The 72,089-nt window shown below is 40.1% G+C and overlaps 1 protein-coding gene and 3 non-coding genes across 4 annotated transcripts; 2 read left to right on the plus strand and 2 right to left on the minus strand.

Annotated features, from left to right (window-relative positions):
• The first annotated feature begins 4,583 nt into the window (after positions 1-4,583).
• On the plus strand, positions 4,584-4,687 carry LOC112759917 (small nucleolar RNA R71). The gene has a single exon (XR_003180380.1). It is a non-coding gene; the product is annotated as a small nucleolar RNA R71 (small nucleolar RNA).
• Positions 4,688-18,769: 14,082 nt separating this feature from the next.
• On the minus strand, positions 18,770-31,716 carry LOC140180139 (uncharacterized). Its single transcript, XM_072220549.1, has 3 exons — positions 31,269-31,716; positions 19,876-20,047; positions 18,770-19,088 (listed from the first exon to the last, which is right to left on the minus strand). The coding sequence occupies exons 1-3, from the start codon at positions 31,714-31,716 to the stop codon at positions 18,770-18,772; spliced, it is 939 nt and encodes a 312-aa protein (XP_072076650.1).
• On the minus strand, positions 24,329-24,436 carry LOC112760953 (small nucleolar RNA R71). The gene has a single exon (XR_003181365.1). It is a non-coding gene; the product is annotated as a small nucleolar RNA R71 (small nucleolar RNA).
• Positions 31,717-50,711: 18,995 nt separating the features above from the next.
• Positions 50,712-50,819, plus strand: LOC112760297 (small nucleolar RNA R71). Its single transcript, XR_003180745.1, has one exon. It is a non-coding gene; the product is annotated as a small nucleolar RNA R71 (small nucleolar RNA).
• Positions 50,820-72,089: the final 21,270 nt, after the last annotated feature.

Consider the following 72,089-nt stretch of genomic DNA (forward strand, 5'->3'; position numbering starts at 1 on the left):
CTTTTTCATTGTTTCTTCCACTCCTTTTTCAAGGATCATTGCCTTGTTTATTTCTCCTTCTTTCCTCCCTTTGAAATACTCATCAAAAGCTGGGAATGCTGGGTCCATCTTGTGTAAATGTTCCCCTATGTAGTTAAGCTTGATTTGCGAACTGATGTTGTAATCAGCTTGAACTGAGTATCTTGCATTCTGTAAAGTGGTGGCTTCCTTGATTGCCAAGACATTGGCATCTTGGTGTTGGCATATGTGGCTGAAGGATTCCTGTAATTGTAAATTCTTTTCCCTTTGCAGATCTAAGAATCTTGATTCAAAGTTCCTTTGCATATCCATCATTTTTAGGTGAAAGTCCTCTTGTCTCTCCTGAGACCTCATGTATTGTTGAGACATTCCTTCTATGATTTCCTGCATTCTGCTCATATCCATGGGGTCTCTGGGAATTTGTTGTCTTCTTTCTGGAATTCCTTGCTCTTCTTGCTCTTCTTCTCCGTCCTCTCCTTCTTGTCCTTCTTGCTCTGCTTCTTGCTCTGCTTCTGCTTGTTGCCCTTCTTCATTTCTTCTTTTTGTATGTCTTGGAGCAATTGGGCCAAGAGTCATTCTGTACGCAGTTATGGCCATTCCAGGATGTAGCCAATTAGGTCTTTCATCTTCAAGTGGTACTTGGGCATCGATGCATAGTCTAATGATGGTGCTAGGGAAGTGGAGCCAGGATTCAGGGTCACTTTTCTCACTAAGCTCTTGTATCTGTTCAGCAATGAGTTTATGAACTTTAATCTCCCCTCCCACCATTATGCAATGTAGCAAGATGGCTCTTTTAGGGACTATTTCTGAAGAGTTTGCAGTGGGTAGGATGGATCTCCTAACTATTGCATACCACCCTTTAGCTTCCGGTGTTAGGTCTCCCCTTCTCAAGACTCTTGGAGCCCCTCTTGTTTTTCTTACCCATTCAGCTCTGATGGCACAAAGGTCTTCAGCAATAGTTGTATAGTCAGGTTCTCCTATCATCCTTTCTTCATAACTTGCTTGGCTGAAATGTATGTTTTTCAGGCCAAGAGTTTTCATGATTGCTTTGGGACTGAAGTCAACTTCCACCCCTCTCACATAGCTTTTGTATGTGGGTTTCTTGGTTGAGTCTTCCCTCACTGCATTTGCATAGAACTCCTTCACCAAGTTGATGTTGATTTTAGTGATTGGCTTAGTCAGGAGCTCCCACTTCCTCTTTTTGATCTTCTCCCAAACACCTGGGAACTCATCCTTTTCAAGGTCAAAGGGAACCTCAGCTAGTACCCTTTTAGGTCTCATCCATTCGGCTTGAATTTCATGGAAAACTGATTTGTATCTCCATGCATCGAATTCCCTGTTCTCCTCCATTGGTTGCTTGTCTTTTCTTCTTTTGTGGCTAGATGAGGCTGCCATTGGTTCTTTAGTTTTGGTAAGTGACAAGCTAAAGTTGACAAGGTGAAGCAAGAAGTGTTGTTGGAGGTGTGGTGAGGTTGTTTCCGGCAAAAGATAGTTATGCTATGATGAAAGAAAATGTGCATGAAGGAGATTTGGTGGTGTGGAACTCGTTCCTCAAGTGGTTCTTTATAGTGCCCGTAAGTGAAAAATGGACGGCTAGGGTGGTTTGTGAAGGGTGGCTTGATGGTAAATATATGAATTAGGGAGAAGGACGAATTGCTTTTCATTTTCTTGGAAGTATTCTGGGTGCATTAGGTTGTACATGTAGCTATCTTTTCTTGCAGAACTTCCTTTTCCCATGTGTTAGTTTCAAAGACTTGTGAACTTTCTTTTTGACCAAGCACCGTACCTCCCTTTGTCTTTTTCCTCCATTTTTGTCTTTTCTTTTGTACCTGCACAAACAAACAAGTTTGCTATCATTTTTCGGTCCATGTGAATGATGAATAGTACTTGGACATGTAAATCAATGATTGACTTCATGAGCTTATAGCCGTGACTTTTGTATGTATGCACACTTATTACTGGACACCAAACTTAGTGTTTGGTAAAGTCTCCTGATGACATGAAATCCATATTGGTTGTCCTTAATGAATGTGCATAATTCTAATAAATCATAGTCACTTTGGCTCTTTGATTCTAAACAAATTTACTACCCTAAGTAATTGAAACCAAAGTATTAAAACATGCGAATGGTATACTTGTCATGAATTTCAAAATCCAGAGGAACTTCTTGCTTTTCATGAACCGTGTTCAAAGAGGAACACCAAACTTAATGTTTGGTTGTGCACTTTGAATGAAAAATTGAATGCATTTTGAATAAAATTTGGGGTGCCTTCAGGCACACCAAACTTAGAGACAAATTGTATTTTACATGCAATGTTTAGTGCACTCTTTCAGCAGTTGTCCTGAGGATTCAAGTTCATGCATAAGAAACCATGCTTTATTAAATGCACAACAAAACAAAAAAAGTAAGGATATTAAAACATGGGTTGCCTCCCATGAAGCGCTTCTTTAACGTCACTAGCTTGACGGTTGTCCCTTGTTAGGGTGGATTGTAGTGCTTGACGTCTTCTCCTCTCACTATGAAAACGTCCCCACTTGATTCCTTCATGACCTCTAAATGTTCCATAGAAAGAACTTTCCTGATTGTGAACACTTGAGGGAGCTGGGAAGGAATGGTTTTGAGGCCAGGTGGGATTGGCAGATAATGACTTGATATCACTTTATCTCCCGGAGAAAAACCTTCAGTGGGAATTTTCTTGTTTCTCCACCCTCTTGGCAATTTCCCTATCATTCTTCCCTTTTTCTTGAGGATTTCTTCATTGACCCTTATGCGAGGAGGATCCTTCTGATCTGTTTCCATTGATTCTTGTGGCTTTAACTCTTGCAACTCTTGTTTGCCTTCCAAGGACTGTTTTAGAGTTTCAGCTGCTGGATTACTTTCCTCCAAACACAGATGGCTACTATCATCCTTAGGCTTTTCAGGTTCTGGTTCAGGCTCAGATGCAGGTTTGAAAACTTTGAAAATGAGCTGTTCATCATGTATTCTCAGAATTAGCTCTCCTTGTTCTACATCTATGAGCGCTCTAGTAGTGGCTAGAAATGGTCTGCCCAGAATGATAGGGTGTAAGTAGCTTTCCTCCATGTCCAAAATGACAAAGTCTGTGGGGAAGTAATAATCCCCCACTTTCACCAGCACATTCTCAACTACCCCTTCAGCTTGCTTCTGAGTTTTGTCAGCCAGTTGTATGATTACATCAGTGGATCTCACCTCATTCAGTTGTAGCCTCTTCATAAGAGTTAGAGGCATCACATTTATGCTAGCTCCTAGATCACAGAATCTTCTGTCAATTTTTGTTTCCCCTATGATGCAAGGGATATGAAAACTTCCTGGGTCTGTTTTCTTAGAGACTGTGTCCTTCTTGATGAGGGCACTGCATTCTTTGTTCATTGTTACCGTTTGTCCTCCCTTCAAAACTCTTTTCTTGCTCAACAATTCCTTTAAATACTTGATGTGTGTAGGCATTTGATGGAGAATCTCAAGAAAGGGAATATTGATATGGAGAGACTTAAATGTCTCTAAAAACCTTGAATAGGTTTTCCCTTTTTCACCTCCTCCTAACCTCTGAGGAAATGGTGCTTTTGGTTGGTATGTTTCCATCGTGCCTTTTTGCAGTCCCTTGGCTTGCTCAGTTTCACTTTCCTGCTTAGCTTCCTCCACACCTTCCTTCAAGATTTCTGGCTCCTGTTCTGAGGATCTGATTCCTTCTTCTTCTGAGACTTCTTTCAATATGGTGATGGCTTTGCATTCTTCCCATCTCACTCCCTTTTGTTCCCCTTTAGGATTCTTTTCTGTGTCACTAGGGAACACTGCAGTTGATTTGGGGGCCTGTTGAGATAGCTCTCCTACTTGAGACTCCATCCTCTTGAGTTTTTCACCATGGTTTCTTAAGGTAGATCTCACATCATCCCTGAAGCTTTTCAATTCAATTATGTCCTGACCCATGTGTGCCAGCACTCCTTCTATCCTGTTTAATTGATCTTGAAATTGTTGGTTCGGGTTAGGTTGGGTAGGTTGATTATTTTGGCAATGATATGGTGGTTGAGAGTAAGTGTTTTGTGTGGCTTGGTATGATCTTTGGTTGGAGTTTTGGTATGTGGACTTGTTATTTTGGTTTTGCTGGTTTCCCCACCCAAAGTTTGGGTGATTTTTCCAGCCTGGGTTGTAAGTGTTGGAATGTGGATCATATGGTTGCCTTTGTTGATTTCCTACATAATTAGCCTCTTCCCAATCACCTCCTTCAGTACTTTCTTCCTCTTGATCTTGTGTGTGTATTGCAGCCACTTGTTTTGTTTCTAATTTCCTAGTGAGCTCTGCTAGTTGCTTGGCAAACACCTTGTTTTGGGCTAGAATTGTATCAACATGGTTCAGCTCCATGACTCCCTTAGTGTTGTGTCTCTCTGATGCATAGTACTACTCATTCTCAGCCACTGTCTCAATCACTTCAATGGCTTCTTCCACAGTCTTTTTCCTGTTCAATGAACCTCCTGATGAATGGTCTACAGCCTTCCTTGATTCATAAGACAGTCCATCATAGAAAATATGCAATTGCACCCAGTCATGGAACATGTCTGGTGGGCATTTCCTTGTCAAATCCTTGAATCTCTCCCATGCCTCGTAGAGAGTTTCACCATCTTGTTGTCTAAAAGTCTGAACCTCAGATCGAAGCCTATTGACCTTTTGTGGGGGGTAGAAACGTGCCAGAAACTTGCTTTCCACCTCGTCCCAGGTTGTTAGGCTCCCCTTTGGGAATGATTCCAGCCACTTAGCTGCCTTGTCCCTAAGTGAAAATGGGAACAAAAGCAGTTTATAGGCATCTTCCTGGACTCCATTGGACTTCACAGTGTCGCAAATTCTCAGGAATTTTGTGAGATGTTGGTTTGGGTCTTCATTAGCACTTCCACCAAATGAACAATGATTCTCCACAAGTGATATTAGCTGTGGTTTGAGCTCAAAATTGTTGGCCTGAATGGGTGGTTTCTGGATGCTGCTACCACAATTCCCAGAGGTTGGGTTTATGTATGAACTAAGAACCCTCCTCTCAGGAATGGCATTGTTTCCATCAGCTCTCTCATGGTTGTGAACTTCTCTATCCATGTTGAGATCTAAAGCTTCCTCAAAATTGTCCTCAGATTCTCCTTCAGATTCCTCTTCTCCCAGTACTCTCTTCCCTCTTGCTTCCCTTCTAAGTCTATGAAGGGTCCTCTCTGGTTCGGTATATGGAGGAGTTGATGTCTCTCCTCTCCTACCTGTCATACAAGAACACAGCACAGGCAACAAACAAGTGAAATACTCTTGGTTAATGGAAGAGTATGGTTAGAGCAGTTGAGGAATTAATTCAAACAGTTAGTGCGTCAGTGACTTAGTTGCTTGAATTTAAAGGCATAAAGAAAGAAAGCATGTAACAGAGTGCAGAAATTAAAATTCAACAAGTAACTTGTACTGAATTAATCAAAACAAAAAAAAATGCTCAATCTAGTTAACTTCCAATTTGAGAATTGTCAATCGAAAACCAATCCCCGGCAACGGCGCCATAAACTTGATGCGCATAAACTTGTTATGCTACGATTTAGGAAATTGCACGATCGGCAAAATTCCTTCCGGCAAGTGCACCGGTTATCGTCAAGTAAAAACTCACAATAGAGTGAGGTCGAATCCCACAAGGATTGGTTGAGTGAGCAATTCGGATTAGAAGTGTGTTCTAGTTGAGCGGAATCAAGATTTAGATGAGAATTGCGGAATGTAAAATTGGCGGGAAACGTAAATGACAAGAAATTTAAATGGCGGAATCTTAAATTGCATGAATTAAAGAGCAGAAGCTAAATTGCTGAAATTAAAAGGGAATGGGGGTGATTGCATGAATTGAGTTGCAGAATGTAAAGAGAAAGTGGAAATCAGAAATGGGGAATTCATTGGGTTATAGGAGATATTGAGATCTCCGAATCAAAACATGTTTATCTCTTCCTCAACCAATGCGTTCATTAAATTTTGCTTGGCAATCTTATATGATTGGATCCCAATCCCTTGGCTCACCAATTCTCTCTAAAAACAAACAAATTCCCAATCCCTTGGTTTAAATGTTCATAAGAAGAGATGATGCTCGATCACTGATTTTACCACACAGTTTCATGAACCACAATTTGGTAGGATTACATGTCACAATATCCATCCAAACCCCAATCCAATTCACTGTGAGAAAGCTTCTCTAGCATGAATCCTCCATTCCTTTCCCAAGGTTCCGAAGGATTCCAATTATGAGTAGTTTCTTTCCCAAGACAACTACCCAATGGAATTAGATCGAGAAGCTTTCTAATCAAAATTCAAGAGAAAAGATTGAAGAAGAAGATAAACTATTATTGATTCATTGAATTACAATAGAGCTCCCTAACCCAATGAAAGGGGGTTTAGTGAGTCATAGCTCTGAATTCAATTACAAAGATATGAAAACTAGCCAGAAATGAATAGGTAAAAGCCAAGTCCTTCCTAACTTGAATTCTATCCTATTTATACACTTTCTATATTGAGCTTCTGTTGTGTTTCTTGGGCTTTGAGGCCTCTCCCTGCTTTCCTTTTGCCTTGGGTTTATGATCCATAATCTTGATGAGGCTGTTGATCCAAATTCTGTAACATTCATTGAGCCAACTTAGTGATAATCAAATAATGACACATGACTCAATAAATTGAAATTTCAGACTCATCAATCCTTCAGGCCCAATCCCATAAACCATGATATTCAATTGGGTTTCATACCAGAGTAAGTTTAAGTTAATGTTTGTGCTCAAATACTAACTTAAACCGCAATATTTTTGGCCCAGAAACCTTTTCCAAGAGTGGCGTTTAAGTTGCAGTTTAAGCTTAAACTGCAGCTTAAACGCCAGACACTTCCAGTGATGCCTTTTGTGGAAGCACGTTTAAGCTTCAGTTTAAGGTTAAACTGAAGCTTAAACGTGGAAATGGAAGAAGGCAGCCCTGGAGGGTGACTTAGTCGAACACGTTTAAGCTTCAGTTTAAGGTTAAACTGAAGCTTAAACGTGGAGATAGGAAAGGCAGCCCTGGAGGTCGAACACGTTTAAGCTCCAGTTTAAGGTTAAACTGGAGCTTAAACGTGGAAATAGAGAAAGCCATCTGGGAGGTCGAACACGTTTAAGCTCCAGTTTAAGGTTAAACTGGAGCTTAAACGTGGAAGCTGAGAAAGGTAGCCCTGGAGGTGTCGAACACGTTTAAGCTCCAGTTTAAGGTTAAACTGGAGCTTAAACGTGGAAATGGAGAAAGCAACCCTGGAGGAGAAAACTTGGTCGAACACGTTTAAGCTCCAGTTTAAGGTTAAACTGGAGCTTAAACGTGGAAATGGCTCCCTGGTGCATTCCCATTTCTGGCGTTTAACCTCCAGTTTAAGGTTAAACTGGAGGTTAAACGTGGAAATGCTTCCTGAGTGGCATTCTGGCGTTTAACCTCCAGTTTAAGGTTAAACTGGAGGTTAAACTTCAGTTTCAGCATTTCTTAGCCTTCATGATTCTGGCGTTTAAGCTCCAGTTTAGGCTTAAACTGGAACTTAAACTCCACATGTGATATTCAAGCTTCCTTTATTGATTTTGTTGCTTCCTTGCCTAGCCTCTTCTTCCCTGAAATCATCCAAACAATTGCATCAAAGTCTTGCAAAATTTCATGAGAAATCTTCCATTCATAGCATTCAAGTAATATAACTAAAACTCATGAAATTTGCATCAAAATCATACTGTTTGGATGGTTCATTGCTTTGTTATTCTTTTAACCATTCTTGGTTACTTTAAGCTCAAGAAAATGCATAAAACAACTAAAACTAACAAAAAAATGCTAGTGAAACTAGCCTAAGATGCCTTGGCATCAGATCTCTTCTGAACCTTGGAAGAGGAATGAAGAGATCATGCTAGAAATGCTTTCTCATGTTGGACCAAATTGGGTTTGGTTGGGTATGGTGACTATAATCCTACCAACACTTGATTTGGGAATGCATGTGGTATAATCAGTGACCATACTTCATCTCTTCTCATGAGCAATTGACCAAGGAATTGGCTATTGATCAAGATTTGAGAGATTGAATTACCAAGGAATTGGAATTCGATCACTTAAGATTGCCAAGGAGATCAATGAATGCATTGATTGAGGAAGAGATGAAAATGAACTTGATCCGGAGAATGCAACATCTCCTAAGCCCAATGAATCCCCATTTCTGATCTTACCCATTCTCTTTAATTTCTGCAATTTACTTTTATGAACATCTTCCCCATTCCCATTTACAATTCTGCAATTTACTTTCCGTCATTTACTTTCATCTCTTTACTTCCAGCATTTACATTTTCTGCTATTTACTTTCCCGCCATTTAATTTCCTGTAACTTTCAAACCAAATTCTTCTTCGCTCAACTAGAACACCCCTCTAATTAAAGTTGCTTGACCAATCAATCTCTGTGGGATTCGACCTCACTCTATTGTGAGTTTTTACTTGACGACAATTCGGTATACTTGCCGAAGGAAAATTGTTGAGAGACAAGTTTCCGTGCTATCAAAGGGTAAACTATACTAATTAATCCACATATTCTATGGATAATAAGTTAGAATTGGAACAAAACTAACAGGCTAAAATATGAACGAAAGTGTAAAATACATAGAATAGAGTAAAAATACATGAAAAGAGCAATGTATAAGTACTGAGGAATAAAAATAAGAATCAAAATACAGAAAAGTAATAAAATAAAATAAAAAGAGTCTGTAGTGGTTCACCATGAAAAATATGCCGGAGATGGCGACCTCCCCACACATAAAATAAAGCATCGTCCTCGATGCTCACTCAAGCAAGATGTGAAGGAGTGTCATCACTGGAAGGATGGGTGGCTGGAGTCTCTGTGGTGGTGGTCTGAGGGTCTGCCTACTGCAGAGGAGGTGCTGACTGAATAGGAACCTCTGGGTCTACAGCCTGAATCTGATGCGGGGCCTCCTGCTGTGGCGCAGCCTGCTCCGGGCCTGCCTGCTCAGCCTCTCTCTGTGGATGGGTCTCCGCCTCATGATCATCCGCCTCCTTCTCAGATGGCTCTGATGGTGTGTCAGGCTCGGAGGGGATGTTAGAAAGTTAAAAGTGGTTTTAAATTGAAAAAGAGGTTAGAAATAAAAAATCAGTGAGTTAGTAAAAAGAAAGTTAAGGTAAGCAGCATGATGATTGGTTTCTAAGTAACAAGAATTTCACAATTTGAAGCAACAGACAACTCATATTTAAGCAAGGAAATCAAGGTGTTGATGATTCATATAGATATACCAATAACGAAAATTTGAAATCAAATCATCAATAATGTGATTTATAAACCGGGGAAACAAAAGGAATAACGATTTACAGAAAGTAACGTGCATTCATGAATTGGTTTGGTGAAAGCTAAAGAAAGCAAAATTAAAAATGCCAAAACCAAGACATGAATAAGAATCAAAACGATTTACAAAAAATTGGGCAACATTCTGGCTAAAATTTGATGTTCCCGGAAAATAAACAGCAAGCAGAATAGTTCATATAAACTAAAATAAACTGCAAATAGATATGAATAATATGAATATGAAAGAACAGTCGCAATAGCAGCATGAACAGTAAGAATATCATATGAACAATACTTAGATCATAGCAACAGCAGAATTGCGAAAATTATAAAACAAGTAGCAAGAACAGCGCAAATAAATAGGCCTAGATCCACTAACCACATCCTAGGCTACCTAACCACCTAGAATCCACTACAACATGCATTTCTAACTAGCCTAAATGTAAACAAAAACGGAAAAAAAATGCAATTGACTACGATTTGAAATAAGAGTGGTGTTCGGTGGAACCTGGTAGGCATATGAATGAAAGTAGGGCAGAGAGATGGTAGGGGGTGGTTGTGGTGGTGGCTGACGCGGCGGTTGAGGGGCGGTTGGCGCGGCGGTGCTGGCTGTTCAGTGGCAGTGGTTGCTGTTGGGGATAATGGGAGGGGTAAGTGTTAAGGGGGAAGGAAGGGAAGGGGTGAGGGTGTTAGTGGTGGGTGGAGTGGCGGTGATGGTGGCTTGGTGGCTGTGGCTGGGCGTGGCGGTGGCGGCGGTGGTGGAGGGAAGAAGAGAAGAGAAAGAGAAGAAAGAGAGGGAAGGAAGAAAGGGGGTGGTGGCGCCGCAGTGAACGGCTGGGGGGTGGTTGCGGTGGTGCGGCCAGTGGAGGTGGTTAGGGTGGTGAGGGGCAGAGAGGGGGGGTTGCAGAAAAGAGGAAGAAAAAAGGGGTTGGGGGGAGGGCGCGACAGGGTAGGTTTCGCATCACTGGGGGGTTAATGAATTTGAATCCACGCGATCGCGTGGCTGGGGTGGAATGGGGGTTGACGCGATCGCGTGGGTGGCGCGATCACATGCAATGGGTAAAAGGATGAATGACGTGAACGCGTAAGGCACGCGATCGCGTCGCTGAAAATTGTGCTAAACGCACAATTCCAGCGTCGTTTCAGGGCAACTCTCTGTCTCCATTGGGGTGACATGATATCCGCGCGACGCGAACGCGTCGCTCACGCTATCGCGTGGCATGGGTGTGGTGCACGTGACGCGACCGCGTAGAGGACGCGACTGCGTGGGTCGTTTTGTGCGAAATGCACAACAGCCGCATGATTTCTGCCCAACTTTCTGGGCGTTGGATCTTTACGCCGATCTCCAGATCACGCGGTCGCGTGAATGACGCAGACGCGTGGGAGGTGTTTTTTCGCAACTGACGCGATCGCATGAGCGATGCGGTCGCGTCACATGCCCTTTTTTTATGCAATTATGCAGTATGCAATGCTAATGAATTATATTCAGGTTCAATTGAAAAATAATAAATAACATGAAATAAAACTGAAAAAGAAACGACTATACCATGGTGGGTTGTCTCCCACCTAGCACTTTCATTTAAAGTCCTTAAGTTGGACATATGGTGAGCTTCCTATTATGGTGGCTTGTGCTTAAATTCATCCAGAAATCTCCACCAATGCTTGGAATGCCAACAACCTCCGGGGTCCCAAACTAGGCATGCAAAGCTTCGGAACAGCTTCAAACGGATTCTTAGGCTCCCGGTGTGGCGAATGTCAAAATAGATTCCAGGATCCCAAACTTTGCTTTTAAATTCGCCTTCATCTTGACCTATATTTCTCCATCCGTGCGGTTTAGAAATTAGATTCTCACCGTGGTGACCAAATATTTTCCGAGATCCATTTGATAGAACATGAGACCAATCCGTGCACTTCGAGTTGAAGCATGGAACTTTATTGAACCTTGTGTACTAGCTTTGAGTGCGAGCCATTTCCCTCTTACTCTTAAAGCCGCAGAGAGCTCTAAGCTGGCCATCTGTTTCAAGCAAACCATATTCAAGTGGAAAAGTAAAGTTAAAGGTTAAGGATTGTACCCACTTGAAGCTCGTATTGGGTGGTAATGGCCTTGGGATAGGTGTTTCCAGTGGTTCTGTAAGTTCTACTCCCTTGTGCTCTCCTGTGAATTTCTCCACTTCCTTACAGAATTCTTCAAATGCAGCATCGTCCTGATCAAAGTCTTCTATGTCTTCCTCATCACTCAAGTCATAAGCTGGAGGTTGAGAGAAATCTACCTCCGTATCTTCTTCGTATTTACTTGGATAAGGTTCTTCAATCTCAGAGAATTCACTTGCGGATGCAAGTTCATTACTAGGAGAACTTGACTTGTGATTATCATCATCAAGGAGATTTGCTTCTTGGATTATTCCGTCTAGTTCTTCATAAAAGACTTGCCTTGGGGGTTGTGCACTATCCTCCTTAGCATCAATTGTAACGTCCTTGACAGAATTCTCCACAACTTTGGATTCCCATGGAAGTTCAGCGTCTCCTAAGTCTTCAACCAACTCTTCTTCTTCTATAATGACAGCTTCCTCTACTTGTTCCAGTACGAAGTCATGCTCTGTTCTGTCCACTGGAGTTTCTAGTATCTCCTTCATGCTATGCTCTTCATTAGATTGTCCACATGGGGTTGTGGGAGGTCATTGAATGCCCGAACGTCTAGAAGGTAATTGACTTATTGCTTGCTCCAGTTGATGAAGGGTTGTTTGAAGTTGATCTACTGTTTCCTTGAGGCGAGCCAGTGATTCTGGAGGTGATGGATTTGGACATGGTATGTAGGGAAGTGGTGATGTTTGGGAGTAATTGGATTGGGATTGGGGTAAATAAGGATCATATGGTGGTGAATGGTGAAAAGGAACTAGTGAGTGTGGTGGTTCAAAGCTACGTTGAGAGGGTGGTCTATAAGCATAGGATGGGGCTTGTTGGTAGTTACAAGGTTGTCCACCATATCTATCAGCTTGGTATGCATTGTAGAATGGCCTTTGTCCATGATATTTTGGAGGGTGTTGTTGCCTAAAGGGTTGATCAAATCCTCTTGGCTCCATCCATCTTTGATTTCTCTGACCTTGATGCATATTCCTATTATAGCTTTCACTACTTTCAACAATATTAGAACCAAACTCAAAGTGAGAGGGGTGAGAATTCATAGTAGCTAATAAAAATGAAAAAGTAAAAGTAAAATAAATAAACAGGCAAAATAAAATATTTACAATAACCAATAATAAGGCACACGTTTGCAGTTCCCCGGCAACGGCGCCATTTTGACGTTAGGATTTTTGCTGGTAAGGAATTTTATAAAAATAATCGCGTTGTAGATATAGTTTCTAAACCGACTGAAATCCCTTCGTACAAATGTTTTGGTTGTCACAAGTAACAAACCCCTTTAAATTAATAACCGAAGTATTTAAACCTCGGGTTGTCTTCTCAAGGAACTGCAGGGAGGTATGTTCTTACTATTGGTTATGAAGATTGTAAATTGGGGGTTTTAAAAGTAAGGAGCAAGTAATTTAAATTGTAATTAAAATAAGTAAATAACTGTAAAATAAACTTTTGGTAAGGTATGAGAAATTGGAAGTCCTATCCTAGTTATCCTTATCAATGGAGACGAGAATTGAATCTTAATCCCACTTAGTTAGCCTTTACTAAAGCAAGGGAAGATCAAGTGGATTAATTAGTCTGATCTTCAGGTTCTAGTCAATTCCTAAGAAAGGACTGGAATTATTGAAGTTCAATTCAATTAGCAAAGATAACAATTATCGATCACGTTGAGTTTGATAACTTCTGAGTTACCGATTTCTTAACCAAGACCAAAAGGGGAAAAGTAAATCTACTCGAATAAAAATATCTTCAGGTTGGAAGTAACAGTAACATAAACAAAAGAGAACAATCATAAACTGAAATACCTCAAATAACATTAATTAAGAGAATAATCTGTAACATAGAAAAGTTCATAAATTAAATTGAGAAAATAATTAATTAAAAGGAATGTTGAACCTGATAGAAAGGGGAAATCATGAAAGCAAGAAATAATCCTAAATCCTAATCCTAAGAGAGAGAGGAGAGAACCTCTCTCTAAAAACTACATCTAAATCATAAAAAGTAAAATAATTGGAGACTCTCCTTGAATGGATGCATTCTCCCACTTCATAACCTCTGATGTGTGCCTTCTGGACTTGGATTTGGGCCAAAAAGGACTTCAGAAATCGCTGGTAGTGTTTTCTGTAATTTCTGGTGTGTGGCCTCTGTCACGCGTCCGCGTGGGTCACGCGGTCGCGTCATCTGGAGTTTTCCTTATCACGCGTTCGCTTCAGTCATGCGTCCGCGTAATCTGCGTTTTGCTCGTGGCGCGCGATCACGTCATTCACGCGTTCGCGTCGCGCTCTCTTTGCGCTGGGCATGCGGCCGTGTCGTCCACGCGTTCGCGTCGCTGCCAGTTTCTTCAAAGACTCTATTTTGTGCTTTCCTTCCATTTTTGTATGTTTTCTTTCCATCCTTTTAAGTCATTCCTGCCTTAGAAGATCTGAAACTACTCAACACACAAATCACGGCATCGAAGGGTAATAAAGGGTAATTAAAATAATTATTCTTGAAGCATAGGAAACATGTTTTTCACATATCCCACATAATAAGGAAGGGAAAGTAAAACCATGCAATTAACATGAATAAGTGAGTGAAGGATTGAATAAATCACTTAAATCAGGCACAAAATATATCATAAAATATGGGTTTATCACCTCCCCTACTTCGTGCTTTTTCCAAAATTTGTTTTTCTTCTAACAATCAACATATATTCCATGCATGCATGCAAGTATCATGGGGTCGTTTCTTTAGGTTGTAATGGGGCTAGGGTCAAGGTAAGGGTGCATATTTGGTCAAGTGAGCTTGAAATTTAAACATACTCATGCATTTTCTTTTCATTTCTCAACACTTGTGCATTGATCTTTATTGAACTACACTTTGGGGCATTTTGTCCCCTATTATTTCTTTCTTTTTCTTTGTTTCTTTCTTTTTTCTATTTTTTTTTCTTTTTTTCTCCATATTTTTTTTTCTTTTTTCTTTTCCTTTTTCTCATTTTTTTATATACAAGATCATCAATGCATAAGATTTTACATTTATTACACATGAGCATGTACCCAATTCCCAATATTTACAACAAAAATACAAAACTACCATTTTTTTCTTTTTTTCACCCAATGTCCCAAGTTTTTCCACACTTGAATGACACACACTAGCCTAAGCTAATCAAAGATCCAAATTAAGGACTTTTATTGTGTTCCGCTTTAAGGCTTGTAATGTGCTAAAATTATAAACAAAGTGGGTTAATCGTAGGCTCAAATTGGCTAACAAAGGAAGATTAAAGGTAAGGACATTTAGGTAAGTGAGTTAAAAGAAACGATGGCCTCAATTATATACATGCATGAATACAAGGAATAATTGACATATAGAATTAAACAAATCAAAGATCACAATCGTAGGAAGAGAATAATTGCACACAAGAAGGAAAAATAAGTGGTTATAAGATGTAACCACACCACCATTAGGCTCAAAACTCGCTTGCTGGTGGTCTTGGCTCAAATCTCATGTTCCAAAATACATTCTTCAAACAAGTTAAGCATCAAAAGATTTTCAAATTTCAAAATTGGTAGATTCGCCATAAAATTCTAGTTTTCTAGAATAGAAGTCATTGCTCTAACCAAGTGGATTTATTAAGAGATACTAATATGAAAAAGATGCCAAAAATGAAAGACCTAGTATGCAATCTACTCCAGTTAAGAAAAGTGGTTCAAGGAATTTATTCGGGTGTTACCTACGAAAACCGGTCGGCCGACCGACCTCCCCACACTTAGAAGTTGGCACGGTCCTCCGTGCCTTGAGTGAGATGGAGTGGTTGATCGGCTTTCGAGTGTCCATCCACTTCTTCATCATTATTACTTTTGTCATTATCGGTACCGGTGGAGGTGGAAATTTCTGGTTCTTTCATAGGTTGTGCTAAGCAACTTAGAAGCTTCTTGACAAAAGTGTATCGGCATTGGTTACGCCGCCCATAACGGTCAAGCTTCTTGTGGAGTTCCTCTATGCGTTGCATGGATGACTTTGGTGGTGCGGATGAGGAAGAGGGGATTCGCATGGGGACGGATAAGTGTGGCTCTTCGGTGTCCGCCGGAGGATAAAGGTACCTCCCGTTTGGAACAACATCTCCATTCACCGGGATCATGGCCCTTCTATCCTTGGTCTCTCAGGGATCACCGACTGCGGCGACTAAGTCGGTCACTAGAGCGGGAAAAGGTAGATTCCCCTTAGCGTGGATGCGGCCCATAGATTGGCAGATGAGACGGGGAATATGCACCGGTCTTTCTGTGAGGACATACCAAACCAACAAGGCTAACTCGGTAGTGATAGATGAGCCATGGGTGCTTGGGAGCACGTAGTGGGCTAGAATTTGGGCCCATGCTTGAGCCTCTCTGGTGAGAAAACGTGCGTCAATGCCCTTGGGCCGGGGCCTCATCCTTCCTAGAATCCAGAATGATTCGGGTATGGCAATGACCTTAAGGATAGCATCCCAATCAAACACATATTCGCACCGGGCCGACAAAATCTCTTGATAGGCATCAACCCCTTCCGCTAACGGTCTGGTCTTAAGCACATTTTGAATGGCCTCCTCCGTGACGGGAACTTGCCTTCGGCGCACCAATACCGATGTAAGGGAAGGTGAGTGGTAGTTGGTGTAAAATTCAACCACTCATGACAAGTTCGCCTCCCGTGGCTTCCTCAATAGGAATTCCCATTGCCGCCATTCGATACGGGGCATAATGAGTGATAAGACATGAGCCGGAGGGGCTAGAAGGGGCTTCGCATGATAGTTCCTTGGCTTGATCAAGGGATAGACAAGTTCACAATAGCGGTTGGGGAACTTGTTCAAATCCCTCGCCGGATTGTCTTTTTTTCCAGAACATCAATGTTAGCAACGCTCCTAGTCTTGGTGATGAGGGGCTTAGCTCACGGGCCTTGTTGTGCTTTGCTAGTAGACCGTGATGGTGCCTTCTTGGGTGCCTTTCCATTGTCTCTTTTGAGCACCATCCTAGAAAAGAAGGAAAGCTGGTGAAATTAAGCTTTAAGAGACGCCAAGAAAGAATAATCATGCAAGTGATAAAGCACAAGAGAATGAATGGCCTAGATATATGACAGCTGCAACATGTAACTAAGACAATAATGAAGATCATAGCTAGTCACTAGCATGTGATACATGAGTGGTATAAGCATGCAAACAAGAAGCATGAGAAGCGCACACTCTTAACAACAACAACAAGAAGTAAGAAAAATAGGGGATGAGCTTGTAGAAATGAAGCAAGAAATGTAGTAAGCTCAATGTATACATGAACAAACAAGTGAATGAGAAGGAACACCAAAATAAAGAACACTTTAGTCAAAATAATTCCAAGAAGTCATATGGGTCTTTCATCAAACACTTGGTGTGCATCCCTTTATGACAAAAACTTAGAGAAGAGTGACAATGTAGCATCCTATAAAGCATCATCAATCATCATATCACACCACTAAATACAAAAGAAAGCAAGTAAATCAAACAAACTCATCAATGCAAGAGTAAGCTCCACTTAGAATACCCATGAGAAAATGAAAAGAAATAAGGAAATAAAAAGCAATAAACAAAGAGAACATGAATGCAACTACTTAAAAAAAAAGAGTAAGAGCATGTAATTAAGGGAATGGAAAAAGAGAGAAGGAAACAAAAAATTAGAAAGGAGGGGTACCTTGAAGGGGAAGAAGGAGACAGGGTATGGAGGTGAGAGAAAGGTTAGTGAAGAAGAAGAGAGGGAAGAGAGAAAAGAGAGGTGTGGGTCCGCCGGAGGTGGTGGTTGCCGCCGGTGGTGGTAGAGAAGAGGAGGTAGGGATGGTAGAGGAGGGGAGAGGTGAAGAAGAGGGGTGGTGGTAAGAAGAAAGAAAGAAAATGGAGGGAGAAAGGCACACTCTCATTCAATTGGTTCGCGAAACCGACGCGCGCGTGCCATGCATGCGTGCGCGCGCATGGGCAAAATCAGTAACGACGCGGACGCGCACGGTGCGCGTGTGCGTGAAGTAGCGAAATGTGAGTGTGCGCGCCAGCGCCAGGTGCGCATGCGCGTGCATATGTGTTGTGCCCTCAGCACAGGTTGGGCACATCTCTGGCCCAACTCTCGGGAAAAAGTACCAGAAAGTAAAATTTGTTCAGCGACGCGGACGCGCATGGTGCGCTGACGCGCCGATTGGCATTATGGTCGAGGTACGCGTGCGCACCAGGTGCGCCTACGCGTGAGTTGAGCTGGGCCAGTAGCATGAAATTGGCACAACCAGGGCACAACTCTCTGGACGATAGCCCAGGGTCACAAAACGCAGTAGTGACGCGTACGCAACTAGTGCACGCACGCGTGTTTTTGCGTGAATTGACATGAACGCGTACGCGTCTTGTGGGTGCACGCATGATGTTGGTTATGCCCAGGGCCCAAAGCTGGCCCAGAATTTGCACAACTCTCTGGTAAATGGCCCAGGAGTTGCGAAAGCCTAGGGACGCATACGCGCACAGTGCGTGTACGCGTGCTCCCCCTCCCCCCCTTTTTTTTGAATGGAAAAATGCCTAATTATCATGTATTCACTGGCCAAACAAGCCAAAGAAGTCAAAAAACACCTAAAATCAATGCAAAATCTAAAGAGAAGTTTGCTTCTACCACACAATCAAGTCATTTATGGAAAAATCAATGCAAGTCTTTATGAACAAGTTATCGAAGGTAGTCACAAGCAATGCTAATCAAGGAAAAGTGTAGCTAAGCAATTACAAAACAATGAAGAATTCAAAAACTGTACACAAAGGGGAGAAATGATAGATCTCACCATGGTGGGGTGTCTCCCACCTAGCGCTTTTGTTTAATGTCCTTAAGTTGGACTTTCACTTGTTCATTGCTCTTTGTCAAGAGCTGCATCTTCCAAACGAAATACCTCAATCTCTTTGTTGCTCTTCATTTGCTCACAAGATACAACTTGAGACGGTGCCCATTGACCTTGAAGATATCCGGACTTGAGGGATGGCACAAATGGTAAACCCCATAGGGTTCCGCCTTCACTACTTGATATGGGCCTTCCCATTTTGACCTTAGTTTACCGGGCAACAATCTCAATCTAGAATTGTAAAGAAGGGCAAGATCACCGGCCTTGAATTCTTTGCCTCTTATGTTCCTATCATGGACGACTTTCATTTTCTCCTTGTAAAGTCTAGAGTTCTCATAAGCTTCAAGCCTCAAACATTCCAACTCCGCTAGTTAAAGTTTCCTTTCTACTCTGGCTCCACCCAAACTCGGATTACACTCCTTAATGGCCCAATACGCCTTGTGCTATATCTCCACCGGCAAATGGCAAGCTTTGCTATACACCAACCAAAAGGGACTCATGCCAATTGGTGTTTTGTAAGCCATTCGGTAGGTCCATAATGCATCGGTGAGCTTGGCACTCCAATCTTTCCTATTGGATTTCACAATCCTTTCCATGATGCGTTTGATATCCCGATTGGAAACCTCAACTTGGCTATTTGTTTGTGGGTGGTAGGCCGTGGCTACTTTATGCATGATGCCATATTTCCTCATTAATCCGTCTATTCTTTTGTTGTAAAAGTGTGAACCTTGGTCGCTCATGATCGCTCGTGGCGACCCAAATCTACAAATGATATTATTCCACACAAAAGAAAAGACCACATTAGCATCATCCGTCCGGGTGGGTATTGCTTCCACCCATTTGGACACATAATCGACGGCGAGTAGAATGTAGAGGAAACCATTAGAATTTGGGAATGGCCCCATGAAGTCAATTCCCCACACGTCAAAAATCTCACAAAATAGCATGGTTCGTTGGGGAATTTCATCCTTCTTAGAGATATTACCAAATCTAATGCATTGAGAACAAGATTTACAAAAATGAGAAGTCCTTGAAAAGAGTTGGCCACCAAAAGCCACAATCTAAGATTTTCCTTGCTGTTCTTTGAGGTCCAAAATGGCCTCCTCCTTTGGAGGAGTGGCAAGCTTCCAAGATTGAGTGGAATTCGGTTTGTGGAATGCACCTCCGAATTACTTGATCTGCCCCACATCTCCAAAGGTATGGGTCATCCCACACATAGTATTTGGATTCACTTTTTAGCTTATCCCTTTGGTGTTTGGAGAGATTAGGAGGGAAAGAGCGAGATACTAAGTAATTGGCGATTGGTGCATACCAAGGAATGGTTTCTGAGATTGCATGCAAGCCCTCAAAGGGAAATGAATCATTGATAGGAGTAGTATTGTTTTTTGTATGTTCAAGGCGACTTAAATGGTCCGCCACTAGGTTTTGCGTACCACTCCTATCCTTGATTTCCAAGTCAAACTCTTGCAACAATAAAACCCATCTAATCAATCTTGGTTTGGATTCCTTCTTAGCCAACAAATACTTTAATGTTGCATGATCCGAGTACACTACCACTTTTGAACCGAGAAGATATGCTCGAAACTTGTCAAAGGGAAAAACAATGGCCAAAAGTTCTTTTTCGGTAGTAGTGTAGTTGAATTGGGCTCCATCTAATGTTTTTGATGCATAGGCTATGACATATGGATTCTTACGCTCGCGTTGTGCTAACACGGCTCCTACTGCAAAATTTGAAGCATCACACATTATTTCAAATTGCCGACTCCAATCCGGCCTCGCACAATGGGAGCTTGGGTCAATGCTACCTTGAGCTTGTCGAAAGCCTCCATGCATTCCTTGCTTAAATCAAACTCAATATCCTTTTGTAGCAATGATGAGCGGATAATTTATACGCTTTTTGACATTGTTTTTAGTATGTTTTTAGTAGGATCTAGTTACTTTTAGGGATGTTTTTAATAGATTTTGTGTTAAATTCACATTTCTGGACTTTACTATGAGTTTGTGTGTTTTTCTATGATTTCAGGTATTTTCTGGCTGAAATTGAGGGACTTGAGCAGAAATCAGATTCAGAGGTTGAAGAAGGACTGCTGATGCTGTTGGATTCTGACCTCCCCGCACTCAAAGTGGTTTTTCTGGAGCTACAGAACTCGAAATGGCGCGCTTCCAATTGCGTTGGAAAGTAGACATCCAGGGCTTTCCAGAAATGTGTAATAGTCCATACTTTGGCCAAGAATAGACGACGTAAACTGGCGTTCAACGCCAGCTCTCTGACCAAATCTGGCGTCCAGCGCCAGAAAAGGATCCAAAACCAGAGTTGAACGCCCAAACTGGCACAAATACTGGCGTTCAACTCCACAAATGGCCTCTGCACGTGCAACACTTAGGCTCAGCCCAAACACACACCAAGTGGGCCCCGGAAGTGGATTTATTCATCAATTACTTACTCATGTAAACCCTAGTGACTAGTTTATTATAAATAGGACCTCTTACTATTGTATTAGACGTCTTTTTGACCATCTTTGGATTACCTTATGATCCTTTGATCACGTTTTAGGGGGCTGGCCATCTCGGCCATGCCTGGACCTTCACTTATGTATTTTCATACGGTAGAGTTTCTACATTCCATAGATTAAGGTGTGGAGCTCTGCTGTTCCTCAAAGATTAATGCAAAGTACTTCTGTTTTCTATTCAATTCTTCTTATTTCACTTCTAAGATATCCATTCGCACCCAAGAACGTGATGAAGGTGATGATTATGTGTGACGCTCATCATCCTTCTCCCTTATGAACGCGTGCCTGACAAACACTTCTGTTCTACATGAATTAAGCTAGAATGAGTATCTCTTAGATCTCCTAACCAGAATCTTCGTGGCGTAAGCTAGAATGATGGCGGCATTCAAGAGAATCCGGAAGGTCTAAACCTTGTATGTGGTATTCTGAGTAGGATTCAATGATTGAATGACTGTGACGAGCTTCAAACTCGCGAGTGCTGGGCGTTAGTGACAGACGCAAAAGGAGGGTGAATCCTATTCCAGCATGATCGGGAACCGACAGATGAATAGCCGTGCCGTGACAGGGTGCGTGAGCATATTATTCACTGAGAGGAGGGGATGTAGCCACTGACAACGGTGATGCCCTTGCATAAAGCCAGCCATGGAAAGGAGTAAGACTGATTGGATGAAAATAGCAGGAAAGCATAGGTTCAGAGGAACGAAAAGTATCTCCATTCGCTTATCTGAAATTCCTACCAATGATTTACATAAGTACCTCTATCCCTATCTTATTATATAATATTCGAAAACACCATTATCACTTTATATCTACCTGACTGAGATTTACAAGGTGACCATAGCTTGCTTCATACCAACAATCTCCGTGGGATTCGACCCTTACTCACGTAAGGTATTACTTGGACGACCCAGTGCACTTGCTGGTTAGTTGTATCGAAGTTGTGACAGACTGTAAAACTAGATCAGAGTATCTGGCCTAAGAAGCCATTACCAGAGATCACAATTTCGTGCACCAAGTTTTTGGCGCCATTGCCGGGGATTGTTTGAGTTTGGACAACTGATGGTTCATCCTGTTGCTCAGATTAGGTAATTTTCTTTTTGTTTTCTTTTCAAAAATATTTCAAAAAATTTCTCATCTGTTTTCGAAAAAAAAAATAAATAAAAATTTTTTCAAAAATTTTATTCAAGATTTTTAAGAATGAATTCTAGTGTTTCATGAAGCATGTGAAGCCTGGCTGGCTGTAAAGCCATGTCTAAATTCTTTTGGACTGAGGCTTCCAAACCATCAGAGGTAAGTTACATACTTGATAAATGATGAGCAGCAATTCGTTATCAAGATCAATATACTCTGGTTAAATGCTGAAGCTTGGCTGGCCATTGGCCATGTCTAGTGTTTTGGACCGGAGCTTTCATTGAAAGCTTGGCTGGCTAGTGAGCCATGTCTAATTCCTGGACTGAAGCTTTAGACTAAGAATGCAAGATTCCTGGAATTCATATTAAAAATTTTGGAATCCTTATTTTCCTTTTTCTATTAATTTTCGAAAAATCCAAAAAAATTAGAAAATCATAAAAATCAAAAATATTTTTTGTGTTTCTTGTTTGAGTCTTGAGTCATGTTATAAGTTTGGTGTCAATTGCATGTGCATCTTGCATTTTTCGAAAATTTCATGCATTCATAGTGTTCTTCATGATCTTCAAGTTGTTCTTGGTAAGTCTTCTTGTTTGATCTTGATGATTTTTTGTTTTGTGTCTTTTCATGTTTATCATATGCATTCTTGAATTCTTAGTGTCTAAGCATTAAAGAATTCTAAGTTTGGTGTCTTGCATGTTTTCTTTGCATTAAAAATTTTTCAAAAATATGTTCTTGATGTTCATCTTGACATTCAAAGTGTTCTTGGTGTTCATCTTGACATTCATATCATTCATACATGCATTCATTGTTTTGATCTAAAAATTTCATGCATTGCATCTTTTTAGTGTTTTTCTCTTGCATCATAAAAATTCAAAAATCAAAAAATTATATCTTTCCCTTTTTCTCTCATCAAATTCGAAAATTTGGATTGACTTTTTCAAAAATTTTTAAAATCAAATTGTTTCTCATGAGTCAAATCAAATTTTCAATTTGAAAATCTTATCTTTTTCAAAATCTTTTTCAAAAATCAAATCTTTATCAAAATTCTTAGTTATTTTCAAAAATTCCAAAAATATTTTTTAAAAATCTTTTTCTTATTTTTATATCAAATTTTCGAAAATAACATAATCAATTAATGTTTTGATTCAAAAATTTGAAGTTTGTTACTTGCTTGTTAAGAAAGATTCAAACTTTGAGTTCTAGAATCATATCTTGTGATTTCTTATGAATCAAGTCATTAATTGAGATTTTAAAAATCAAATCTTTTTCAAAAACTAATTTCTATCATATCTTTTCAAAAATATCTTCTTATCTTATCTTTTTCAGAAATTTGATTTCAAAATATCTTCTCTAACTTCCTAACTTCCTATCTTTTCAAAATTGTTTCAACTAACTAACTAACTTTTTGTTTGTTTCTTAACTTTTTCAAAACTACCTAACTAACTCTCTCTCTCTCATTTTCGAAAATATCTTCCCTCTTTTTCAAATATTTCTTTTTAATTAACTAATTATTTTTATCTTTTATTTTTTATTTCAAAAATTTTCGAAAATTACTAACATTTTTTCAAAAACCATTTTTCAAAAATCACTAACTCTTTTTCAAAATAATTTTCGAAAATTATCCCTCCCCCATCTCATTCTATTTATTCATTCATATCCTAACATCTCATCTCACATCTCTTCCATTCGTACAGTTGTGTTTCTTCCTTTACATCACATTCTTTGTCTCCCCCTTTTTTCTTCCACTCATAAAGGGATCCCTATACTGTGGTATAAAGGATCTCTATTATTATTATTATTATTTTTCTGTGTCTTCTTCTTTGTCATATGAGCAGGAGCAAGGACCAAAACATTCTTGTGGAAGCAGATCCAGAACCTGAAAGGACTCTGAAGAGAAAATTAAGAGAAGCAAAAATACAACAATCCAGAGATAACCTTTCAGAAATTTTCGAACAGGCAGAGGAGATGGCAACCGAAAATAATGATAATGCAAGGAAGATGCTTGGTGACTTTACTGCACCTAATTCCAATTTACATGGAAGAAGCATCTCCATTCCTGCCATTGGAGCAAACAACTTTGAGCTGAAACCTCAATTAGTTTCTCTGATGCAGCAGAACTGCAAGTTTCATGGACTTCCATCTGAAGATCCTTTTCAGTTCTTAACTGAATTCTTGCAGATATGTGATACTGTTAAGACTAATGGAGTAGATCCTGAAGTCTACAGGCTCATGCTTTTCCCTTTTGCTGTAAGAGACAAAGCTAGATTATGGTTGGATTCTCAACCTAAAGACAGCCTGAACTCTTGGGATAAGCTGGTCACGGCTTTCTTAGCCAAGTACTTTCCTCCTCAAAAGCTGAGCAAGCTTAGAGCTGATGTTCAAACCTTCAGACAGAAAGAAGGTGAATCCCTCTATGAAGCTTGGGAAAGATACAAACAGTTGACCAAAAAGTGTCCTTCTGACATGCTTTCAGAATGGACCATCCTGGATATATTCTATGATGGTTTATCTGAGCTATCAAAGATGTCACTGGACACTTCTGCAGGTGGATCCATTCACCTAAAGAAAACGCCTGCAGAAGCTCAAGAACTCATTGACATGGTTGCTAATAACCAGTTCATGTACACTTCTGAAAGGAATCCTGTGAGTAATGGGACGCCTATGAAGAAGGGAGTTCTTGAAGTTGATACTCTGAATGCCATATTGGCTCAGAATAAAATATTGACTCAGCAAGTCAATATGATCTCTCAGAGTCTGCATGGAATGCAAGCTGCATCCAACAGTACCCAAGAGGCTTCTCCTGAAGAAGAAGCTTATGATCCTGAGAACCCTGCAATAGCAGAGGTAAATTACTTAGGTGAACCTTATGGAAACACCTATAACTCAACATGGAGAAATCATCCAAATTTCTCATGGAAGGATCAAAAGCCCCAACAAGGCTTTAATAATGGTGGAAGAAACAGGTTTAGCAATAGCAAGCCTTTTCCATCATCAACTCAGCAAAAGACAGAGAACTCTGAACAAAATGCTTCTAATTTAGCAAATCTAGTCTCTGATCTATCTAAGGCCACTGTAAGTTTCATGAATGAAACAAGGTCTTCCATTAGAAATCTGGAAGCACAAGTGGGCCAGCTGAGTAAAAGGATCACTGAAATCCCTCCTAGTACTCTCCCAAGCAATACAGAAGAGAACCCAAAAGGAGAGTGCAAGGCCATTGACATAAGCGCCATGGCCGAACCTGTGAGGAGAGGAGAGGACGTGAATCCTAAGGAGGAAGACCCCCTGGGACGTCCAGTGGTCAATAAGGAGCTTCCCTCTGAGGAACCAAAGGAATCTGAGACTCTTCTAGAGACCATAGAGATTCCATTGAACCTTCTTATGCCCTTCATGAGCTCTGATGAGTATTCCTTTTCTGAAGAGACTGAGGATGTTACTGAAGAGCAAACTGCCAAGTTTCTTGGTGCAATCATGAAGCTGAATGCCAAATTATTTGGCATTGATACTTGGGAAGTTGAACCTCCCTTGTTCATCAATGAACTAAGTGATCTAGATCAACTGACATTGCCTCAGAAGAGACAGGATCCTGGAAAGTTCATAATACCCTGCACCATAGGCACCATGATCTTTAAAGCTCTGTGTGACCTTGGTTCAGAGATAAACCTCATGCCCCTCTCTGTAATAGAGAAACTGGGAATCTATGGGGTGCAAGCTGCTAGAATCTCATTAGAGATTGCAGACAGCTTAAGAAAACAGGCTTATGGACAAGTAGAGGACGTGTTAGTAAAGGTTGAAGGCCTTTACATCCCTGCTGATTTCATAGTCCTGGAAACTGGAAAGGAAGAGGATGAATCCATCATCCTAGGAAGACCTTTCCTGGCCACAGCAAGAGCTGTGATTGATGTTGACAGAGGTGAAATATTCCTTCAATGGAATGAGAACTCCCTAGTGTTTAAAACTCAAGGATCTCCCTCTGCAACCATGAAGAGGAAGCATGAAAAGCTTCTCTCAAAGCAGAGTCAACCAGAGCCCCCACAGTCAAACTCTAAGTTTGGTGTTGGGAGGCCACAACCAAACTCTAAGTTTGGTGTTGAATTCCCATATCCAAACTCTAAGTTTGGTGTTGGAGAGTCTCAACAAAGCTCTGCACATCTGTGAGGCTCCATGAGAGCCTACTGTCAAGCTATTGACATTAAAGAAGCACTTGTTGGGAGGCAACCCAATGTTTATCTAATCCTTATTTTTATTGTTTTTCATGTTTTCTTAGGTTCATGATCATGTGGAGTCACAAAATAAATATAAAAATTGAAAACAGAATCAAAAACAGCAGAAGAAAAATCACACCCTGGAGAAGCATCTGTCTGGCGTTCAAACGCCAGAACAGAGCATAGTTCTGGGCGTTGGCGTTGAACGCCCAGAATGGGAGCATCCTGGCGCTGAACGCCCAGAACAAGCATGGTTCTGGCGTTCAACGCCAGAAATGGTAGCAAAGGGGCGTTGAACGCCCAAAATGGGCACCAACCTGGCGCTGAACGCCCAGAGTTGTGTGCAAGGGCATTTTACATGCCTAAATTGGTGCAGGGATGTAAATGCCTTGACACCTCAGGATCTGTGGACCCCATAGGATCCCCACCTACCTCATCATCTCTCTTTCCATTCATGATCATCCCTTCTTTTTTTCCATTTACCACTCACATCCATACACCCACTACCTTCAAAAATTCAACATCTCTCTCCCACCCAATCCCACCCATATGGCCGAATACACACTCCCATCCATCTCCTCCATATCTTCTTCTTATTCTTCTATTCTTTCTTTTTTTGCTCGAGGGCGAGCAACATTCTAAGTTTGGTGTGGTAAAAGCATAGCTTTTTTGTTTTTTTTCCATAACCATTGATGGCACCTAAGGCCAGAGAAACCTCTAGAAAGAGGAAAGGGAAGACAAAAGCTTCCATCAAGGGTCTATAGCTCAGTGGTAGAACGTTTGACTGCAAATCAAGAGATCCCTGAGATACCTCAAGGGATACATTTTCTTCCACACAATTATTGGAAGCAACTAAGGGTGGAACATCAAGAGCACTCCATCATCCTTCATGAAATCAGAGAAGATCTAAAAGCACTGAAGGAGGAGCAACAAAGGCAAGGAAGAGACATAGTAGAGCTCAAGGACATCATTGATTCCTCAAGAAGGAAATGCCACCATCACTAAGGTGGATTCATTCCTTGTTCTTAATTCTTCTGCTTTTCGTTTTCTATGTTATGTGTTTATCTATGTTTGTGTCTTCATTACATGATCATTAGTAGTTAGTAACTTTGTCTTAAAGTTATAAATGTCCTATGAATCCATCACCTCTCTTAAATGAAAAATGTTTTAATTCAAAAGAATAAGAAGTACATGAGTTTCGAATTTATCCTTGAACTTAGTTTAATTATATTGATGTGGTGACAATGCTTCTTGTTTTCTGAATGTATGCTTGAACAGTGCATATGTCTTTCGAAGTGGTTGTTTAAGAATGTTAAATATGTTGGCTCTTGAAAGAATGATGACTAGGAGACATGTTATTTGATAATCTGAAAAATCATAAAAATGATTCTTGAAGCAAGAAAAAGCAGCAAAGAACAAAGCTTGCAGAAAAAAAAAATAAAAAATAGGCGAAAAAAAATATAGAAAGAAAAAGAAAAAGCAAGCAGAAAAAGCCAAAGCTCTTAAAACCAAGAGGCAAGAGCAAAAAGCCAATAACCCTTAAAACCAAAAGGCAAGGGAAATAAAAAGGATCCCAAGGCTTTGAGCATCAGTGGATAGGAGGGCCTAAAGGAATAAAATCCTGGTCTAAGCGGCTAAACCAAGCTGTCCCTAACCATGTGCTTGTGGCGTGTAGGTGTCAAGTGAAAACTTGAGACTGAGCGGTTAAAGTCAAGGTCCAAAGCAAAAAAAAAAAAAGAGTGTGCTTAAGAACCCTGGACACCTCTAATTGGGGACTTTAGCAAAGCTGAGTCACAATCTGAAAAGGTTCACCCAATTATGTGTCTCTGGCATTTATGTATCCGGTAGTAATACTGGAAAACAAAGTGCTTAGGGCCACGGCCAAGACTCATGAAATAGCTGTGTTCAAGAATCATCATACTAAACTAGGAAAATCAATAACACTATCTGAACTCTGAGTTCCTATAGATGCCAATCATTCTGAACCTCAATGGATAAAGTGAGATGCCAAAACTATTCAAGAGGCAAAAAGCTATAAGTCCCGCTCATATGATTGAAGCTCTGTTTCATTGATAGTTTGGAATTTATAGTATATTCTCTTCTTTTTATCCTATTTGATTTTCAGTTGCTTGGGGACAAGCAACAATTTAAGTTTGGTGTTGTGATGAGCGGATAATTTATACGCTTTTTGACATTGTTTTTAGTATGTTTTTAGTAGGATCTAGTTACTTTTAGGGATGTTTTTAATAGATTTTGTGTTAAATTCACATTTCTGGACTTTACTATGAGTTTGTGTGTTTTTCTGTGATTTCAGGTATTTTCTGGCTGAAATTGAGGGACTTGAGCAGAAATCAGATTCAGAGGTTGAAGAAGGACTGCTGATGCTGTTGGATTCTGACCTCCCTGCACTCAAAGTGGATTTTCTGGAGCTACAGAACTCGAAATGGCGCGATTCCAATTGCGTTGGAAAGTAGACATCCAGGGCTTTCCAGCAATGTATAATAGTCCATACTTTGGCCAAGATTAGACGACGTAAACTGGCGTTCAACACCAGCTCTCTGACCAAATCTGGCGTCCAGCGCCAGAAAAGGATCCAAAACCAGAGTTTAACGCCCAAACTGGCACAAATACTGGCGTTCAACTCCACAAATGGCCTCTGCACGTGCAACACTTAGGCTCAGCCCAAACACACACCAAGTGGGCCCCGGAAGTGGATTTATTCATCAATTACTTACTCATGTAAACCCTAGTGACTAGTTTATTATAAATAGGACCTCTTACTATTGTATTAGACGTCTTTTTGACCATCTTTGGATTACCTTATGATCCTTTGATCACGTTTTAGGGGGCTGGCCATCTCGGCCATGCCTGGACCTTCACTTATGTATTTTCATACGGTAGAGTTTCTACACTCCATAGATTAAGGTGTGGAGCTCTGCTGTTCCTCAAAGATTAATGCAAAGTACTTCTGTTTTCTATTCAATTCTTCTTATTTCGCTTCTAAGATATCCATTCGCACCCAAGAACGTGATGAAGGTGATGATTATGTGTGACGCTCATCATCCTTCTCCCTTATGAACGCGTGCCTGACAAACACTTCTGTTCTACATGAATTAAGCTAGAATGAGTATCTCTTAGATCTCCTAACCAGAATCTTCGTGGCGTAAGCTAGAATGATGGCGGCATTCAAGAGAATCCGGAAGGTCTAAACCTTGTATGTGGTATTCTGAGTAGGATTCAATGATTGAATGACTGTGACGAGCTTCAAACTCGCGAGTGCTGGGCGTTAGTGACAGACGCAAAAGGAGGGTGAATCCTATTCCAGCATGATCGGGAACCGACAGATGAATAGCCGTGCCGTGACAGGGTGCGTGAGCATATTATTCACTGAGAGGAGGGGATGTAGCCACTGACAACGGTGATGCCCTTGCATAAAGCCAGCCATGGAAAGGAGTAAGACTGATTGGATGAAGATAGCAGGAAAGCATAGGTTCAGAGGAACGAAAAGTATCTCCATTCGCTTATCTGAAATTCCTACCAATGATTTACATAAGTACCTCTATCCCTATCTTATTATATAATATTCGAAAACACCATTATCACTTTATATCTACCTGACTGAGATTTACAAGGTGACCATAGCTTGCTTCATACCAACAATCTCCGTGGGATTCGACCCTTACTCACGTAAGGTATTACTTGGACGACCCAGTGCACTTGCTGGTTAGTTGTATCGAAGTTGTGACAGACTGTAAAACTAGATCAGAGTATCTGGCCTAAGAAGCCATTACCAGAGATCACAATTTTGTGCATCAAGCAACCATGAGAGAGGAAATGGTACCTTGCTAAAATCCTTGATGAATCTCCGATAAAATCTTGCATGTCCAAGAAAAGAGCAGACCTCCCTCTTGGAAGAGGGGTAAGGCAAACTAGATATGACATTAATTTTAGCCGGATCTACAGAGATACCATCTTTTGAAACAATATGTCCTAAAACAATGCCTTGCTTGACCATGAAATGACACTTCTCAAAATTTAAAACAAGGTTGGTTTTAGTACATCTTTCCAAAACTTTTTCAAGACTATCCAAGCAATGATCAAAGGAATCATCATATACCGTAAAATCATCCATGAATACCTCCATGCATTACTCTAGAAAATCCGCAAAGATGCTCATCATGCACCTTTGAAAAGTTGCCGGTGCATTGCATAAGCCGAATGGCATACGCTTGTAGGCATAAGTTCCAAAAGGGCAAGTAAATGTTGTTTTTTCTTGGTCCTCTAGAGCAATGTGTATTTGGAAGTATCCCAAATAGCCATCTAGAAAGCAATAATGAGACTTACTGGATAATCAATTGAGCATTTGATCGATAAACGGACGTGAAAAATGATCTTTTCTAGTGGCCGCATTCAGCCTTCGGTATTCTATGCATACTCGCCAAGAGTTTTGCACCCGTGTTGCTATGAGCTCCCCGCTTTTATTCTTGATTGTGGTTACCCCGGACTTCTTAGGCACAACTTGAACGGGACTTAGCCATTCACTATCTGAAATAGGGTAGATGATATCCGCCTCAAGTAACCGTGTTACCTCTTTCTTGATAACCTCCAAAATAGTAGGATTTAATCGCCTTTGAGGTTGTCTTACGGGTCTAGCTTCTTCTTCCAAAAAGATCCGGTGCTCACACACTTGGGGACTTATCCCCATAAGATCTGCCAAACTCCACCCTATTGCCCTTTTGTTCTCCCTCAAAACACATAGTAACTTCTCTTTTTGTTGAGGATTGAGTTCTCTTGCTATAATCACCAAAAACTTGTGGGCTTCATCAAGGTATGAGTACTTTAAGTGGGGTGGTAATGGCTTCAAGTCTACATCTTTCCTACATTTGCACAATGCACTTCTGCCACAATGTTGTCAATTAGATCACACTAGAATATGGAATGGTTCTCCGATGGGTGTCTCATTGCCTCTTCTAGGCTAAAACTTACAACTCTTCCATCTATCTCGAATGAGTAGGTTCCCGAATGGGCATCTAACTTGAATCTAGAGGTCCTCAAAAACGGCCTCCCAAGTAGGATAGATGACGCCCTCTCGGATTCACCTGGTGGCATCTCAATGATATGGAAATCAATTAGAAATATCAAACCCTTGATGTTGACCAACACATCTTCCGCAATACCCGACACGGTTATTATGCTCTTGTCCGCCAAGACAAACCTAGCCGCCGACCGCTTCAACGGTGGGAGCTTCAATAAATGATAAACGGAAAGAGGCATAATACTAACGCATGCACCAAGGTCACACATACAATCAACGAATTGGACTCCATCAATGATACAAGAAACTAAGCAAGGACCCAGATCAACACACTTTTCCGGGATGGATTCCATCAAAGCCAAAATGGAACTACCCAATGGAATGGTTTCCAACTCATGAATCCTATCTTTGTTCATACACAAGTCCTTAAGAAATTTTGCATATTCAGGCACTTGATGTATAGCATCAAAGAGGGGGATGGTTACCTCCACTTTCTTGAACATCTTCACCATAGTTGGGTCAAGCTCCACACGCTTCTTAGCCTTTCTTGCTAATGTAGGAAATGGAATTGGTTGAGCCACTTCCTCTAAAATTTGCTCCTTTCTAGGGACTTCACTCCTTGGTTAAGGGTCTTCATCTTCAACTGCTACATGTGACTCCTCCTCCTCTTCAGTTTCTTCTATCTCGACTCCCTCTTCCTCTTGAGCAACTTTCATTTGGTTAGGTGCCTTTGAGTCTCTTTCCTTCAATTGCATTCCGGACCTCAAGGTTACGGCGTTGATGCCACCTTTGGGGTTGGGTAAGGGTTGAGAGGGTATGGCACTAGAGGTTGAAGCTTGAGGAGTGGGAATAGAAGGTGGCTCCATGCGAGCAATGAGAGCTTGGAGAGTAGAAGTAAGGCCATTAAGACTTGAGTTGAGGGTGTTTTGGAGTCCCTTTTGTCCTTGGAGTATGGATCAGAGTTTGTCATCTTGATTTGGAGATGTAGAAGGGTAGGTAATTTGTGGTGCTTGGGGTTGGTTGGGTGGAAGTGGTTGTCTATGAGGTGGTATGTAGGTTTGATAGTTCCTTCCTTGATTTGGTTGTTGGTTTGGAGGGTTTTGTGAATAGCGATTTTGTGAAGTGTTGTTGTTCCATCTTTGGTTGCCTCCATTGTCCCTTCCTCCTTGTTAATAATTGTCCCGCCAACTTTGGTTGGAGCTATCCCTTCATCCTTGATTGGAGTTGTTACTCCATTGGCTATAGTTTCCTCCTTGTTGGGGGTACCCTTGGTTATAATTGCTCCCTTAGTTATGATATCCTTGATTAGAACGTTCATAGTAGGGGCGATCATAAAAGTTGTGGGTAGCCACTAGAGTGTTATCTTCTTGGATACTTGGACATTCGTCCGTGTAGTGGGAGTAGCATGAGTAAATGCCACACACTCTTTGGGGGACCAATTGTTGACATTGTTGGTTTTGAGGAGAAGGTTGTTGTTGAGATGGAGGTTGTTGTTGATTCACTTGGAGTTGCTTTAGAAGACTTGTCATTTCACACAAGGTCTTGGTAAGGGTAGCGGTCTCACCACTAGAAGAAACTTCATTTACGGCCTTTGGATGGTTGACTCTCTGTCTAGCATGTTGAGTGGACTCGACCAAGTCAGTAATGAGTTGCCGTGCCTCCTCCGCCGTCCTATACTTTGACAAAGAACCGTTGCTTGAAACATCCAACAAATTCTTATCTTGCTTCCTCATGCCTTGGCACACATAGCTAAGCAAGACTTGAGTGTCAATCATATGGTTGGGACATGAATCAAGAAGTTTGCAAAACCGTTCCCAATATTCATACAAAGTTTCCATCTCGCCTTGTACAATACATGAGATCTCTTTCCTTAGCTTGTCCGTCATTTCCACGGGCATGAACTTATCAAGGAATTCTCTCCTAAGCAAATCCCAATCAGACACGACATTACTAGGCAAGGTATAGAACCACTCCTTGGCTCTTCCCTCAAGAGAGAAGGGAAAGGCAAACAACCATATAGCCACTTCATCGGATCCTTCCCGCCTAGTAGTCGAGCATACACCATGAAAGTCCTTGAGGTGTCTAATTAGATCTTGTGCGGGAAGTCCATGGAACTTTGGTAAGAGATTGATGAGAGCGGTCTTGAGTTCAAAGTTTGCATTCAAGTTGAGATGAAGCACATGTAGAGGTTGGAGAACAAAATCCGGTGCACCCGCTTCCTTGAGAGTAACTCTTCTTGGAGCGGCCATGTTGTCAAAACCTAGATCAAAAGAAAAACTATTAGTAGTATCAACAGAAGAGTAATTGGTGCCTTCATTGGATGACGATGAGATGGTTGGTGAATTGGTAAGAACCTTTTAACCTTCCTCAAAGAACAACCGCCTCCGAGCTTGCCTAATATGAAGCAAGGTTCTTTCAATTTCCGAATCAAAGGGTGCTAAGCACGGATTTGGTAGTGAACGCGTCATACAATAAAAGAGATAAGAAACTCATGACATCAATCGGCATCTAAGCAAAGACTAATCCTAACTAACAATCAAACAAGCAAACAATCAAATAAGAGAGAAATGCAAGTATTCACATATAAACATATTCACACTAACCAATAGAATGGCACACATAAGCAACTCCCCGGCAACGGTGCCATTTTGATGAACTTAAATATTCTTATGCCGGTTAGAAACTAGTGATGAATCCGATCGTGAGTATAGTCTAATCAACACACGAATACCGCATCAAACAATTCTAATATCTATGACTGAGAGTATTGATCCCGGGTCGTTCTCCCTAGGAATTGCTTTAGAGTGTGCATCATTGATTAGGAAAGCTTTTATGGTTTTGAGAATTGGTGCAAGAATTCAAACTAGCAAGGCAATCAACAATTAATTGAAATAAAAGCCTTGGCCAAGGGTAAGCATTGGAAGTTCCATCATTATGGCCTCCTTCAATTATGATAAGAATTGATTGTTGCTTCACTTAGTTAACCCCCTAACAATGGAGGAAAGTCAAATGAGAGTAACTAACTTGAGTCACAAGTCCTAGTCTCACCCTAGGGAAGTCTAGCTTTAGTGCACTCCAAGTCAATTAGCAATTCTTAACTCATAATCTACATTTGATATCAACTATTCAAGTGTCTCGAATAACTCAACCCCTAAGCCAAGTGAGAGAAATCTACTCCATATCTAAGGTTGTCATTATCACAAACAATTGGTAGGCAATTATAGAAAACATGATGTAATTAAGAGAAGAGAATTGAATCAAAGCTATCTAATCCAAACAATCATCAACAATCACAAAATTAAATGAAACCTCAATTCATTAATCCAAATTCAAAGTAACAAAATGAACCAAACCTAGATCTAAGGAATTGAATCAAAAGAACATCAATTAAGAGTAGAAGAAGAGTAGATCTACACTTGTAGCAAAACAAAAAGTCAATTATCAATGGATCTCACCAAGAATTCCAAGAAAACTTACAATGGAGGATGAAAACCAAGAGAGAAGTTGGAGCTTCTCTCTCTAAAAATAAAATGTAACTAACTTCCTAAAATATCTAGAATTATGACTAACTATCCTAACACTCCTAATCCTTGGTCTTCTTAAGCTTTTCCCTCCAAAATCTACTCCAAAACAGGGCCTGGGAACCCCCTGAAATCGCTGGGCACGTGTTTCATTTAAAAAATCATGTGCGCACATCGACGCGTACGCGCACTGCACGGGTACGCGTCCTTGGGCTCTTTTGCGACCTGCGCACAGCCGTACGGTGCGCGCGAGCGTTATAAGGGATATAGCCCAGCCATATAGGCGCGCCAGCTCCTCGCTCGGCTCCACTGCACTGGCTTTGGATGAACGCATCCACGCGTACGCGCACGGTGCGCGTGCGCGTGCGTGTGCAAATTCAATTCTTTGGTTTTGTTTCATGCTCCTTTCATTCATGCATGCTTCCTTCATTCCTCTTAGCCTTTTTTTCCCTGTAACTTCTGAAATCACTCAACAAGCAGATCAAGGCATCTAATGGTAATTAAGGAGGATTACAATGTATCAATTTTGATGCAAAAGAAGCACATTTTCATCTATGAGAAAAAAATGGGAAAGAGACACAAAATCATGCAGTTTTATATGAATAAGTGTGGAAGATCATTGATAAAACCCTTAAATTCTATGCATGATAAACCCTAAAAACGGGGTTTATCAGTGGCATGACAAAAGGATCTCACAGAAGGAGTTCAAACCAGGACAGCAAGTACTTTTTTATAACTCCAGGCTCAAAGTTTTCCCTGGCAAACTCAAGTCTAAATGGACTGGTCCCTACTTGGTGACAAAGGTTCTCCCTTATGGAAGCCTTGAACTCTTAGATGAAGCAACAAAGAGCAATTTCACAGCAAACGGTCACAGGGCAAAGCATTATTTGGGAGGCTCTTGGGACAGAGAAGAAGAGTCAGAAATTAAGTTGAGCAAGAATGAAGGATGTCAAGCCAGTGACATTAAAAGAGCGCTTGTTGGGAGGCAACCCAACCAGAGGTAGTTTTCTCTTCCTAAACTATTTCAATAAAAAGGTTAAGTAGAATATTCTGTATTTCAAGGAGCTAAGTTTGGTGTTGCACACCAAAATAATTTAAGAGTGAATGAAGGATGCTAAGTTTGGTGTTCCACTAAAAATCTCATTTAAAAACACATTTCAGCCCTCTGCATAAATGGTTACTAGCTCCAAGCAATGAGGGAGATCACTAAACCATTGTCTGTCTTCTAGTTTTTAGTTTTATTACTTTTAGCAAAAGCACATGGTTTTATGTAACTGATGCATCATAGACAGTAGCAAGAGAATAAGTTTGGTGTTCCCTCACCAAAGTAAGTTTAAGAAACTACAATAATTCATGCATGCTAACCATTTGCCTAAGTGCTTGGAAAAACAAGCTACTTCTAATAATTACGCAGAAAAAAAATACTCAGCCTCTTAAAAGAATCATCACCAAGGGAAATGCAAAAGTAAAAGATGATGAGGACAAAAGGAAAGCTGCAAGACACTCCTGAGAGGTTGTATTCTCACTAAATTCACTCAACTTTTGAAATGTTCTGAATGAGAAGTTGCTGTTTACCTTGACGTTTAGTTCAAATAATGCAAATTTTGATGTCTGCACTAGTTTAAATGCTTGTCTTTATCACTCATCTGCATTAAATTCATGTCTTGTTTCCCCTTTTTGCATCAATAAGAGAAAATGTTTGAAATAGAAAGTGATTGTCCAATGTAGTAGGAATTAGAATAAAGACTTGTGGTGGTAATTGCTTGATTAGATGATAAGCTCAAAAATAAAAGCTGCAGAATAGAATGTCTTTTGTAGTGAGAACTTAGTTGCTGTTATCAAACCTTTTATTAATGATCATCCCTTGGAAAATGAAGGAAAGTAAGAAAGAAAGAGAAAAGAAAAGCCAAGGATTGGCAACAAGAAACAAATAATAAGGCTAGACACCAATAGCTTGGACCTTAGGACATATTCATGTGGTGTTTCTTGTACTAGGATATGCTTGGACAATTAAGTTCTGAGGAGTGTTTTAAAACTTGGTAACTTGGATTAACTAATCTGGGATTATCAACCGAAAGTTCATTATCAAGAGTAACCTACTTACAAAGTATTTAGTAATCCAAAGAGGTGCTGGGCATCAATGTTCCTAAGAAAAATTATGAGCCAAGTGTCTGTAGTGAAGAGGTGTTGAGAAAAATTGAAGCCAAAAGGCTACTGCAACACTTGACACTAAGCTACCATTAAGAAATAAGCTTTCTAAGCTAAAGAGAGAACGAAAAATCAAAAAGGGATCAATCAAAGAGCAAGGAATTATAACAGCAACTCTAGTGAATCCTCCAAGGGACATTTCTTATCGATTAGCAAAGAATAAGTGAGTTGCATCTGTCTGCATAAAATCCCATAGTCTTAATTCAATTACCTGCTAAATAAGGACATGTATACTTCTCCGTTTGATTTCATTTCTTCTCATGTTTAGTGCTTCCTTGCGGACAAGCAAGGTTTAAGTTTGGTGTTATGATGACAAGTTATCTTATGCTAGTTTTACAAGCATTTTTCATTAGTTTCATTAGGTTTTATGCACTTTCTTGCACAATAAGTAAGTAATTAGAGTGTATTTTCTTGATTATCTTGAATCAATCAACCATCATTTATTTTACACAAAATCATAGGGTTTATGCTAGAATTAATTGATTTCATGAATGATGCAAAGACTTTGTGAATTTGGTAATACGTTGATTGTTTGTTTGGTTGCTTGTAGGTGAAGAATTGAAGAAAAGGGGGAGGCCAATCAAGGGAGCAACGTTCAAAGAGTGAACTTGGAGTTCACTAATGCAACGCACCAAGGGGCCGCACTCAGCAACACTTTTAGGCCAGTGTTCACTTTGGAAGTGAATGTAGAGTTCACTTTGTGAATGTTTTCGTGGATTGCTGGCCAAGGAAGGAAGGTTAGCATCAAAGAGGCAAGGGATAGCGTTCAAAATTTGAACGTGGGGTTCACTTTGTGAAATTTATCGTGAATTTCACACTTGGGAGGCCATCTTGTACACTAAGGAGCGTTCAATTAATGAACGTAGCGCTCAACCAAGGGAGCAGTAGGAGAAGCGCTCAACCAAGGGAGCGCTAGGCAACGTTCAACAAGTGAACGTGACGTTCACTAAGTGAACGCTAGGCAAGAAGGATTGCGCACGTGAGGAAGCATGCAAGCAAAGTGAACGTGGAGTTCACAAAGTGAACTTAATGCTCCACTAGGAGGAGACCCAAGCCACAAAATGCACTCTGAGCCAATTAAACCAGGCAAATCCAGATCCACTTCTTCAAGGCCAAATCAAAAGCCCATTCCAATGGCTCAATGGCTGAAAATAGAAAGTGTATAAATAGGAGCAATTTTGATTTGAGAAGGACATTTACTTAATTTTTGTTTTACTTTTACTTTTGGCTCTCTTTTAATTTTCTTTTGAATTTGGGGGAATTGGGATCGGATCTGAGTTTATTTTCTGTATTCATTTTCTTTCTGCTACAACTTCTACTCTCTGCTTTTTGGTTTTTGAAATCTGATTGAAGAATTCTCTAAAGTTCTTCATCTTGGAGTTCCATTTCTTTTCTGTTTTCTGAATCTATGAATTAAAGATCAGATCTCAATTGTTTCTTTCTGATTTACCTTCTTCTGCAATTTTTCATTTCTGTTTTGGTTCATCTGCAATTTCTCTTCATCTCATAGTTCTTTAGTTTACTGCACTTAAATTTTCTAGTTCAATTTGAATCCCAATACCCAAATCCCTTTTATTCTTCAAGCAATTTACATTTCCCAGCAATTTAGATTCAATAATTTAAGTTTCTTGCACTTAATGTTTCAGTCATTTACCTTTCTTGCAATTTAAGTTTCAGCTCTTTTACTTTCTTGCTCTTTAAGTTTCTACAATTTACTTCTTCTACACTTTACTTTTCTGCAATTTACTTCTTCTGCACTTTACTTTTCTGCAAATTTACTTTCTGCACTTTAACTTTCTACAATTCACTTTCTGTTAATTAAAATTTCACTCAAATCACCAACTATTTGGTTAACTAAATTCATCACCTAACTAAAGTTGCTCAATCCTTCAATATCTATGGGATCGAGCTCACTCTTGTGAATTATTACTACTTAATGCGACCCGGTACACTTGCCGGTGAGTTTATGTGGAATCGTTTTCCCTCATCACACAAGCACCATTCCCACAGAGGCTCAGAGGAGGTGAGAAGTTAATGTCATATTCAAGATTCCTAAATATGTTTGCATCTCTCAGTGTCAACATCCCCTTTATCAAAACTCTCCAATAGATGCCTACATACATCAAGTGCATGAAAGAGCTACTAACCAAGAAGGAAACCTTAAAAGAGGGACAAACAGTGACAAGGAACAAGGAATGTAGTGCCCTCATCAAGAAGGATGTACTCCTGAAGAAAAAAGATACAGGGAGCTAGCATAAATGTGATGCCTCTATCTCTTATGAAGAACTTGTAAATCAATGAGTTGAGATCCACTGATGTAATCATCCAATTGGCAGATAAAACTCAGAAGCAGGCCGAAGGAGTAGTCAAAAATGTATTGCTGAAAGTAGGAAACTACTTCCTCCCCACTGACTTTGTTGTTCTGGACATGGAGGAAAGTTACCTCCATCCCATTATTATGGGGAGACCATTTCTAGCTACTGGTCAAGCACTCATTGATGTAGAACAAGGAGAGTTAATACTGAGAATACATGATGAGCAGCTCACTTTTCATGCTTTCAAACTTACATCTGAGTCTGAACCAAAACCTAAATAGCTAAAGGATGATAACAGCAACATGTGTACAAAGGAAAGCAACAGCAAAACAGCAGCTGAACCCCTAAAACAGTCCTTGGTGAACAAGCAAGAATTTCAAGAGATACATCAACCAAGAGAAGTCAAGGAAGAGCTGAAGCCACAAGAATCAGGAAGAGCAGCTAACAAGGATCTCCCTAACACAAGAGTCAATGGAACACTACTGGGAGATGAGAAAAGAGTTGTGAAGAAATTGCCAAGGGGATGGAGAAACAAGAAGGTTCCTACAAAAGGTTTCTCCCCTGGAGATAAAGTGATATCAATCCATCATCCACAAATCCCACCCTATCTTCCAACCATTCCATCCCAGTTACCCCAAGTGTTCACAGTAAAAAAAAGTCCTTTCCCTCGAGCATTTGGAAATTGTCAAGGAATCAAATGGAGACCGCTTCACTGTTAGGGGAGAAGACCTAAGGCACTACAATCTGCCCTGACAAAAACCAACCGTCAAGCTAGTGACGATAAAAGACCGCTTGTTGGGAGGCAACCCAACCAAAGGTAGTCATCTTTTCCTACTTAAATTCAATAAAAGAGCTAAGTAGATTCTCTGCATTGCATGGAACAAAGTTTGGTGTGGCACACCAAAGAATATTAAGGGTGAATGTGTAATTCTAAGTTTGGTGTTCCACCACGGATTTTATTAAGAACACTTTGCACCCTCAGCATAATTAGTTATTAGCTCCAAACAATCAAAGAATTTACTCAAAAGTTGTTTGTTTCTAGTTTCTAGTCTGTTATCTAGTTTGCAGTTATTTTCTAGTTCATAGTTTTAATTCTTAATAAAAGCACTTGATGTTTTCTGCATAGATTCAATTTCCTGCATAAGGCAAGAAACTAAGTTTGATGTTCACACACCAACTTAAGTTCAAAAGCCTACAAACATACAAGCATGCTAACAATCTCTCAAGTGCTTGGGGAAGAAGCAACTTCCAAAAACTTGCAGGAATTCAATCAATCTCTTGGAAGGAATACACACCGTTGGCTAGGAGTAAAAAGAAAGACACAAAAACCAAAGATGGTGATAGAAGAGAGCAAGCAGCTAGAAGGCACCACCAAGAGGTTGTATTGTTAATTAATTCCATCTACTATGAAATGCTCTAAATTGGAAGTCTGAATGATCCCATGTTAATAGTCAATTATAGTTTAAGTCATTTTGCATTCTGTGTATTTAAATTTTGCAATAAGTATGCTAGCTTAGGTGTGTGTGCTTTCACTTTCACCTGTTTAAATGCTTGTCTTGTCCCCTGATTCTTTTCAATTTCAATAAAAAAAATGTTTGAACAAGAAGTGGAATAGTTCTTTTTTAGCAAGAAGTGAAATAACAGTAAGTGGTGGTATGTATGTTTGATTGTGTAGTAGCTCACTTATAATGAATAAAGGATATATTGTTCCTCTTCTAGTGAAAACTAGCATGCTGTCTATGAATCTTAGTAAATAAAAGTCCTTGGATGAAAGAAAAATAAACAAAAAGAAAGAAAAAAAGAATGGCCAAAAGTGGCAGCAAAAACAAAAGAAAGCAAAGAATAAGGCTAGACACCAATAGCTTGGACCTTAGGACATATGCCTGTGGTGTCTCTGTACTAAGATCTGCTTGGAGGATTAGGTACTATGGAGTGCTTTAACACTTGGTAACTTGGGTTAAATAACCCAGGATTATCAACCGAAAGTCCATTATCAAGAGCAACCTAGTTACAAGACATTTAGTAGCCCAAAGAGGTGCTGGGCACCAATATCCTAAGAAGAATTGTGAGCCAAGTGTCTGTAGTGAATATGTGTTGAGTACAAATAAGCTAAGAAACTGCTACAACACATGACACTGAGCTAAAGTTTACTGGAAAAGAAAATAAAGAAAAGCAACTACCAAGGATGAGTGAATAATAAGAGGTCATAGAAGTGTGTAAATTGATGCTTGAAGGAGACATTCTATGCCTAAAGATCAACAAGAAGTGAGTTACCACATTTTCTGCATAAAACCCTATTAACTAAAAATAACGACTTGCTGATATGAACATGCCCTTCTGTTTCATTCTTTCCTCTTAATAATTCAGTACTTGATTAGGGACAAGCAAGATTTATGTTTGGTGTTGTGATGCCAGGGCATCGTAGGCTAGTTTCACTAGACTTTTTCTTTATTTTTAATAGGTTTTATGCACTTTCTTGAGTTATAAGTAAGCAAATTGGGTAGAAATTTGTGCATACCTAGATTCATCCAATTATGATTAATTTGATGCAATTTCATGAGAATTATGCTATAATTACTTGTGTGTTAAGAATGATGAGAATTCTCATGACTTTATCAAGGCTTTGATGCATGTATTGGTTGATGATAGGTGAAAGAAAGCATGGAGGAATGTTGAAGAAGGAGCCTGGAAAAAGATGAAGAAGAAGCAACATTGGTGGCCAAGTTGGACCACCGACGTTGCCTCCAACGTTCGAAGAGAGGCAGAGCAAGTCTCTGCATGATTTACTAATGCTCACGTTGGAGGGAGCGTTGGACATCCAACATTACCCCCAACGTTGTGATAAAAAGTTCAATTATGGAGCTAAATGAATTTTGAGTGACGCATACGCGTCGTAGACGCGTACGCGTGAAAGAACAAAATTTTTGTATCCACGTGCAAGCTTAAGTCACGCGCATGCGTGGAATGGCAAAATTGACCATCTACGAATACGCGCGGGTCACGCGTATGCGTAAAAAACAAACGTTTGAGGTCAAACATTGCCTCAAATGTTGCCTCTAACATCCGCGACGAGGAGACCAGAATTTGAAGTTGAAAAACGTGAATCGACGCGCACGCGTCAGTGATGCATACGCGTCAGTGACGCATACGTGTAGATGGGAAAAAGGGCAATTCACACGTGAGCATGGTGCACACGTACGCGTGAATTAGCAAAATCACAGACTTCACGCTTAAGCGTGAAGCACACGTACGCGTGGGTAAGCAGAACGTTGGCCCTCCAATGTTGAGTCAAACGCCAATGACAGCAAAGTATCTGGTTTTTTAGGTTTTTTTTCTAAATGGCGTTTGAGTCAACGTTGGCCATCAAACGTTGACTCCAACGTGAAGCATCAGAATTCACAATTCAAACAAATCTCTTCTCAACAGCAAGGGAAACAAATTGGAGCAACTTCAACCCAATTCCATCAAGGCCAAAAGCCCAATTCAAAGATTGAAGATCAAGGGAAGAATGTGTATAAATAGCTTAGAATTTAAGTTAGAAAGAACTTTGACTTCACTTTTCACTCCGGTTCATTTTAATTTCTTTCAATTCAGCAATGTATCTTTCAATTTATATTTCTATTTTGAGAGCTATGAATAACTAAACCCCTTTAATTGGGTTATGGAGCTCTATTGTAATTCAATGGATCAATAGTAGTTTTCATCTTCTTCTTCTTTCTTTTCTCTTGATTTTTGTTAGAAAGCTTTCGGTCTTCATTCAATTGGAAAGTTGTCTTGAGAGAGAAGCTATCCATAATTGGAATTCTTCGGATCCTTGAGAGTCGGATGAAGAATTCATGCTAGAATTGCTTTCTCACATTGGATTAGATTGGGGGTTGGATGGATATAGTGACATGTAATCCTACCAATACTTTGATCTATGAATTTGTGTGGTATAGTCAGTGACCGAACTTCAACTCTTCACATGAGCAATTAAATCAAGACATTGCGCAATTGTTCATGCTTAGAGAGATTGGTGAGCCAAGACATTGGGATCCAATCATCTAAGATTACCAAGCAATGTCAATGAATGCATTGATTGAGGAAGAGATGAAAATGATTTTATCCGGAGAGTTCAATATCTCCCGAAACCCAATGAGTCCCATATTTCTGATCTTGCCCATTCTTTTACATTTTGCTCTTTAATTTCATGCTAATCTCCATTCTCATTTAACTTCCAGCATTTTAAGATTTTGTCATTTAATTTCTTGCAATTTAAGTTTCCCTCCAATTTTACTTTCTGCAATCTCAACCAAATCTAATTTCACTCAACTAGCACAATTCTCTAATTAACATTGATCAATCTACCAATCCCTGTGGGATTCGACCTCACTCTACTGTGAGTTTTTACTTGACGATGAACTAGTGCACTTGCCGGTAGGAAATTGTTGAGAGACGATTTTCAAGTGAATCACTACGGACACCCCACCAACGAGTGCTACGACTTGAAGAATGTCATAGAAAAATTGGCTCGAGAAGGAAGACTGTACCGATTCCTGGCCAACAGAACCGATGAGCCAAAAAATAGAAGAAAGGATGAAGAGGAGGGGCAAGCTGAATGACCTCCTCACACCCCGGAAAGACACGTTCATATGATCAACGGAGGATTCGCAAGAGGAGGAATCTCCAAATCATCCCGAAAAAAACATCTCAAAGAAGTATACCATCTCGGGGAAGGGGATCGGACATCCGACCTCCCCACTATTGCCTTCACCAAAGAAGACGCCGCGGGCATCATCTGCGTGCATGATGACCCCGTGGTCATTACTATTATACTCGCCAATACCAATCTCCAACGAAAACTGGTCGACCAAGGAAGCTCTGCGGATATCTGGTGCACGAAATTGTGATCTTAGGCAACGGCGCCAGAAACTCTGTACGCACGTCTTAATAAATCGTTTTTCATTCACAACTTCGATACAACTAACCAGCAAGTGCACTGGGTCGTCGAAGTAATAAACCTTACGTGAGTAAGGGTCGATCCCACGGAGATTGTTGGTATGAAGCAAGCTATGGTCACCTTGTAAATCTCAGTCAGGCGGATATAAAATAGTTATGGAGTTTTCGAAAATAAATAATAAATAGATAGAAACTAAGGATAGAAATACTTATGTAATTCATTGGTTAGAATTTCAGATAAGCGTATAGAGATGCATTCGTTCCTCTGAACCTCTCCTTTCCTGCTGTCTTCATCCAATCAATCTTACTCTATTCCATGGATGGCTTTATGTAAGGGCATCACCATTGTCAATGGCTACATCCCATCCTCTTGTAAAAATGGTCCAAATGCTCTGTCACGGCAGGGCTATTCATCTGAGGTTCTCGATCATACTGGAATAGGATTCACCCTCCTTTTGCGTCTGTCACTACGCCCAGCACTCGCGAGTTTGAAGTTCGTCACAGTCATTCAATCCCAGAGTCCTACTCGGAATACCACAGACAAGGTTTAGACTTTCCGGACTCTCATGAATGCCGCCATCAATCTAGCTTATACCACGAAGATTCTGATTAAGAGATCCAAGAGATACTCATTCAATCTAAGGTAGAACGGAAGTGGTTGTCAGGCACGCGTTCATATGGAATGATGATGATTTCACATTCATCACATTCAGGTTGAAGTGCGAATGAATATCTTAGAAGCAGAATAAGTTGAATTGAATAGAAAAATAGTAGTACTTTGCATTAATCTTTGAGGAACAGCAGAGCTCCACACCTTAATCTATGGAGTGTAGAAACTCTACCGTTGAAAATACATAAGTGAAAGGTTCAGGCATGGCCAAATGGCCAGCCCCCAAAACGTGATCAAAGATGATCCGAAGATCATAAAATGTCTAATACAATAGTAAAAAGTCCTATTTATACTAAACTAGTTACTAGGGTTTACAGAAGTAAGTAATTGATGCATAAATCCACTTCCGGGGGCCACTTGGTGTGTGCTTGGGCTGAGCTTGAATATTACACGTGTAGAGGCTCTTTCTGGAGTTGAACGCCAGGTTGTAACGTATTTCTGGCGTTTAACTCTGGTTTGTGACTTGTTTCTGGCGTTTAACTCCAGACAGCAGCGTAGAACTGGCGTTCAACGCCCTTTTACATCATCTAAACTCGGCCAAAGTATAGACTATTATACATTTCTGGAAAGCCCTGAATGTCTACTTTCCAAAGCAATTCGAAGCGCGCCATTTTGAGATATATTGCTCCAGAAAATCTACTTTGAGTGCAGGGAGGTCAGAATCCAACAACATCGGCAGTCCTTCTTCAACCTCTGAATCTGATTTTTGCTCAAGTCCCTCAATTTCAGCCAGAAAATACCTGAAATCACAGAAAAACACACAAACTCATAGTAAAGTCCAGAAATATGAATTTAACATAAAAACTAATGAAAACATCCCTAAAAGTAACTAGATTCTACTAAAAACATACTAAAAATAATGCCAAAAAGCGTATAAATTATCCGCTCATCACAACACCAAACTTAAATTGCTGCTTGTCCCCAAGAAACTGAAAATCAAATAGGATAAAAAGAAGAGAATATACTATAAATTCCAAACTATCAATGAAACATAGCTCCAATCAGATGAGTGGGACTTGTAGCTTTTTGCCTCTTGAATAGTTTTGGCATCTCACTTTATCCATTGAAGTTTAGAATGATTGGCATCTATAGGAACTCAGAGTTCAGATAGTGTTATTGATTCTCCTAGTTCAGTATGATCATTCTTGAACACAGCTATTTTATGAGTCTTGGCCGTGGCCCTAAGCACTTTGTTTTGCAGTATTACCACTGGATACATAAATGCCACAGACACATAATTGGGTGAACCTTTTCAGATTGTGACTCAGCTTTGCTAAAGTCCCCAATTAGAGGTGTCTAGGGTTCTTAAGCACACTCTTCTTTTGCTTTGGACCTTGACTTTAACCGCTCAGTCTCAAGTTTTCACTTGACACCTTCACGCCACAAGCACATGGTTAGGGACAGCTTGGTTTAGCCGCTTAGGCCAGGATTTTATTCCTTTAGGCCCTCCTATCCACTGATGCTCAAAGCCTTGGGATCCTTTTTATTACCCTTGCCTTTTGGTTTTAAGGGTTACTGGCTTTTTTGCTCTTGCCTCTTGGTTATAAGAGCTTTTGACTTTTTCTGCTTGCTTTTTCTTTTTCTTTCTATTTTTTTTCGCTATTTTTTCTTCTCTTTTTTTTTTCTGCAAGCTTTGTTCTTTGCTGCTTTTTCTTGCTTCAAGAATCATTTTTATGATTTTTTAGATTATCAAAAAACATGTCTCCTTGTCATCATTCTTTCAAGAGCCAACATATTTAACATTAATAAACAGCAACTTCAAAAGACATATGCACTGTTCAAGCATTCATTCAGAAAACAAGAAGCATTGTCACCACATCAATATAATTAAACTAAGTTCAAGGATAAATTCAAAACTCATGTACTTCTTGTTCTTTTTGAATTAAAACATTTTTTATTTAAGAGAGGTGATGGATTCATAGGACATTCATAACTTTAAGGCATAGTTACTAACTACTAATGATCATGTAATGAAGACATAAACATAGATAAGCACTTAACATAGAAAACGAAAAACAGAGAATGTAAGAACAAGGAATGAGTCCACCTTAGTGATGGTGGCGTTTTCTTCTTGAGGAACCAATGATGTCCTTGAGCTCTTCTATGTCTCTTCCTTGTCTTTGTTGCTCCTCCCTCATTGCTTTTTGATCTTCTCTTATTTCATGAAGGATGATGGATTGCTCTTGATGTTCCACCCTTAATTGTCCCATGTTGGAACTTAATTCTCCTAGGGAGGTGTTGATTTGCTCCCAATTGTTTTGTGGAGGAAAATGCATTTGAGGCATCTCCGGGATCTTATGGTGATGAGCTTCATGCGTCTCTTGAGATCCATGAATGGGCTCTCTTGCTTGCTCCATCCTTTTCTTAGTGATGGGCTTCTCTTCCTCAATGGGAATGTCTCCTTCTATGGAAGCTCCAGCTGAGTAACATAGATGGGATGAGGAAAAGCTAGCCTTGCCATGGGGGAGGACTTTTCGGCTATTTTGTAGAGTTCAAGGGAGATGACTTCATGAACTTCTACTTCCTCTCCAATCATGGTGCTATGAATCATGATGGCCCGATCCACAGTAACCTCAGATCGGTTGCTAGTGGGGATGATGGAGCGTTGGATGAACTCTAACCATCCTCTAGCCACAGGCTTGAGGTCCAATCTTCTTAGTTGAACCGGCTTGCCTTTGGAGTCAATCTACCATTGAGCTCCTTCCACACATATGTCCATGAGGACTTGGTCCAACCTTTGATTAAAGTTGACCCTTCTAGTGTAGGGGCGTGCATCTCCTTGCATCATAGGCAAGTTAAACGCCAACCTCACATTTTTCGGACTAAAATCTAAGTATTTCCCTGAACCATTGTAATATAATTCTTTGGGTTTGGGTTCTTACTTTGATCATGGTTCCTAGTGATCCATGCATTGGCATAGAACTCTTGAACCATTAGGATGCCGACTTGTTGGATGGGGTTTGTTAGAACTTCCCAACCTCTTCTTTGGATTTCATGTCGGATCTTCGGATACTCATTTCTCTTGAGTTTGAAAGGGACCTCGGGGATCACCTTCTTCTTGGCCACAACATCATAGAAGTGGTCTTGATGAGCTTTGGAGATGAATCTTTCCATCTCCCATGACTCGGAGGTGGAAGCTTTTGTCTTCCCTTTCCCTTTTCTAGAGGATTCTCCGGTCTTAGGTGCCATCAATGGTAATGGAAAAACAAAAAGCTTATGCTTTTACCACACCAAACTTAGAATATTGCTCGCCCTCGAGCAAGAGAAGAAAGAATAGATGAAGAAGAAGAAGAAAATATGGAGGAGAGGAGGGAGATGTGTTTCGGCCAAGAAGGGGAAGAGAGGGTTGTGTTGTGTGAAAATGAAGAAGAATGGAGGGCTTTATATAGGGAAGGGAGGGGGGTAAGGTTTCGGCCATATAGGGTGGGTTTGGGTGGGAAATTGATTTTGAATTTTTAAGGTAGGTGGTGTTTATGAGGTAGGTTTATGGGGAAGAGTTGATGGATGTGAGTGGTGAAGTGGTGATAGGGAAGAGAGATTGAGGTGATTGGTGAAGAGTTTTGGGAAAGAGTGTTTATGGGATTGTGTGAAAGAGGGGTGAGAAGAAGTGAGTGGAGGTAGGTGGGGATCCTGTGGGGTCCACAGATCCTGAAGTGTTCAAGGATTTACAACCTTGCACCAAATTAGGCATGCAAAATGCCCTTGCACACAACTCTGAGCGTTCAGCACCAGATTGGTGCTTGTTTTGGGCGTTGAACGCCCATTTGTTGCCCATTTCTGGCGTTGAACGCCAGAACCATGCTTGTTCTGGGCGTTCAGCGCCAGCTCTTCTCCAGGGTGCAATTCTGGCGTTCAAACGCCCAGATGCTGCCCATTTTGGGCGTTTAGCGCCAGAACCATGCTCTGTTCTGGCATTGAACGCCAGCCAGATGCTTCTTACTGGCGTTTAAACGCCAGTAAGGTCTTCCTCCAGGGTGTGATTTTTCTTCTGCTGTTTTTGATTCCGTTTTCAATTTTTATATTTATTTTGTGACTCCACATGATCATGAACCTAATAAAACATGAAAGAACAAGAAAAATAGAATTAGATAAATAAAAATTGGGTTGCCTCCCAACAAGCGCTTCTTTAATGTCAATAGCTTGACAGTGGGCTCTCATGGAGCCTCACAGATGTTCAGAGCATTGTTGAGACTCCCCAACACCAAACTTAGAGTTTGGATATAGGAGTTCAACACCAAACTTAGAGTTTGGTTGTGGCCTCCCAACACCAAACTTAGAGTTTGACTGTGGGGGCTCTGGTTGACTCTGTCTTGAGAGAAGCTTTTTATGCTTCCTCTCCATGTTTATAGAAGGATAACCTTGAGTTGTAAACACAAGGGAGTCCCCATTCAATTGAAGGACTAATTCACTTCTGTCAACATCAATCACAGCTCTTGCTATGGCTAGGAAGGGTCTTCCAAGGATGATGAATTCATGCTCATTCTTCCCAGTATCCAAGACTATGAAATCAGCAGGGATGTAAAGGCCTTCAACCTTTACTAACACGTCCTCTACTTGTCCATAAGCCTGTTTTCTTGAATTGTCCGCCATCTCTAATGAGATTTTAGCAGCTTGCACCCCATAGATTCTCAGTTTCTCTATTACAGAGAGGGGCATGAGGTTTATCCCTAAACCAAGGTCACACAGAGCCTTTTCAAAGATCATGTTGCCTATGGTACAAGGTATTACGAACTTTCCAGGATCCTGTTTCTTCTGAGGCAACGTCAGTTGATCCAGATCACTTAGTTAATTGGTGAACAAAGGAGGTTCATCTTCCCAAGTCTCATTACCAAATAAATTGGCATTCAGCTTCATGATTGCACCAAGGTACTTGGCAACTTGCTCTTCAGTAGTATCCTCATTTTCTTCAGAAGGAGAATACTCATCAGAGCTCATGAAGGGCATAAGGAGGTTCAATAGAATCTCTATGGTCTCTACATGAGTTTTAGATTCCTTTGGTGCCTCAAAGGGAAACTCCTTATTGATCACTAGACGTCCCAGGAGGTCTTCCTCACTGGGATTTATGTCCTCCCCTTCCTCTCCAGGTTCGGCTGTGTTGACTATGTCAATGGCCTTGCACTCTCCTTTTGGATTTTCTTCTGTATTGCTTGGGAGAGTACTAGGAGGGATTTCAGTGATCCTTTTACTCAGCTGGCCCACTTGTGCCTCCAAATTTCTAATGGAGGACCTTGTTTCATTCATGAAACTTACAGTGGCCTTAGATAGATCAGAGACTAAGTTTGCTAAATTAAAGGTATTTTGTTTAGAGTTCTCTATCTGTTGCTGAGTGGATGATGGAAAAGATTTACTATTGTTAAACCTATTTCTTCCACCATTATTAAAGCCTTGTTGAGGCTTTTATTGATCCTTCCATGAGAGATTTGGGTGATTTCTCCATGAGGGGTTATAGGTGTTTCCATAAGGTTCACCCATGTAATTCACCTCTGCTATTGCAGGGTTTTCAGGATCATAAGCTTCTTCTTCAGAAGATGCCTCTTGAGTACTGTTGGATGCAGCTTGCATTCCATTCAGACTCTGAGAAATCATATTGACTTGATGAGTCAATATTTTATTCTGAGCCAATATAGCATTCGGAGTATCAATTTCAAGAACTCCCTTCTTCATAGGCGTCCCATTACTCACAGGATTCCTCTCAAAAGTGTACATGAACTGGTTATTAGCAACCATGTCAATGAGTTCTTGAGCTTCTGCAGGCGTTTTCTTTAGGTGAATGGATCCACCTACAGAAGTATCCAATGACATTTTGCCAATTCAGATAGACCATCATAGAATATATCCAGGATGGTCCATTCTGAAAGCATGTCAGAAGGACACTTTTTGGTCAGTTCTTTGTATCTCTCCCAAGCTTCATAGAGGGATTCACCTTCTTTCTGTCTGAAGGTTTGAACATCCACTCTAAGCTTACTCAGCTTTTGAGGAGGAAAGAACTTGGCTAAGAAAGCCTTGACCAGCTTATCCCAAGAGTTCAGGCTATCCTTAGGTTGAGAGTCCAACCATACTCTAGCTCTATCTCTTACAGTAAAAGGGAAAAGCATGAGCCTCTAGACTTCAGGATCTACTCCATTAGTCTTAATAGTATCACAGATCTGCAAGAATTCAGTTAAGAACTGAAAAGGATCTTCAGATGGAAGTCCATGAAACTTGCAGTTCTGCTGCATCAGAGAAACTAATTGAGGTTTCAGCTCAAAATTGTTTGCTCCAATGGCAGGAATGAAGATGCTTCTTCCATGTAAATTGGAATTAGGTGCAGTAAAGTCACCAAGCATCCTCCTTGTATTATTATTATTTTCGGCTGCCATCTCCTCTTCTTGTTCGAAAATTTCTGAAAGGTGCTTGCTAGATTGTTGTAATTTAGCTTCTCTTAGTTTCCTCTTCAGAGTCCTTTCAGGTTCTGGATCTACTTCAACAAGAATATTCTTGTCTTTGCTCCTGCTCATATGAAAAAGAGGGACAGAAAGATAATAATAATAGGGGTCCTTTTTACCACAGTATAGAGGTCCATGTGTGAGTAGAAGAAAAGAAGAAGATGAGAGAGAAAGAGAATTTTCGAAAATAATTTTTGAAAAAGAGTTAGTGATTTTTGAAAATTGTTTTTGAAAAAGGTTAGTAATTTTTTTCGAAAATTAAAATAAAAAATTTAAAATAATTAATTAATTAGAAAGAATTTTTGAAAAAGAGGGAAGATATTTTCGAAAATTAGAGAGAGAGAGTTAGTTAGGTAGTTTTGAAAAAGATAAAAAACAAACAAAAAGTTAGTTAGTTAGTTGAAACAAATTTGAAAATCAATTTTGAAAAGATAAGAAGATAAGAAGTTAGAAAAGATATTTTAAAATCAAATTTTTTGAAAAAGATATGATTTTGAAAAAGATAAGATAAAAAGATATTTTTGAAAAGATATGATTGAAATTAGTTTTGAAAAAGATTTGATTTTTAAAATCACAATTAATGACATGATTCACAAGAAATCATAAAATATGATTCTAGAACTTAAAGTTTGAATCTTTCTTAACAAGCAAGTAAAAAACTTAAAATTTTTGAATCAAAACATTAATTGATGATGTTATTTTCGAAAATTAGGAGATAAAGATAAGAAAAAGATTTTTGAAAAATATTTTTAAAATTTTCGAAAATAAATAAGAAAAATGAAAGGGATTTGATTTTTTTGAAAAAGATTTTGAAAAAGATAAGATTTTTAAATTGAAAATTTGATTTGACTCATAAAAAACAACTAGATTTTAAAATTTTTTGAAAAAGTCAAATCTAATTTTCGAAATTTTAAGAGAGAAAAAGGGGAAGATATTTTTTTTTTTTGATTTTTGAATTTTTAATGATGAGAGAGAAAAATTTAAAACATCATCTTCATGTTTTTCTCTTTTCTTTTTGGATCAAAACAAGGAATGCATGCAAGAATGCTATGAATGTCAAGATAAACACCAAGAACACTTTGAATGTCAAGATGAACATCAAGAATTTATTTTTGAAAATTTTATATGCAAAGAAAACATGCAAGACACCAAACTTAGAAATCTTTCATGTTTAGACACTATGAATGCAAAAAATGCACATGAAAAACAAGAAAAGATGCAAAACAAGAAAACATCAAGATCAAACAAGAAGACTTACCAAGAACAACTTGAAGATCATGAAGAACACGATGATGCATGAATTTTTCGAAAAATGCAAGATGAATATGCAATTGACACCAAACTTTCAACTTGACTCAAGACTCAAACAAGAAACATGAGATTTTTTTTTTTATTTTTCTGATTTTTTGATTTTTTTGTATTTTCTTTTAATAAATCATTTGAAAAAGAAAAATAAGGATTCCAAAATTTTTAATATGAATTCTAGGAATCTTGCACTCTTATTCTAAAGCTCCAATCTGAGGGTTAGGCATGGCTTAATAGCCAGCCAAGCTTTAGTATGTAACATGAGAGTAATTCATTCAATTTTAAGCCAAAACCTTAGTCCAAAAGAATTTAGACATGGCTCTACAGCCAGCCAGGCTTCAACATGCTTCATGAAATACTAGAATTCATTCTTAAAAATTCTGAAGAAAAATATATTTTTGAAAACTAATTTTTTTTCCGAAAACAGATGAGAAATTTTTGAAAGGTTTTAAAAAAAATTTTTTTTTTTGAAAAGAAAATGAAAAGAAAGTTACCCAATTTGAGCAACAAGATGAACCATCAGTTGTCCAAACTTAAACAATCCCCGGCAACGGCGCCAAAAAGTTGGTGCACAAAATTGTGATCTCAGGCAACGGCGCCAGAAACTCTGTACGCACGTCTTAATAAATCGTTTTTCATTCACAACTTCGATACAACTAACCAACAAGTGCACTGGGTCGTCCAAGTAATAAATCTTACGTGAGTAAGGGTCGATCCCACAGAGATTGTTGGTATGAAGCAAGCTATGGTCACCTTGTAAATCTCAGTCAGGCGGATATAAAATAGTTATGGAGTTTTCGAAAATAAATAATAAATAGATAGAAACTAAGGATAGAAATGCTTATGTAATTCATTGGTTAGAATTTCAGATAAGCGTATAGAGATGCATTCGTTCCTCTGAACCTCTGCTTTCCTGCTGTCATCATCCAATCAATCTTACTCCTTTCCATGGCTGGCTTTATGTAAGAGCATCACCGTTGTCAATGGCTACATCCCATCCTCTTGTGAAAATGGTCCAAATGCTTTGTCACGGCACGGATAATCATCTGAGGTTCTCGATCATACTGGAATAGGATTCACCCTCCTTTTGCGTCTGTCACTACGCCCAGCACTCACGAGTTTGAAGTTCGTCACAGTCATTAAATCCCAGAGTCCTACTCGGAATACCACAGACAAGGTTTAGACTTTCCGGACTCTCATAAATGCCGCCATCAATCTAGCTTATACCACGAAGATTCTGATTAAGAGATCCAAGAGATAGTCATTCAATCTAAGGTAGAACGGAAGTGGTTGTCAGGCACGCGTCCATAGGGAATGATGATGATTGAATTGAATAGAAAAACAGTAGTACTTTGCATTAATCTTTGAGGAACAGCAGAGCTCCACACCTTAATCTATGGAGTGTAAAAACTCTACCGTTGAAAATACATAAGTGAAAGGTTCAGGAATGGCCGAATGGCCAACCCCCAAAACGTGATCAAAGATGATCCGAAGATCATAAGATGTCTAATACAATAGTAAAAAGTCCTATTTATACTAAACTAGTTACTAGGGTTTACAGAGGTAAGTAATTGATGCATAAATCCACTTCTGGGGCCCACTTGGTGTGTGCTTGGGCTGAGCTTGAATGTTACACGTGCAGAGGCTCTTTTTGGAGTTGAACGCCTGGTTGTAACGTATTTCTGGCGTTCAACTCTGGTTTGTGACTTGTTTCTGGCGTTTAACTCCAAACAGCAGCATAGAACTGGCGTTCAACACCCTTTTACGTCATCTAAACTCGGCCAAAGTATGGACTATTATACATTTCTGGAAATCCCTGAATGTTTACTTTCCAACACAATTGGAAGCGCGCCATTTTGATATCTGTAGCTCCAGAAAATCCACTTTGAGTGCAGGGAGGTCAGAATCCAACAGCATCAGCAGTCCTTCTTCAACCTCTGAATCTGATTTTTGCTCAAGTCCCTCAATTTCAGCCAGAAAATACCTGAAATCATAGAAAAACACACAAACTCATATTAAAGTCCAGAAATGTGAATTTAACATAAAAACTAATGAAAACATCCCTAAAAGTAACTAGATTCTACTAAAAACATACTAAAAACAATGCCAAAAAGCATATAAATTATCCGCTCATCAATATCCTTTTCAAATCTGCCTTCGACAAGCTCGGTCGACAAGAAAAAGAGCTCAGAGCATATCCAAATAGCCTGTTCGGGCTCGGAAATGCCCCAATCCAGCCCTTACGTTACATCCCACTACGCACAATCTTTGGAAAGGGAACCCGCTCTAGCTCCGCATACAACGCCCTCATTGGTCGGACAACACTAAATTAGCTCACAGCAGTAGTGTCCACTCCACACTTGTGCATGAAGTTCCCAATTCCAGATGGGATAGCCACCATCAAAGGAGACCAAAAGCACACGTGGTGCTGCTATAATGAATGCCTGAATTTAAAAGGTGACCCCAGAGGAAAAGAGTCCAATACCATTGAACTCGGTGGAGCCCAGGCTCGAGAAGAACTCCATCCGCAACAAGAGGGCGAAATAGAGGAGGTCCAAATCGAAGACTCCCAAGACAAAACAACAAGTATAGGTGCAGACCTCAAGGAAAGATTAAAGGAGCAGCTAATAAAGCTCCTAAAAGACAATTCCAACTTTTTCACATGGAAAGCAGCGGATATGCCCAGCATAGACCCTGAATTAATGTGCATAAACTGGCAATATACCCAGGATCTCGGCCAGTACAGCAGAAACGCAGGAAGCTTGGCCCAAAAAGGTCACAAGATGTGGAAGAGCAAGTGCAAGCCTTACTAGAGGCAGGGTTCATAAGGGAGGTGAAGTACCCACTATGGCTAGCCAATGTCGTGCTGGTCAAAAAGCCCAATGGAAAGTGGCAGATGTGTGTCGACTACACCGACCTAAACAAAGCCTACCCAAATGACCACTACCCTCTTCCGAATATCGACACCTTGGTCGATGCTCATTGGGATACAAGTACCTTTCCTTCATGGATGCCTACTCAGGGTACAACCAAATCCCGATGCATCAACCCGACCAAGAGAAGACCTCGTTCCTAACCCTGAAAGCAAACTACTGCTACGTAGTCATGCCGTTCGGACTCAAGAACACGGGGGCTATATATCAGAGGTTGATGAACAAAGTATTCGCCGATCACATCGGAAAGGTGATGAAAGTCTACATAGACAACATGTTGGTTAAAACACAAAGAGAAGAAATGCTGCTACCCGACCTCACCGAAGTACTCAGCACTATAAGAAAGCACGAGATGAGACTAAATCCCACAAAGTGCACTTTCGTGATAGAAGCCAGCAAGTTCCTAGGGTTCATGCTCACCCAGAGAGGGATTGAGGCAAACCTAGACAAATGCCAAGCCATACACAACATGAAAAGCCAGACCTGCGTTAAGGAAGTACAGCAACTAAATGGAAGGCTAGCGGCCCTATCTAGTTTCCTAGCAAGATCGGCCATAAGATCCCTTCCCTTCTATGCAACTCTAAGGCAAGGAAAGAGGTTCGAATGGACCCCAGAATGTGAATAAGCCTTCCAAGACTTCAAAACATTCCTCGGGTAACCACCTATTCTAACCCGACCTAGACAAGGAGAAGAACTGATCCTATACCTCGCCGTGGGAAGTCGGGCAATAGCCTCAGCCATAGTAAGAGAAGGAGAAAATGGTCAACAACCCGTCTACTTCATCAGTAAAGCTTTGCAAGGGGCGGAACTAAACTATCAAAAGATACAAAAGTTTGCTTACGCCCTCATACTTTCAAACCCACACCATCAGAATACGGACCAACCGACCCATTAAAGGTATCTTGCAGAAAACAGACTTAGTTGGAAGAATTTTAGAATGGGCAGCCGAGTTGTCCGAATTCGACCTTAGGTACAAAGCTCGGACAGCCATCAAATCCCAATACCTAGCCGACTTCATTGCAGAGTACACCGACACCCCAGGAGTCCCCATTAACTGGCACCTTTATGTTGACGGCTCATCAAACAGAGCCAGAAATGGAGCGGGCGTTATCTTAGAAAGTGACCAGGGAACCCAACTCGAAATCTCTTTAAAGTTCGAGTTTCCCGCCTCAAATAATCAAGCTGAGTACGAAGCTGATAAACCCATATTTTATGATGTATTTTGTGCTCAATTTAAGTGATTTATTCAACCCTTCACCCACTTATTCATGTAAATTTCATTGTTTTACTTTCCCTTCCTTATTTTATGATATATGTGAAAAACATGTCTCCTATGCTTTAAAAATATTAATTTTAATTACCCTTTATTACCATTCGATGTCGTGATTTGTGTGTTAAGTATTTTTAGATCTCATAAGGCAGGAATGGCTTATAGGACAAAAAGGAAACATACAAAAAATGGAAGGAAAACACAAAAATGGAGTTTTGAAGAAAAGGCAGCGACGCGAACGCATGGATGACGCGAACGCTTAGATGACGCGGATGCGCGCCTTGAGCAGAACGCAATTGACGCGTTCGCGTGACCGACGCGTACGCGTGACAAGAAAAACTCCCAAATGACGCGAACGCGTGACCCACGCGAACGTGTGACAGACGCCACGTACAGGAATCTGTAGTACCCCAGCAATTTTTGGACCATTTTTTCGGCCCAAATCCAAACTAGAAACACAAAATATAAGCCATAGAATAGAGGAATCAAAAGAGATACGCAGAACAACATTCATAATTCATAATTTTAGGATTAGATGTAGTTTTTAGAGAGAGAGGTTCTTTCCTCTCTCTTAGGATTAGGATTTAGGATTTCTATTATGTTTAAGTTATGATCTATCCAATCACAGGTTCAATGTTCTTTTAATTTATTTTCTACTCTTACTTATTTCATTACTTTAATTGATATTTATCTTTTCGATTTGGCTTATGAACCATTCATGTTATGATTTTCTTAATTAATATATTTTGAGGTATTTCAGATTTGATTTTTGCTTTAATGATTTCAATTCAATTTAGATTTATTTTCCCCTTTTTGGATTTGGTTAAGTATTTAGCAACCCTTAAGTTATCAAACTCAGCTGTTGATTGAAATTGAATTCCTTGCTGGTTAATTTGCACTCCAATAACTCTAGTCTCTCCATAGGAGTTGACTGGTATATGAGGATCAAATCAATTTGTTCACTTGACTTTCCTTTGTTTAGCAAGGGTTAATTGAAGTGAGAGCAAAATCCAATTCTCATCACACCTGATAAGGATAACTAGGATAGGACTTCAATTTCTTACACCTTGCCAAGAGATTTTATTAATTATTAATTTATTTTTTTTGCCATTTAAATTACCTGTTCCTTATTTCAAAAATAAACCCAAAAATATACAATTTTCCATAACCAATAATAAATCATACTACCCTGCAACTCCTTGAGAGATGACCCGAGGTTTAAATACTTCGGTTATCAATTTTATTGGGTTTTGTTACTTGTGACAACCAAACTTTTGCATGAAAGGATGATTGCATGGTTTAGAAACTATACTTGCAACGAGAATTTATTATAAATTCTAAACCATCAATCTTCAGTTCATCAAAATGGCGCCGTTGCCGGAGAATTGTAAACGTCTGCCTTATTATTGGTTATTGTAAATATTTTTATTTTTCTTGTTTATTTCTTTTTATTTTTGAAATTTTCTATTATTTACTATGAATTCTCACCCCTATCGCTTTGAGATTGGTTCTAATAATGTTGAAAGGAATGGAAGCTATAACAGGAACATGCATCAAGGTCAAAACAATCAGAGATGGACGGAGCCACGAGGATCTGATCAACCCTTTAGGCAACAACACCTTCCAAACTATCATGGATGACGACCATTCAATAATGCATGTCAGAACAATAGTTATGGTGGACCCCCTTGTAATTACCGACAAGCCCCATCATACGCCTATGAACCACCTCCTCAACACAGCTTTGAACCACCACACTCACAAGCCAACTACCACCATTCACCTCCATATGACCCTAACCCGTATCCACCCTAATTCCAACCTAATTACTCCCAAGAACTACCACTTCCCTATGTACCACATCCATATCCATCACTCCAAGAATCAAGGGAGCAACTCAAGGAAATATTTGAAAAATTTTGTGCCACACTTCACCAATTGAATCAAGCAATAAATAGACTACCTTCCCGACGTTCGGATACTCAAGGAACCCCATGGCTTCATGTGTGCAATCTAATGAAGAACGCAGCATTAAGGAGATACTAGAAACCCCACTAAATAGTACGGAGCATGATTTTATACTGGAACAAGTGGAAGAAGCTGAAATTATCGAAGAAGAAGAATTGGTTGAACACTTAGGAGATGCTGAACCTCCATGGGAATCCAGAATTGTGGAGAATTCCGTCAGGAAAAGTGCAGTTGATGCTAAGAAGGATAGTGCACAACCCCCGAAGCAAGAATCCTATGAAGACCTGGACGGAATAAGTCAAAAAGAAAGTTTCCTTGATAATGAAGATCACGAGTCAAGCTCTCCTAGTAATGAACTTGCATCCGCAAGTGAATTCTTTAAGATGGAAGAATCTTCCCCAAGTGAATACGAAGATGATGCGGAGGTAGATTTTTCGCAACCTCCAACTTATGACTTGAGTGATGAGGAAGATATCGAAGACTTGGATCAAGATGTGGTTGAAATTGAAGAAATTTGCAACAAAATGGAGGAATTCACAGAAGAACACGAGGGAGTAAAGCTTGCAAAACCACTGGAAACGCATATCCCAAGACTATTACCACCCAATACTAAATTTAAGTGGGTAAAATCCTTAGCTTTTATCTTTACTTTTTCACTTGAATATGGTTTACTTGAAACAGATGGTCATCTTAGAGCTCTTTGTGGCCTTAAGAGTAAAAGGGAAATAGTTCGTGCTCACGGCTGGTATGCAAGACTCGATAAGGTTTCACGCTTCAATCTGAAGTGTAAGGATTGGTTTCGAGTTCGATTGAATGGGTTTCGAAAAATGTTTGGTCATCTTGGTGAGAATGCAACTTCCAAACCGCCTGGCTGGAAAAATGTAGATCAAGACAAAGGCAGATATAAAAGCAAAGTTTGGGATCCTGGAATCTACTCTGACATTCAACACCCCGGAAGCCTAAGAATCTGTTTGAAACTGCTCAAGGGCTTTACATGCCTAGTTTGGGACCCCGGAGGCTGTTGGCATTCCAAACAGTTGTGGAGATTTTTGGATGAATTCAAGCACAAGCCACCATAGCAGGAAGCTCATCAAATGTCCAACTTAAGGACTTTAACTAAAAGTGCTAGGTGGGAGCCAACCCACCATGGTATGATCGTTCCTTTTTCAATTTTATTTCATTTTGTTTGTTTTTATTTTATTTTATTTTCATTGAACCTGGAATTATTCATAGCATCTAAATTAGCATTGCATACTGCATAACTACATAAAATAATAATAATAAAAAAAAATCACCCACGCGAGCGCGTAGGCCACGCGTGGGCGTCGACTAGAAATCGGCATAAAGATCCAACACCCAGAAAGTTGGGATGGAATCGTACGGCTGGTGTGCCTTTAGCACAAATTGGCCCACGCGTTCGCATCCCTGACGCGAACGCGTCACTTGCACTACGCACATCCCACACAAAAGCGTGAGCGACGCGTACGCGTTGCATGGATTTTAGGGAACCTCATAGAAACAGAGAGTTGCGCCAAAACGACGCTGGAATCGTGCGTTTAGCACAATTCTGTGCGACGCATTTGCGTACCCCACACGTATGCATCACCTTCATTATCCTACAATCACACGATCGCGTCAATGACGCGTTCGCGTCAGCACCCTTTTGCCCCAATCATGCGATTGCGTGATTCACGCATTCGCGTGGATTCAAAATCCTTAACCCCAACCCACGCGAAACCCTACCATTCCGTGTCACCCCGAAACCCCCCCACCCCCCTTTGCAACCTCTCTTCCCCCATCCCCCAACCACCACCACTCCTCGTCAGCCAGCCTCGACCGCCGTGCCGCTATCCTGACCGCCGCAGTACACCGCCGACGCTCCCCCCTTCTTCTTCTTCTCCTTCCTCCCTTTCTTCCCTTCCCCTTCTCCCCTTTCCTCCTCCCTCCACAACCACCAAACCCCACTGCCGCCACCCCATCACCGAGCCACCACCATTGCGCCACCACCAGCCACCACAACACAACCCTCAACCCCTTCTCCTCCCCCTCTTAACCCTCATCCACCCAAACCACCACATAGCCCCCTGCCCACCATGGACCACCGCCGCGCCGCCACCCATCGCCGCTGCATCACCAACACCACCACCACATTCCCACCATCTCTCTGTTCCATACATTTATTCTTCTGCGCACCAGGTTCCACCGAATACTGAATCCTGTTTCCTGTTAATTAGTTTTCTTATTTTTTTTCAAAATTAGGATAGTTAGAGATGCATGATTTTAGTGGATTTTAGGTGGTTAGGTAGCTAGGATGTGGTTAGTGGATTTAGGCCTGATAATTGCACCGTTCTTGCTAATTGTTTCTATCTGATTCGAATTCTGAATATGCTGTGATGATTCTGTTCATATGTTGCTCTTCATATTTGATGCTGAAGTTAAACTGTTCTTTAATGTTCTTGCTATTCAGCACTATTTACTTTGATATGAACTATTTTTTTCTGTTGTTTACTACCCCGGAACATCCAATTTTAGCCGGAATGCTGCCCAATTTTCTGCAAATTTATGGTTTAATCTACTCCCATTCATGTATTGGTTTGAAAACTCATTATTTTGTATTACTTGGCTACAACCAAACCAATTCATGCACAGGCTAGCATCCTTATTCCTTTTTGTTCCCTGAGTACTAAATTGCTTATTGATGATTTTATTCTCATTTTACACTTACTTTATCTATAGAAATTACCATCAATAAACTACAATCCTTGCTTAAATATGAGTTGATTGTTCTTCAAGTTTGTAAATTTCTTGGTAACTAGGAAAACTATTCTCCTGCCACTCACTTTAACTTCCTTTTTAACTCCTAACCAGTTTAACTTTCTAACTTCTCTTTTCGGTTTTTACCTAACTACTCTAACTTCCTAACTCAAGGCAAGATTACTGTTTTTCCTAATTAACTTGAATTCTACTTCTATTACATTTTGGATTGTGATTTTTACTCCCAGACTTTTAACTCGAATTCAATCCAAAATGTACATATACTTACTTGATTTCCTACTTCTATTGCTCTTTTGCCTTTATGCTTACATTGACAAAATCCTACTTGCCTACTTGTTTTCCTGCTTTAGTTCTTTAATTATATCCTGCTACTTTTGCTTTTCAGTATGTCTGATCCCAAAAGAAAAGAAAAAGGCAAGGCAACTACAGGCAAACGGAAAAGAGGAGAATCTTCTACCTCTTTCCTAGATATCCTTCACGACGATTCCTGGCGAGAAAAGAACTTTACCCTGCAGAAAAAGGCCGACCAGCTCCTCACTGCCACAGATCAAGTCAAATTTGCAAACAGATATTGTGAGCTAAAGTATCCCGTGTTTGCCACTTCCAGGAACCTCTACCTGGAAAGAACTCTTAAAATTTCAGAAGAACTCACCCAGTACACTTCCGAACAGATAAAACAAAGAGGCTGGTTATTCTTGGAAAGGAACTTAACAGAGGTCAATGCATCCTAGGTCAGAAAATTTTACTGTAACTATTTCAAGACTTCCCTGGATGTAGTACACCTCAGAGGGAAACAAATTTTAGTCACTGAGGATGCTATTGAGGACCTGAGCAGGCTGGATGATAAACCCATATCTTATGATATATTTTATGCTCAATTCGAGTGATTTATTCAATCCTTCACCCACTTATTCATGTGAAATTGCATGGTTTTACTTTCCCTTCCTTATTATGTGATATATGTGAAAAAACATGTTTTCTATGCTTTAAAAATAATTATTTTAATTATCTTTTATTACCATTCGATGCTGTGATATGTGTGTTAAGTATTTTCAGATCTCCTAAGGCAGGAATGATTTAAAGGATGGAAAGGAAACATATAAAATGGAAGGAAAGCACAAAATGGAGTTTTTGAAGAAACTGGCAGCGACACGAACGCATGGACGACGCAGCCGGGTGCCCAGCGCGAAATGGCAGTGATGTGAATGCGTGACTGACGCGAACGCGCACCTTGAGCAGAACGCAGATGACGCGTATGCGTGACCGAAGCGAACGCGTGATAAGGAAAACTCCCAGATGACGCGACCGCGTGACCCACGCGGATGCGTGACAGACGCCACGCACCAGAAACTGCAGAAAACGCTCCCAGCGATTTCTGAAACCCTTTTTGGCAAAGATCCAAGTACAGAAAGCACAGATTAGAGGTTATAAAGTGGAGGAATGCATCCATTCACGAAAAAGGGCCTTCAATAATTCACTTTTCACAATTTAGATGTAGTTTTTAGAGAGAGAGGTTCTCTCCTCTCTCTTAGGATTCAGGATTAGGATTCCTCTTAAAGGATTTAGGACTTTTATTATTTCATCTTATAATTTCTGCTGAATTACCAGGTTCAATGTTCCTTTTATTTATTTTCCCAATTTAATTTATGAACGTTTCCATGTTACATTTGATATCTTTATTAGTGCAACTTGAGGTATTTCAGAATTATGAATGCTTTCCTTTATTTATATAAATAATTTAAATTTTTCCCTTTTGGCTTTAATTAATCAATTGGAGACTCTTGAGTTATCAAACTCATCGTGATTGATAATTGTTATTTTTGCTAATTGAATTGGATTCCGATAACTCTAGTCCTTTCTTAGGAATTGGCTAGGACCTGAGGATCAAACTAATTAGTCCACTTGACTTTCCTTTGCTTTATTGAAGGTTAACTAAGTAGGATTAAAACCCAATTATCATCACCATTGATAAGGATAACTAGGATAGAAATTCCAGTTCTCATACCTTGCAAAGAGTTTATTTTACAGTTATTTATTTATTTTACTTATCATTTAAATTACTTGTTCCTTACCTTCAAAACCCCCAATTTACAAAACTCATAACCAATAATAAGAACACCTCCCTACAGTTCCTTGAGAAGATGACCCGAGGTTTAAATACTTCGGTTATCAATTTTAAAGGGGTTTGTTACTTGTGACAACCAAATCGTTTGTACGAAAGGATTTTCTGTTGGTTTAGAAGCTATACTTACAACGCAATCATATTTTTATATTTCTTTACCGATAGAAAAACCGATCATCAAAATGGCACCGTTGCCGGGGAGCTGCAAACGTGTGCCTTATTATTGGTTATTGTGAATATTTTTCTTTTATTTGTTTATTTGTTTTTGTTTTTCCTTTTTATTCCTATTAGCTACTATGAATTCTCACCCCTCTCGCTTTGAGTTTGGTTCTAAATTTGTTGAAAGGAGTGGAAGCTATAACAGGAATATGCATCAAGATCTAAGTAGTCAAAGATGGATGGAGCCAAGAGGATCTGATCAACCCTTTAGGCAACAATACCCTCCAAGATATCATGGGCAAGGACCATTCTACAATGCATACCAAGCTGATAGATATGGTGGACCTCCTGGTAGTTACCAACAAGCCCTACCCTGTGCTTATAGACCATCCTCTTAACATAACTTCGAACCACCACACTAACAAGCTCCTTTTCACCATTCACCATCGTATGATCCTTATTTACCTCAATTCTAATCCAATTACTCCCAAACACCACCACTTCCCTATGTACCATGTCCATATCCATCACCTCAAGAATCACAGGCTCGCCTAAAGGAAACAGTAGATCAACTTCATACAACCCTTCATCAGCTGGAGCAAGCAATAAATTAATTATCTTCCAGACGTTTAGACACTCAAGGAACTCCAATAGCTTCATGTGGATATTCTAATGACAAACGTAGAATGAAGGAGACACTAGAAACCCCAGTGGGCAGTAAGGAGCATAATTTTGTTCTGGAACAATTGGAGGAAGCTCAAATTATCCAAGAAGAAGAAGTACTGATTGAAGATTTAGGAGATGCTGAACCTCCATGGGAATCCAGAGTTGTGGAAAATTCTGTCAAGGACGTTACAATTGATGCTAAGGAGGATAGTGCACAACCCCAAAGCAGGTATTTTATGAAAAACTAGACGGAATAACCCAAGACGCAAGTGAATTCTTTTAGTAATGAACTTGCATCTGCAAGTGAATTCTTTGAGCTAAAAGAATCTTCCCCAAATGAATACGAAAATAATGTTGAGGTAGATTTCTCTCAACCTCCTACGTATGACTTAAGTGACGAGGAAGATATAGAAGACTTTGATCAGGACACAGTTGCAGTTGAAGAATTTTGTAAGGAAGTGGAGGAATTCACAGAAAAATACAAGGGAGTAGAGCTTACAGAACCACTGGAAACACCTATCCCAAGGCCATTACCGCCCAATACAAGCTTCAAGTGGGTACAATCCTTAACCTTTATCCTTACTTTTCCACTTGAATATGGCTTGCTTGAAACAGATAGCCAGCTTAGAGCTCTCTGCAGCTTTAAGAGTAAGAGGGAAATGGCTCGTACTCAGAGCTGGTGTGCAAGATTCAATAAGGTTCCACGCTTCAATTCGAAGTGCACGGATTGGTACCAAGTTTAATTGAATGGGTCTCGAAAGGCATTTGGTCATCTTGGTGAGAATACAATTTCTAAACCACCCAGATCAAAGAATATAAATCAAGACAATGGCGGATTTAAAAGCAAAGTTTGGGATATGATCCTCGAATCTATTCTGACATTCATCACCCCGGGAGCATGAGAACTTGTTTGAAGCTGCTCAACAGCTTTACATGCCTAGTTTGGGACCCCAGAGGCTATTGGCATTCCAAACATTGGTGGAGATTTCTGGATGAATTTAAGCACAAGCCACCATAACAAGAAGCTCATCAAATGTCCAACTTAAGGACTTTAACTAAAAGTGCTAGGTGGGAGACAACCCACCATGGTATGGTTGTTTCTTTTTAAATTTTATTTCATGTTGTTTGCTTTTATATTATTTTCATTGAACCTGAATATTATTCATAAGCATTACATACTGCATAATTGTATAATTGCATAATTGCATAAAAAAAAAAGCGCGCGATGCGACCGCGTTGCTAACGCGTTCGCGTCAGTCGAGAAAACCACCTCCCACACGTCCGTGTCAATCACGCGAGTGCGTAATCTGGAAATCGGCGTAAAGATCCAACGCCCAGAAAGTTGGGCTGGAATCGTGCGGCTGGTGTGTGTTTAGCACAAAACGGGCCACGCGTTCGCTTCCCTGACGCGAATGCGTTACTTGCAAAACACCCATCCCACGCGAAAGCGTGAGCGACGCGTTCGCGTCGCATGGATAGCATGGCACCCTAAATAGAGATAGAGAGTTGCGCTGAAACGACGTTGGAATTGTGCGTTTAGCACAATTTTCAGCGATGCGGTCGCGTGCCTCACGCAACCGCGTCATTCATCTTTTACCCATTCCATGTGATCGCGTCAACCACGCGACCGCGTCAAACCCTATTTCGTCCTAATCACGCGATCGCGTGCTCCACGCGTTCGCGTGGATTCAAAATCACTAAACCCCTATCACGCGAAACCCTACCTGTCGCGCCCCCCATACCCCCCCTTCTTCTTCCTCTCTTCTCTGCAACCTTTCCTCCTCCACCACCCAACCACGAACACCTCCAGCCACCACCATCGACCACCGCACCACCCCCACCACCATACCCCATTGCCGAAAACCACCCCCTGTCTCCTTCTCTTCTTTCTTTTCTCCCTCCACCACTCCCAACCTTCCCTCTCACCCATCGCCGCCCTCCTCCGCCACTGCCCCCCCCCCCCACCGCGGCCAGCCCCGACCACCCCGCTGCCAGCGCCATCCCTCCCACCATCCCAACCCCTCACCCAACCCATACCCCACCCTCCAACCCAACCTACTTTACCGCCGCACCGTCCTGTTCTGCCACCGCACCGCCGTGCCCCCTCCCAGCACCACCACTTCGCCACTGCCATCTCTCTAATCCCTACCTTAGTTTATACGCCTACCAGGTTCCGCCGAACGCCATTTTTCTTTCATTCGTAGTTAGTTGCATATTTTTCAGTTTATGTTCCAAATTAAGCTAGTTAGAGACGCATGTTTGTAGTGGATTCTAGGTGGTTTGGAAGCTAGGATGTGGTTAGTGGATTTAGGCCTGATAATTGCACCGTACTTGTTGCTTGTTTTACCTATTCTGTAATTTTGATCTGGCTGTGATGTTAATACTGTTCATATGCTGTTCTTCACTGTTTCATGCTGCTGTTCCATTGCTCTTTCATGTTCATATTACTTATGTGTATTTGTAGCTTTATTTTACTTTATATGAACTGTTCTGCTTGCTGTTTATTACCCGGGAACGTCTAATTTTAGCCGGAATGCTGCCAAATTTTCTGCAAATTGTTTCATTTTTACATTCAGGAATTGATTTTGGCAATTTTCACTTTTGCACTACTTAGCTACAACTAAACCAATTCATGAATGCACGGGTCAGCATTCTTTTTCCTTTCAATTTCCTGGTTCATAAATTACACTTTTGATGATTAGATTTCAATTTTTGCTATTTCTATATCTATATGAATCATCATCAACCTGTTATCCTTGCTTGAATATGAGTTGCTTATTCTTTAAATTTGTGAATTGCTTGTTACCTAGGAAACATTTATCATGTCACTTACTTTAACTTTCTTTCTCCTAACTCATCGCTTTCCACTTTCTAACCTTTTTTTCACTTTTAACCACTTTTAACTTTCTAACTTCTCCCTTTGCTTTTTAACTAACTCTTTCAACTTTTTAACTCATGGCATGATTATTGTTTCTCCTAATTAACAGATATTCTACTTATAATATATTTTGGATTGTGATTTCTCATCTCATATTTTTAACTCCGAAACAATCTAAAATGTACATTTATTTAACTCATTTCATTATTCTACTGCTCTTTTGCCACTATGTGCTTATATTGCTATTATTCTATTTGCCTACTTGTTTTCCTGCTTTGTTCTTCATTTATATCCTGGAATTTCTGCTTTTCAGGATGTCTGACCCTTAAAGAAAAGGAAAAGGCAAGGCAACCACTGGTAAAAAGAAAAGAGGAGAATCCTCTATGTCTATCTTGGACATTATGCATGATGACTCCTGGCGGAAAAAGCACTTTACTCCGCAGGAGAAGGCTGACCAGCTCCTCACTGCCAATGATTCGGTAAAATTTGCAAACAGATACTATAAGCTGAAGTATCCAGTGTTTGCCACCTCCAGGAACCTGTATCTGGAGAGAACTCTGAAAATTCCAGAAGAACTACAGCAGTACACCTCCGATCAGATAAAACAGAGAGGCTGGTTCTTCTTGGAGAGGAACTTGACAGTGGTCAATGCTTCCTGGGCAAGAGAGTTTTACTGTAACTATTTAAAGACTTCCCTGGATACAGTGCACCTCAGAGGGAAACAGATACTGGTCACTGAGGAAGCCATTGAGGATATTTTGCATCTTCAGCTTAAGTCGAATCAGCCTGACGGTTACCAAAATGCTGAAGAGGACATGCGCTTTATGCGATTTGACTGGGATGCTGTCAAGCAGAGGATAGCCCTTGATCCTACTGTCCCCTGGGTCATGGGAAAGAACACAACAATGCCTAAGGGAATCAAGCAGATGTATCTGAATGATGTGGCTCGGCTCAGGCACCAGATCCTGAGCAACTTTGTTATGCCGAGTACTCATGAGACGGAGCTACCTGCTGCTATGATCACCCTTCTCTGGTGTGTGATGGAGGGTAAGGACCTGTACCTTCCACGATTCATCCGGTATTACATGGCCAGGGTCCATGTCAGAGGCACTCTCCCTTTCCCATATCTGATTACCCAGCTCGGCCGTCGAGCTGACGTGCCTTGGGAGCTTGTTGATGAGAAGCCACCTGCTGCAGGCTGCAAGAAGATCATTCCCCACAGTAGGAAGTTTTAGGCTTTAGGCCACAAACCTCCATTCATTACCGCTTCTGGTGAGGCAGCCATATCTTCAGCTGCCCCTTCTTCTTCTACTGCTGCACCAGCCCTACCCACTACACCCCCACCTGCCTCAGAGCCTGTTTACCACCTCCTGCACCGCTTATTTCAGCAGCTGAACCAGATGGAGCGCCGCAACCGGCGGCGATATGAGTGCTCTGAGCGTCGCAACAAGCGACGCTATGAGCACCTCAAGTTGATGATCCGTTCTGGCAGCGACATCCCCTCCGAGCCTGACACACCATCAGAGCTGTAACAACCCTAGTTTTTAAAAATTAAATAATTAATTATTTGTGATTTATTATATTTGTTGATAACTTTATTTTAAGAAAATTATTTTACTAAAGGTAATTAAATACATTTTCATGATAATTGAAGTTTAAATTAATTAGAATTTTTATATAATCTTTATTGGATATTTGGTATAATTGAAATTATAAATTTAATAATTGAAAAATTAGAATAATTTTATAATTTAATTTAAATAATTCTATTTTGAATGAATTATGTTATTAATTTGAACTCTTAGAAATTATTTTTAAGTTTAAGTCAATTAATATTTATGTACAATTTTTATTATAATTAATTATTTTATAAATTTAAATTAAAGTTTCAAAGATGGAAAAATAATAGAGATTTGTATGATTTAATCTAGAAAATTGATATTTGAATTTAAATTGTACTTTACAAAATTTAATTAAATTGTTCATTTTATAATTTAAATTAGAAATAATTGATTGAACTTGGCAATATGTTGATAAATAATGTTCTTAAATATTTTTAATAGAGTATATTTGATTTTAAAATTACTTTACCCTTCAATTTTATCAAAATATCTATTCATATCTATCCATATTCTTTTATAAAATCCCTAATTCCTAAACCTAAATTCCCAAATTGAATCAGAAACCCTAATTCCTAAATTACAAAACCCTAACCCTAGCCCCCTCACCACAGCCGCACCCCACCCCTTCCAACCTTCCTTCAGCATAATGTTCATTAGCAAAACAGAGAGCAGAGCGTGAGGTCTCGAGGGAGAGCGTGACGGAGAGCTGAGAAGGGAGAGAGGGAGCTACGCCCTGCTGCTGATCTGCCACCGAACTCGCCGCCCAGCCGCACTCTACGCCGTCCAGTTCGTCGCCACTGCCGCATCTTGCCTGTGCCGTCACCACCGTTCCATGGAGCCGTCGTTGTTAACCCATGCGTTGCCGCCGCTGGTGTGGTCGGAGCTGCTGTCGCTGGAGAGAGAGAAAGCCCGTCAGGTCCGAGTCGAAGAAAGGGGGAAGCATAGAGTCAACGTCACGCAGAGAGGGATTTGCTGTTGTCATTGCGCGCTGTCGTGTGCCGTCGCTGTTGTCCGAGCCGTCCCCATCGCCGTGGGTGAAGTCCGCCGCTGGCGCCAGTTGAGGTCGCTGCTGTGGAACAGAGATGAGAGAGAGGCGTTGAGAGGGAACTGCGAGCTGTGAGCCACTAACCGAGAAGAAGCTTCGTTCTCGTCGCTGCACTGGGGTCTTCGACGCCAACGCCACATGCCATTGTCACCATTGCCGTCGAAGGAAACCTCGCCGTCACAGTTCAATCACCATCAAGCCTGAAGGGAAGCGCCACTGCTATTGCCCGACAGCAGCTTTCCCTGCGTTCTCAATTCCATTCTTGAAACTGTAACACTCTTACTCATGCTCTGTTTCCCGAATCTATTTCTCTACCATATCTTGTTTTGATTACAATAGTATATGTTAATGTCTCTGTTTAGTATTATCGTCCTTATCCGGAACCACTGATGTCACCGCTATAGAGGTGATTGGGATAGGCACGATTGTCATTGTTGTTGCTGCCCCGGAAGAAGTGAGGTTGCTACTGCTGTTCCGGCCACATTGGCTGTTGTAAACTGGGAAAAAGAAGGGGATCGTTGCGTTTAAATTCGACGGTTTCGATTAATTGAGGTAGGGGATTTTATTTGAAATTAACCGTTTTTAACTTATGAATGCCAATGAGGTTTAGTGAGTAATTGCAAATAATCCATAAATATGATTAATTAATAGGAAAAAGCTTGGTTTGAGGTTGTGAAATTTGGATTAAGTTTGATATTGAAATGATATTCTGGTGTTTCAATTAGTTTATTGAGTTTAGGTTATGGTGGAGAATGTCACTGGGTTTTGTTATCGTGAGTAGTTAACTTAACAAGATTATTTTTGGTTAATGCTGTGACTGATATTGGTTTTCTAATTTTGATGGATTTGTTGGAAATTCTGATCTTACGTGATATTGCTAAATTGGTTGAAATCTGGTTGTGAATTGTATTTTGAATTACTAATTTTTGTGATCAGTTGGCTGAGATTCTGACCTTGAATGAGTTATTTTGAATTATTTGATATTGAATTGGAATTTTAATATATTGGAATAGCTGTGAAATGGACTTGTGACGGGTTGGAATTGGTTGAAATGTGGCTGCAAGTGGTGATTCATTTAATGTTACTTATTAAATTGAAATATGATGAGCTAATTATTGAATGAAATGTATTTGAGAAAAGTTAGTTGTGGTGATTATTCTGAGTTATGATTGAAGTTGGATGCGGATGTGAATTGAGTTTAGATTATGGCCATGATTGTGACTGGTTCTGTTGCTGTGAGTGATTGATTAATTGATAAGATTAATTCTGGCCAAGTTGTGGCTGTATTCTAATCATTGAGAATAAATGCTTGTTGTTGTTTTTATTTATCTAATGTAACGAAACGGCTGTGATGCTGACAACGACTGATTGGAATTGGCTTTGATGGTTGTTAAAGTTGATTCATGATTAATTAGAATTAAGTTTGAGAACTGTTAAAAGATTAAAATTTGATTACCAAATCATTCTCTTCAAATTTGACTTTGAAAACAAAATAGTAACTTTGCAAAAGAGTAAATGACATTAAAATAATTAGAATTATGAAAGGCTGAATTTTGGGATTACTAGTTGATTGAGTTTAATTTTGAAAGGAATCTATGATATGTGAAAAGTAAATATGAATTAATGAGATTGGAATTGGATTGATGGATTCGTTCGAATTGTGGAGTACGATGGATTAGTTCGAATCATTATGAATGTCTAATTGATTGAGAATTGCCTGTTTGAAATTGTTGAAAAAAGGCTGGTGATTTGTGGAGAAAGAGGGAACCCGTAATGGTGGCTAAGTCCGAGTTTTAGGGGAGGTGCTGTCGAAATTTTATAAAAATCTGAGGTTTTATTTGAAAGTAATTTTAGAAGATTTGAACTTGGAAAATTATATTATTTGAGTTTTATTTAGGTAAGAAAAGGATTATACTATTTTGAATTTGAATTACCAAGGTTTATGTTCAAGTTTGAATTATTTATAAAAGAAGTTATGTTTTGAGATTTATTCAATATGAAGAGAGTTATGCTTAGGGTTTGAAATAAAGGATTACTTTTTAGAAGTTTAATGAATATATAATAT

The sequence above is a fragment of the Arachis hypogaea genome, chromosome 16 (assembly GCF_003086295.3).
Source record: "Arachis hypogaea cultivar Tifrunner chromosome 16, arahy.Tifrunner.gnm2.J5K5, whole genome shotgun sequence".
Classification (NCBI taxonomy): Eukaryota; Viridiplantae; Streptophyta; class Magnoliopsida; order Fabales; family Fabaceae; genus Arachis; species Arachis hypogaea.

Excerpts from the sequence above, each read along its gene's own strand:
- LOC140180139 (XM_072220549.1), bottom strand. The coding sequence starts at position 31,716 with ATGGTGAAGATGTTCAAGAAAGTGGAGGTAACCATCCCCCTCTTTGAT. Across the intron at positions 20,048-31,268 it reads TATCATTGAGATGCCACCAG|TAGGAGCCGTGTTAGCACAA; the intron begins GTGAATCCGAGA and ends CAAATTTTGCAG. Across the intron at positions 19,089-19,875 it reads CTCGGTTCAAAAGTGGTAGT|ATTTGGGTCGCCACGAGCGA; the intron begins GTACTCGGATCA and ends TATCATTTGTAG.